This window comes from Triticum aestivum, chromosome 5A (assembly GCF_018294505.1).
Source record: "Triticum aestivum cultivar Chinese Spring chromosome 5A, IWGSC CS RefSeq v2.1, whole genome shotgun sequence".
NCBI lineage: Eukaryota > Viridiplantae > Streptophyta > Magnoliopsida > Poales > Poaceae > Triticum > Triticum aestivum.
The window spans coordinates 530732085-530804173 of NC_057806.1; positions in this window are offsets into that span (position 1 = coordinate 530732085).

The window sequence follows — 72089 nt, forward strand, 5'->3', positions numbered from 1 at the left end:
GATTCGTCGACTCGCTTGCCGGGGGTGCGACCCTTGCCGGGACCCGCGTATTCATCGATTCCCTTGCCGGGAGTGCGACCCTTGCCGGGAACAATGACTCCCTTGCCGGGAGTGGGCCGACTCGATCGTGGGCCTCAGCAAGGCCCACGACTTTCTTCCTTAAGGACTATATAAGAAGGCTCTGGCCAGTGAAGTAACCTAGTTTGGTTCACTCACTCCCTCTCGCGTGACCTAGCCGTCATCTACTATTCCTCACTCTGTGCTGCCTCCGGCGATCCCATCCCGACGACCGCGTGCACGGCTGGTCGGGAGAGCAGGTGCCTGCGGAACCCTGTCGTTCGAGATCCTGCCCGGGAGAACGGCAATAAGGTTTTTGGGGAGCGTCTCGACACGACTGCTCCCGATCCGTCCCCAACTCTGTTCGCCTCTGCTTCCACTACTTCCTCTGCATCGACACCATGGCCAACGCCGCCGCCGCTAAGAAGAAGGCTACGGACGACACCGAGGCTACTGCTGCAGCCGCCACGTTGGCTTGGCCAACCGGAGGGTATGATCTGTTCATCCCTCGTTTACTCATACTTATTCTAGCCGTATATGTGCTGCTCATAGAAGGTTTGATTCTATGTTCTGTACGTGCTAGTATGCTTAGGTATCGCTATGAGATGCATATCTTTTATGCCATGCTTACTGTTTATTCGTGGATAAGTCTAATCGGAAAAGTGCTAATATTTCCAACAATCCAAAAACCTTATTTTAGGCACTTTTTGATTCAAGGCTTTGCTACTACTCTGAAACCGGAAAAGTTTATCGGAACGCATTTTAAGCGTTGGCAGACTAGGACCACCTTGTGGCTCACAGCGATGAACGTGTTCTGGGTTGGTGGTGTGTCCCTCACAGAAACGATTGCTCCTGAACAGGAGAATGCATTTAGGAGGGCAACCACAATCTTTCTGTGAGCAGTTCCGAGTGTGATTGGAGACAAGTTGGTTGACGCCTATATTCATATGGATGTTGCCAAAAACTTGTGGGATGCGCTCGAAGTCAATTTCGGCGCAACTGATGCTGGCAGTGAGTTGTTGTAGCGACCAGACCTCAAACGGCCTGATCTCTGTGCTCCGGTGTCATCCCTGGATCAGTAATGCTGACACCACACAGTACTCGAAGGATTTATAGCAGAGTAGCAATCACACACTTATTACATCGAGTGTCTTAAAAGAGAACTTATTACAATAAATATGGCTTAAGGCCATCTAATAACGATAACAACGGAAGGCTTTGAAGATAAGTGAGTCCATCGACTCCAACGGCATCACTGAGTATAGAACCACGACCTAAAAACACTTTAATCGTCGTCTGAAAAGTCTGCAACATTAACGTTGCAGCCCAAAAACGGGTCAGCACATGGAATATGCTAGCAAGGTAACACATAGAGAGTAATGAAATGAAACAGCTATACTATATGCATATTTGGCTGGTGGAAAACTCTATGGTTACAGTTTTGCGTAAAGCCAATTTTTCCCTACTTCAAAGGAATAAAATTTAATTACTATCATGGTGGTTGTTAAACATTGAGAATGATTGACAGCATTCTCAATCCCAATTAAGCATCATCATTAAACATAACCCAACAAAATTAATTTAGAGTAACATGTTGAGATTCACATGAAAATCCAAGTACTAGATACTCAAGATTTCCATAACCGGGGACACGACTAACCATGATTAGTTTATTACACTCTGCAGAGGTTTGCGCACTTTTCCCCACAAGACTCGATCGCCTCCGTTTGGTTTCTCGCACTACATGGTGTTTGAGAAGACGGATGACCGAGACATAGTCTTTCAGAAGCGCTAGCACTTTACGATCGGGTAGACCGTACCACCTACATCCCCTACATCTGCTAGTCTACCACTGTAAGAGTTCGCACGACTTAGTCAACTATGCTAGAGCCCATAATAGCTTGTGGCTGCACACGGAAGTTTCTAGCATGAAAAATCTCATGATTCCTTTGAGCCTGGGTGGCGGTCCAAAAGAAAAACAGGCAAGTCCTGGAATACCTAGGTGCCTCAATCCACCCAGATGTGTGTTTAAGTTGCCACCTTAGATAAACCATTAATTAACAAAACTCACATCTGTCATGGATATCACTCACCCAATCCACGTCTACTAGCATAGCATGGCATAATAAGCAAACGTAGAAGTAACTCCCAAAGGTTTGATAATAACAGGTAATAGGTACTACCTCATCTACTTCCCATCCCACAATTTAATTAGATCTTAATCATGCAATGTGTGAGGATTGATCTAATGCAATAAAACTGGGTAGTAGAAAAGGTATGATCAAAGTGTTACTTGCCTTGCTGATGATCCGCGAAACCTAACGATTCGAAGTAACAGGCGGCGCACTTCGGGTATTCTATCGCAGACAAACAAACAAGCATACAATAAATACTCATCTAATCCACAGGTAAAACTCAAATAAGAGATCTAACGAGAAGGTTCAACTTAAGAACTCCGGTTGGCAAAAAGAATCAAATCGAACGAAGCAACGAAAGTCAAACGACGAAACAAAACAACTTCGTTCTACTAATCTGGATCTAGGGCAAATTTTACAGTAGCAAAAACCTGTTTAAGTTGGTTAAATGAATAGAGGGTTTCGAGACGAAACTCTAGACGCTTGAATCGCCTAATACCGATAAACGAGCGAAAAGTTATACTAAAACGAAATCAGATCAGGAATCGCGATCAGAAAAATCACGGATTTAATCCAAGAAAAAGAAAAACGATGAACGCCGATTTTTTTTCTCTTTTTTCGGCACGGAAAACGAGGCAGCGGTGAACCTCGGGCGGTGGGATCGTCGGCGGCGGCGGCGGCTCAAGTGGCGCGCGCGAATCGAGGCGGGGTTGATTGGCTGGGGCGGCTCGGGGCGGCGCTATTTAAAGGCTGCCCCCGGGCGGTGTCCCGCTCGGGTACGGCCCGAAGTCGGTTCGTTTTTTTTATTATTCCGCTCGGAAAAAATTAAAAAGAAATAATAAACGGACTCCAAAAATTTCGAAATAAATTTTCACGGGCTTCTAAAATCAAGCCGCACAAGGTGAACATTTATTTGGGACCTAAATGCAATTTTGAAAAACGCACTTTTTTCCTAAATTCAAATAAAACACCGAAAAACTCCGAAATAAAATCTTATTTGGTTTTATTATTAAATTCTCAATATTTCTCTATTTTGGGAAAGTCATTTTATTCCCTCTCTCATATTTTTGTAATAGAAATACTTGATGATAAAATAAATAAAATCAAATGATCCTATTCTCAAAATTTGAGAAAACTCAAATATGAAAATAACGAAATCCCCAACTCTCTCCGTGGATACTTGAGTTGCGTAGAATTTTCTAGGATCAACCAAAATGCAAAAATAAAATATGATATGCATGATGATCTAATGTATAACATTCCAAATTGAAAATTTGGGATGTTATAGTTGTATGCCATGGAGCAGTTCCATGATTACAGGATGGTTGATAACCGTTCTGTACTGGACCAGGCTCATGAGATATAGTGCATTGCTAAGGAGCTGGAGCTCCTGAAGTGTGAATTACCGAACAAGTTTGTCGCGGGTTGCATTATTGTAAAACTCCCTCCTAGTTGGAGGAACTATGCTACTTCTCTCAAGCACCTGAGACGTGAATTCTCTGTTGAGGATGTCATTGGTCATCTCAGTGTCGAGCAGAACTCGAGAGCAAAGGATTCACACGTGAAAGGGGCAGAGGGTTCTTCTAGCGCTAATGTGGTGCAGAAGAACTTCCACAAATTCAAGGGAAAGAACTCTGTCCAGCAGAATACTACCTTTAAGAAGAAGGGTAAGAAGAAAGACAAAAAGAGAGATGGTTGCTTTACTTGTGGTTCAGATGAACATTGGGCAAACTGTTGGAAATATGCCCTAGAGGCAATAATAAATAGTTATTATTATATTTCCTTGTTCATGATAAATCGTTTATTATCCATGCTAGAATTGTATTGATAGGAAACTCAGATACATGTGTGGATACATAGACAACACCATGTCCCTAGTAAGCCTCTAGTTGACTAGCTCGTTGATCAATAGATGGTTACGGTTTCCTGACCATGGACATTGGATGTCGTTGATAACGGGATCACATCATTAGGAGAATGATGTGATGGACAAGACCCAATCCTAAGCCTAGCACAAGATCGTGTAGTTCGTTTGCTAAAGCTTTTCTAATGTCAAGTATCATTTCCTTAGACCATGAGATTGTGCAACTCCCGGATACCGTAGGAGTGCTTTGGGTGTGCCAAACGTCACAACGTAACTGGGTGGCTATAAAGGTACACTACAGGTATCTCCGGAAGTGTCTGTTGGGTTGGCACGAATCGAGACTGGGATTTGTCACTCCGTGTGACGGAGAGGTATCTCTGGGCCCACTCGGTAGGACATCATCATAATGTGCACAATGTGATCAAGGAGTTGATCACGGGATGATGTGTTACGGAACGAGTAAAGAGACTTGCCGGTAACGAGATTGAACAAGGTATCGGGATACCGACGATCGAATCTCGGGCAAGTATCGTACCGCTGGACAAAGGGAATTGTATACGGGATTGATTAAGTCCTTGACATCGTGGTTCATCTGATGAGATCATCGTGGAACATGTGGGAGCCAACATGGGTATCCATATCCCGCTGTTGGTTATTGATTGGAGAACGTCTCGGTCATGTCTGCATGGTTCCCGAACCCGTAGGGTCTACACACTTAAGGTTCGATGATGCTAGGGTTATAAAGGAAGTTTGTATGTGGTTACCGAATGTTGTTCGGAGTCCCGAATGAGATCCCGGACGTCACGAGGAGTTCCGGAATGGTCCGGAGGTAAAGATTTATATATAGGAAATCCTATTTCGGCCATCGGGACAAGTTTCGAGGTCATCGGTATTGTACCAGGACCACCGGAAGGGTCCCGGGGGTCCACCGGGTGGGGCCACCTGCCCCGGGGGGCCACATGGGCTGTAGGGGGTGCGCCTTGGCCTACATGGGCCAAGGGCACCAGCCCCAAAAGGCCCATGCGCCTAGGGTTTCAAGAAAGGAAGAGTCCCACAAGGGGAAGGCACCCCTAGGTGCCTTGGGGGGGAGGGAAACCTCCCTTGGCCGCCGCCCCCCTAGGAGATTGGATCTCCTAGGGCCGGCGCCCCCCCTTGGGCTCCCTATATATAGTGGGGAAGGAGGGCCTCTCAAGAAACACCTTTTGCCTTTGGTGCAGCCCTTCCCCTCTCCCAAGTCCTTCTCCTCTCCCGTGGTGCTTGGCGAAGCCCTGCAGGATTGCCACGCTCCTCCATCACCACCACGCCATTGTGCTGCTGCTAGATGGAGTCTTCCTCAACCTCTCCCTCTCTCCTTGCTGGATCAAGGCATGGGAGACGTCACCGGGCTGTACGTGTGTTGAACATGGAGGTGCCGTCCGTTCGGCACTAGGATCTCCGGTGATTTGGATCACGACGAGTACGACTCCATCAACCCCGTTCTCTTGAACGCTTCCGCTTAGCGATGTACAAGGGTATGTAGATGCACTCTCCTTCCCCTCGTTGCTGGTCTCTCCATAGATAGATCTTGGTGACACGTAGGAAAATTTTGAATTTCTGCTACGTTCCCCAACAGTGGCATCATGAGCTAGATCTATGCGTAGTTTCTATGCACGAGTAGAACACAAAGTAGTTGTGGGCATTGATTTTGTTCAATATGCTTACCGTTACTAGTCTAATCTTGATTCGGTGGCATTGTGGGATGAAGCGGCCCGGACCGACCTTACACGTACTCTTACGTGAGACTGGTTCCACCGACAAACATGCACTAGTTGCATAAGGTGGCTGGCGGGTGTCTGTGTCTCCCACTTTAGTCAGATCGGATTCGATGAAAAGGGTCCTTATGAAGGGTAAATAGCAATTGGCATATCATGTTGTTGTTTTTGCGTAGGTAAGAAACGTTCTTGCTAGAAACCCATAGCAGCCACGTAAAACATGCAACAACAATTAGAGGACGTCTAACTTGTTTTTGCAGGGTATGCTATGTGATGTGATATGGCCAAAGGATGTGATGAATGATATATGTGATGTATGAGATTGATCATGTTCTTGTAATAGGAATCACGACTTGCATGTCGATGAGTATGACAACCGGCAGGAGCCATAGGAGTTGTCTTAATTTATTTATGACCTGCGTGTCAACATAAACGTCATGTAATTACTTTACTTTATTGCTAACCGTTAGCTGTAGTAGTAGAAGTAATAGTTGGCGAGACAACTTCATGGAGACACAATGATGGAGATCATGATGATGGAGATCATGGTGTCATGCCGGTGACGATGATGATCATGGAGCCCCAAGATGGAGATCAAAAGGAGCAATATGATATTGGCCATATCATGTCACTATTTGATTGCATGTGATGTTTATCATGTTTATACATCTTATTTGCTTAGAACGATGGTAGTAAATAAGATGATCCCTCTTTAAAATTTCAAGAAAGTGTTCCCCCTAACTGTGCACCGTTGCGACAGTTTGTTGTTTCAAAGCACCACGTGATGATCGGGTGTTTGATTCTAACGTTCACATACAACGGGTGTAAGACAGATTTACACACGCGAAACACTTAGGTTGACTTGACGAGCCTAGCATGTGTACAGACATGGCCTCGGAACACAGAAGACTGAAAGGTCGAGCATGAGTCGTATATAAGATACGATCAACATGAAGATGTTCACCGACGTTGACTAGTCCATCTCACGTGATGATCGGACACGACCTAGTTGACTCGGATCATGTAATCACTTAGATGACTAGAGGGATGTCTATCTGAGTGGGAGTTCATAAGATGAACTTAATTATCCTGAACATAGTCAAAAGATCTTTGCAAATTATGTCGTAGCTCGCGCTTCAGTTCTACTGTTTAGATTTGTTCCTAGAGAAAATTTAGTTGAAAGTTGATAGTAGCAATTATGCAGACTAGGTCCGTAAACTGAGGATTGTCCTCATTGCTTCATTGAAGGCTTATGTCCTTAATGCACCGCTCAGTGTGCTGAACCTCGAACGTCGTCTGTGGATGTTGCGAACATCTGACATACACATTTTGATAACTACGTGATAGTTCAGTTAAACGGTTTAGAGTTGAGGCACCGAAGACGGTTTTTGAAACGTCGCGAAACATATGAGATGTTTCGAGGGCTGAAATTGGAATTTCAGGCTCGTGCCCACGTCAAGAGGTATAAGACCTCCGACGATTTTCTTAGCCTGCAAACTAAGGGAGAAAAGCTCAATTGTTGAGCTTGTGCTCAGATTGTCTGAGTACAACAATCATTTGAATCAAGTGGGAGTTGATCTTCCAAATGAGATAGTGATGTTTCTCCGAAGTCATTACCACCAAGCTGCTAGAGCTTCGTGATGAACTATAATGTATCGGGGACATATATGATGATCCTTGAGATATTCGCGATGTTTGACACCACAAAAGTAGAAATCAAAAAGGAGCATCAATTGTTGATGGTTTGTGAAACCACTAGTTTCAAGGAGGGCAAGGGCAAAAAAAGGGATGCTTCATGAAATGGCAAATCAGCTGCTGCTCTAGTGAAGAAACCCAAGGTTGAACCCAAACCCGAGACTAAGTGCTTCTGTAATGAGGGGAACGGTCACTGAAGCAGAACTACCCTAGATACTTGGTAGATGAGAAGGTAGGCAAGGTCGACAGAAGTATATTGGATATACATTATATTAATGTGTACTTTACTAGTACTCCTAGTAGCACCAGGGTATTAGATACCGGTTCGGTTGCTAAGTGTTGGTAACTCGAAATAAAAGCTACGGAATAAACGGATACTAGCCAAAAGGTGAGATGACGATATGTGTTGGAAGTATTTCCATGGTTGATCAAATATCGTACGCTCCCTCTACCATCAAGATTGGTGTTTGCGTTGAGCATAGACATGATTGGATTATGCCTATCACAATACGGTTATTCATTTGAGGAGAATAATCGTTACTCTGTTTATTTGAATAATACCTTCAATGGTCTTACGCCTAAAATGAATGGTTTATTGAATCTCGATCATAGTCATACACATGTTCATGCCAAAATGTATAAGATAGTAATGATAGTACCACCTACTTGTGGCACTGCCACGTAAGTCATATCGGTATAAAACGCATGAAGAAGCTCCATGTTGATGGATCTTTGGGCTCACTCGTTTTTGAAAAGTTTGAGACATACGAACCATGTCTATTGGTGTATATGCATGAAGAAACTCCATGCAAATGGACCGTTTGAACTCACTTGATCTTGAATCACTTGAGACATGCAAATCATACCACATGGGCAAGATGACTGAAATCCTCGGTTTCAGTAAAATGGAACTAGAAAGAAACTTGTTGGAAGAAATACATTTTGATGTGTGCAGTCCAATGAGTGCTGAGGCGTGTAGTGGATATCGTTATGTTCTTACTTCACAGATGATTTGAGTAGATGTTGAGTACATTTACTTGATAAATCACGAGTCTGAATTATTGAAAGGTTCAAGTAATTTCAGGGTGAAGTTGAAAGATCGTCGTGACAAGAGGATAAAATATCTATGATATGATCATAGAGATGAATATCTGAATTACGAGTTTGGCACAGAATTAAGACATTGTGGAAATTGTTTCACAACTAATACAGCCTGGAACACCATAGTGTGATGGTGTGTCCGAACATCATAACTGCACCCTATTGGATATGATGCATACCATGATGTCTCTTATCGAATTACCATGATAGTTTATGGGTTAGGCTTTAGAGACAACCACATTCACTTTAAATAGGGCACCACATAATGCCGATGAGATGACACCGTATGAACTATGGTTTAGAGAAACCTAAGCTGTCATTTCTTAAAAGTTTGGGGCTGCGATGCTTATGTGAAAAAGTTTCAGGCTGATAAGCTCGAACCCAAAGCGGACAAATGCATCTTCATAGGACACCCAAAACAGTTGGGTATACCTCCTGTCTCAGATTCGAAAGCAATAAGGGATTGTTTCTAGAATCAGGGTCCTTTCTCGAGGAAAAGTTTCTCTTGAAAGAATTGAGTGGGAGGATGGTGGAGACTTGATGAGGTTATTGAACCGTCACTACAACTGGTGTGTAGCAGGGCACAGGAAGTTGTTCCTATGGCACCTACACCAATTGAAGTAGAAGCTTATGATAGTGATCATGAAACTTCAGATCAAGTCACTACCGTACTTCGTGGGATGACAAGGATGCGTACTACATCAGAATGGTACGTAATCCTGTCTTGGAAGTCATGTTGCTAGACAACAATGAACCTACGAGCTATGGAGAAGCGATGGTGGGCCCGGATTCCGATAAATGGCTCGAGGCCATAAAATCCGAGAGAGGATCCATGTATGGAAACAAAGTGTAGACTTTGACAGAACAGCTCGATGGTCATAAGGCTGTTGAGTGCAGATGGATTTTAAAAGGAAGACGGACAATGATGGTAAATGTCACCATTAAGAAAGCTCGACTTGTCGTTAAGAAGTTTTTCCGACAAGTTCAAGGAGTTGACTACGATGAGACTTTCTCACTCATAGCGATGCTAAGAGTCTGTTGGAATTATATTAGCGATTACTGCATTATTTATGAAATCTTGCAGATAGGATGTCAAAACATTGTTTCCTCGACGATTTTCTTGAGGAAAGGTTGTATGTGATACAACCGGAAGGTTTTGTTAATCCTGAAAGATGCTAATAAGTATGCAAAGCTCTAGCAATCCTTCTAGGGACTGGAGTAAGCATCTCGGAGTTGGAATGTATGCTTTGATGATGATCAAAGATTTTGGGTTTATACAAAGTTTATGAGAAACTTGTATTTCCAAAGAAGTGAGTGGGAGCACTATAGAATTTCTGATGAGTATATGTTGTTGACATATTGTTGATCAGAAATGACGTAGAATTTCTGGAAAGCATATAGGGTTATTTGGAAAGTGTTTTTCAATGGAAAGCCTGGATTAAGCTACTTGAACATTGAGCATCAAGATCTATAAGGATAGATGAAAACGCTTAATGGTACTTTCAAATGAGCACATACCTTGACATGATATTGAAGGTGTTCAAGATGGATCAGTCAAGGAAGGAGTTCTTGCCTGAGTTGTAAGGTATGAAGTTAAGACTTAAAGCTCGACCACGGCAAAATAGAGAGAAAGGACGAAGGTCGTCCCCTATGCTTAAGACGTAGGCTCTACAGTATGCTATGCTGTGTACCGCACCTGAAGTGTGCCTTGCCATGAGTCAGTCAAGGGGTACAAGAGTGATCCAAGAATGGATCACAGGACATCAGTCAAAGTTATCCTTAGTAACTAGTGGACTAAGGAATTTTCTCGATTATGGAGGTGGTAAAAGAGTTCGTCGTAAAGGGTTACGTCGATGCAAGCTTAACACCTATCCGGATAGCTCTGAGTAGAGATACCGGATACGTATAATGGAGCAACAATTTAGAATAGCTCCAAGTAGAACAGTTATTTGGAATAGCTCCAAATGGAACGTGGTAGCTACATCTAGGAGATGACATAAAGATTTGTAAAGCACACACGGATCTGAAAGGTTCAGACCCGTTGACTAAAACCTCTCTCACAAGCAACATGATCAAACCCAGAACTCATTGAGTGCTAATCACATAGTGATGTGAACTAGATTATTGACTCTAGTAAACTCTTTGGGTGTTAGTCACATGGGGATGTGACCTTGAGTGTTAATCACATATCGATGTGAACTAGATTATTGACTCTAGTGCAAGTGGGAGACTGTTGGAAATATGCCCTAGAGGCAATAATAAATAGTTATTATTATATTTCCTTGTTCATGATAAATCGTTTATTATCCATGCTAGAATTGTATTGATAGGAAACTCAGATACATGTGTGGATACATAGACAACACCATGTCCCTAGTAAGCCTCTAGTTGACTAGCTCGTTGATCAATAGATGGTTACGGTTTCCTGACCATGGACATTGGATGTCGTTGATAACGGGATCACATCATTAGGAGAATGATGTGATGGACAAGACCCAATCCTAAGCCTAGCACAAGATCGTGCAGTTCGTTTGCTAAAGCTTTTCTAATGTCAAGTATCATTTCCTTAGACCATGAGATTGTGCAACTCCCGGATACCGTAGGAGTGCTTTGGGTGTGCCAAACATCACAACGTAACTGGGTTGCTATAAAGGTACACTACAGGTATCTCCGAAAGTGTCTGTTGGGTTGGCACGAATCGAGACTGGGATTTGTCACTCCGTGTGACGGAGAGGTATCTCTGGGCCCACTCGGTAGGACATCATCATAATGTGCACAATGTGATCAAGGAGTTGATCACGGGATGATGTGTTACGGAACGAGTAAAGTGACTTGCCGGTAACGAGATTGAACAAGGTATCGGGATACCGACGATCGAATCTCAGGCAAGTATCGTACCGCTGGACAAAGGGAATTGTATACGGGATTGATTAAGTCCTTGACATCATGGTTCATCCGATGACATCATCGTGGAACATGTGGGAGCCAACATGGGTATCCAGATCCCGCTGTTGGTTATTGATTGGAGAACGTCTCGGTCATGTCTGCATGGTTCCCGAACCCGTAGGGTCTACACACTTAAGGTTCGATGACGCTAGGGTTATAAAGGAAGTTTGTATGTGGTTACCGAATGTTGTTCGGAGTCCCGGATGAGATCCCGGACGTCACGAGGAGTTCCGAAATGGTACGGAGGTAAAGATTTATATATATGAAATCCTATTTCGGCCATCGGGACAAGTTTCGGGGTCATCGGTATTGTACCGGGACCACCGGAAGGGTCCCGGGGGTCCACCTGGTGGGGCCACCTGCCCCGGGGGGCCACATGGGCTGTAGGGGGTGCGCCTTGGCCTACATGGGCCGAGGGACCAGCCCCAAGAGGCCCATGCGCCTAGGGTTTCAAGAAAGGAAGAGTCCCACAAGGGGAAGGCACCCCTAGGTGCCTTGGGGGGGAGGGAAACCTCCCTTGGCCGCCGCCCCCCTAGGAGATTGGATCTCCTAGGGCCGGCGCCCCCCTTGGGCTCCCTATATATAGTGGGGAAGGAGGGCCTCTCAAGAAACACCTTTTGCCTTTGGTGCAGCCCTTCCCCTCTCCCAAGTCCTTCTCCTCTCTCGTGGTGCTTGGCGAAGCCCTGCAGGATTGCCACGCTCCTCCATCACCACCACGCCGTTGTGCTGCTGCTGGATGGAGTCTTCCTCAACCTCTCCCTCTCTCCTTGCTGGATCAAGGCATGGGAGACGTCACCGGGCTGTACGTGTGTTGAACACGGAGGTGCCGTCCGTTCGGCACTAGGATCTCCGGTGATTTGGATCACGACGAGTACGACTCCATCAACCCCGTTCTCTTGAACGCTTCCGCTTAGCGATCTACAAGGGTATGTAGATGCACTCTCCTTCCCCTCGTTGCTGGTCTCTCCATAGATAGATCTTGGTGACATGTAGGAAAATTTTGAATTTCTGCTACGTTCCCCAACACAAACAAGTGCCCAAACAAGTACAAGAAGCCAGCACAGGACTCCAAGTCTGTGAATGTCACTCTGAGCAACAATGATGCGGCATCTGGGTATGGTAATATGTTTACCATACTTTCAGTCTGTCAGTCCACCGATTGGTGGATTGACACTGGGGCCAATATTCATGTGTGTGCTGATGTGTCTTTGTTTTCTTCCTATCAGGTCGCACGAGATTGGTCCGTCCTGATGGGGAATGGTTCGCATGCTTCTGTTCATGGTGTTGGCACGATAGATCTGAAGTTTACTTCGGGAAAGATCGTGCAACTAAAGAACATGCAGCATGTCCCTGCCATAAAGAAGAATCTCGTTAGTGGCTCCCTTCTATGTAAAGAAGGGTTTAAGTTAGTATTTGAGTCTAACAAAGTAGTCATATCTCGGTATGGACTATTTGTTGGAAAATGATATGATTGTGGTGGTTTGTTCTGCCTTTCCCGGGAGGATTTCTGTAATAAAGTCGTGAACCAAATTCATTCTAATGTGAATGAATCTGAGGTTTGGCATTCACGTCTTTGTCACATAAATTTCGGTTGTATGACGCGGCTAGCTAAGATGGATTTAATCCCGAGTTTCACTTTAGACAAAGGCTCTAAGTGCCATGCGTGTGTACAAGCTAAGCAACCTCATAAGCCTCACAAGCTTGCGAAGGAGAGACACCTGGCACCTCTAGATCTCATACATTCAGATCTCTGTGAGATGAATGGTGTGTTGACTAAAGGTGGAAAGAAATACTTCATGACTCTGATTGATGATTCCACTAGATTCTGCTATGTGTATTTGTTAAATACTAAGGATGAGGCTCTCTACTTTAAAGTCTATAAGGCTGAAGTTGAGAACCAACTTGAGAAGAAAATAAAACGAGTCCGGTCTGATCGTGGTGGAGAGTACTTTTCTAATGAGTTTGATTTATTCTGTGCGGAACATGGTATTATTCATGAGAGGACGCCTCCCTACTCACCCTAGTCAAACGGGGTTGCCGAACAGAAAAACCGTACTCTAACTGATTTGGTTAACGCCATGTTAGATACATCGGGTTTATCCAAGGGATGGTGGGGGGGGCTGTATTGACATCTTGTCATGTCCTGAATAAAGTTCCCATAAAGGATAATGAGACTACTCCCTATGAGCAATGGGAAAAGAAAAAGAACTACACTCTCTTACGTGCCCAGTTGGGGCTGTTTGGCGAAAGTCAACGTGCCGATAATCAAAAAGTGCAAGTTGGGACCAAAGACCGTGGACTGTGTTTTTCTTGGCTATGCCAAGCATAGCATTGGCTATAGATTTCTAGTGGTGAAATCTGAGGTACCTGACCAGAAGTCGGTACAATTATAGAGTCTAGGGATGCTACATTCTTTTAGGATATTTTCCCCATGAGAGATATGCAAAGCAATTATAGACTGGAATCTGATGAGACTACTGAACCTGCTATTCCGATGGAATATTATGAACATAAAAGTGATAAGAGTTCCACGGAGGATGATGAGGAAGCTCCTGTTAGGAGCAAGAGACAGAGGACTGCAAAGTCCTTTGGTGATGATTTCCTCGTGTACCTCGTGGATGATGATACTCCCAGCTCCATTTCAGAAGCTTATGCATCTCCGGATGCTGACTGCTGGAAGGATGCAGTTCGTAGTGAGATGGATTCCATCTTGGCTAACGGGACGTGGGAGATCACTGATCGTCCTTATGGTTGTCAACCATTAGGATGTAAGTGGGTGTTCAAAAGGAAGCTTAGGCCCGTTGGTACTGTTGAGAAGTACAAGGCTAGGCTTGTGGCCAAGGGTTATACCCAGAAAGAAGAAGAGGATTTCTTTGACACTTATTCACCTGTGGCTAGACTGACAACCATTCGAGTGTTACTCGCTTTGGCTGCCTCGCATGGTCTTCTCGTTCATCAGATGGACGTTAAGACAGCTTTCCTTAACGGAGAGCTAGACAAGGAAATTTACATGCAACAGCCGGATGGCTTTGTAGTAAATGGCCAGGAAGGAAAGGTGTGTAAGCTAGTAAAATCTTTGTATGGCCTGAAACAAGCGTCTAAGCGATGGCATGAGAAGTTCAACACTACTCTGACATCTGCTGGCTTTGTTGTGAACGAAGCTGACAAATGTGTATACTATCGCTATGGTGGGGGCGAAGGAATTATACTGTGTTTGTATGTCGATGACATACTGATATTTGGGACCCTCCTCAAGGTCATTGAGGAGGTCAAGTCTTTTCTATCTCACAAATTTGAGATGAAGGACCTGGGTGTGGCTGATGTTATCCTGAACATCAAGCTACTGAGAAATTCTGAGAGTGGAATTACACTTTTGCAATCCCACTATGTTGAGAAGATTTTGAGCCGTTTTGGATATTCGACTGCAAACCTTCTGCAACACCATATGATCCTAGTGTGCAGATTCGAAAGTTCACAGGCATGACTGTAGATCAATTGAGATATTCTCAAGTGGTTGGTTCATTGATGTACCTAGCATGTGCTACTCGTCCTAACATCCCAATTGCTGTGTGCAAACTGAGCCGGTTTGTTTCCAATCCGGGAGATTTGCACTGACATGATGTTGAGCGAGTGATGCGTTATTTGCAAGGTACTGCGAACTATGGAATTCACTATTCTGGGTACCCGACGGTACTTGAGGGGTATAGTGATTCGAATTGGATATCTGATGCTAATGAGATGAAAGCCACAAGTGGACATGTCTTCACACTTGGTGGTGGTGTTGTTTCCTGGAAGTCTTGCAAGCAGACGATCTTAACCAGATCAACTATGGAAGCAGAACTCACAGCATTAGACACAGCATGCGTCGAAGAAGAATGGCTTCGAGAGCTTTTGATGGAGTTATCGGTGGTTGATAAATCAGTGCCGGCTGTCCTTATGAACTGTGACAATCAAACAGTGATTGCCAAGGCTAAGAGTTCAAAGGACAAAATGAAATCCACAAAGCACATAAGAAGAAGATTGAAATCTGTCAGAAAATCAAGAAACTCCGGAGTAATAGCGTTGGATTACATCCAGACGGTTAAGAATCTGGCAGACCCTTTTACGAAAGGGTTATCACGGATTGTGATAGAAAATGCATCGAAGGAGATGGGTATGAGACCCACATAAGTTGCCATGGGGGTAACCCAACCTATGTGATCGGAGATCCCGTGAATTAGGACCTGGGAAAACAATCCAGCGGTCAACTGAGGAGAGTAACCTTAATTAACCCACTCCGTTGGAGATGCACAATACTCAGAATTCTGTAAGGCAGGTTGACTTTTGTCTTAATGTGTTCCAAAGCTTGTGTAAGCAAGATACTAACCTACAGAGCATTCTTTGGAGGAACACACCTATGTGAGCCCGACTGCTGGTCACAGTCTATGAGATTGGGCAATCTCTATTAAGTTCATGAGAAGGTACGGAGTATGACTAATAAGCTCCACCCGTGGAGTTTAGCCTTCGGCAGCCATGTATCAACTGACAATAGGCGAAACTTCTACATGCCAAACTAACAATTCAAGGCATAGTCCATTGTTTAGTTGTGAAGAAGTCTAATCCTGTTGTTCTAGGTGGAAGTTCAACTTAACAGTCTTCACTGAAAATTCTGGTATATCAAACATTGTTTGGAATAGTTGACAAACTTATGTGCCTCGAGATCTGGTGGGGGATTGTTGGATTATGGATGGGCTTAGGCCCATATAAGACACTAATCCCTGGTTAATCTTGAGGCCCATGTATGAGATGGCAGGTGGTGGGAAGTTTAGTCCCACCTTGCTAGTTGAGGAGAGTTGAGACCCCTTTATAAGGGCTGCTCTACCACTTGCCATTGGGAGCTTGGGAAGAGGAGTGGTACACGCGCGCTCCTCCTCCTCCGTCGCCCGCCTCGTCATGACGCGCGCGCGCGCCGCGGGTTGCGGGAATTAGCCGAGCCGAAGCTTATTTTTGCCGCTCAGGAAAGAATTAATTAATCAGGAATTAATTAACGAGTCGCTAACATGTGGGCCACTGTCCAAGACATTGGACTGTGGACTGACTTGCATTGCCGGGATTTGTCGACTCCCTTGCCGGGGGTGCGACCCTTGTCGGGACCCGCGTATTCATCGACGGCAGGGGGCCTACTCGGTCGTGGGCCTCGGCAAGGCCCATGACTTTCTTCCTTGCGGACTATATAAGAAGGCTCTGGCCAGTGAAGTAACCTAGTTCGGTTCACTCACTCCCTCTCGCGTGACCTAGCCGTCATCTACTATTCCTCACTCTGTGCTGCCTCCGGCGATCCCATCCCGACGACCGCGTGCACGGCTGGTCGGAAAAGCAGGTGCTTCCGGAACCCTGTCATTCGAGATCTTGCCCGGTAGAATAACAATAAGGTTTTTGGGGAGCGTCTCGACGAGACTGCTCCCGATCCGTCCCCAACTCTGTTCGCCTCTACTTCCACTACTTCTTCTGCATCGACACCATGGCCGATGACGCCGCCGCTAAGAAGAAGGCTACGGACGACGCCGAGGCTGCTACTGCAGCCGCCATGTTGGCTTGGCCAACCGGAGGGTATGATCTGTTCATCGATCCCTCGTTTACTCATACTTATGCTAGCCGTATATGTGCTGCTCATAGAAGGTTCGATTCTATATTCTGTACGTGCTAGTATGCTTAGGTATCGCTATGAGATGCATACCTTTTATGCCATGCTTACTGTTTACTCGTGGATAAGTCTAATCGAAAAAGTGCTAATATTTTCAACAAACCTCAAGCACCAACTTGGACAACTAGCCTTTGCTGCTTATATCCTTTTTCATATTCTCATTGTTGTGCGAAAAATTATAGCCTAAAAAGAGTTCTTTGTGTTATTATTTTCTCGGCCGAACACATGTGGATGTTTGTTTTTTCGTGACGAGACCCAACCGGTTTCGGGAAGCTTCGATAGGCTTTTGACTGATGAACTTTTTTCTCTTATTTGGTTTTGGATGGTATTTATATTATTTTTTCTTTTGTTTCTCTTTTACTTTTGTTATTTCTTATATTAGTGGACTTTTTTCAAAAAATTTGAACTTTTTATAAAATTGATGAAATCAATCAAATTCAATGAACTTTTTTCAAAATTGATGAACCTTTTTCCAAAACCAATGAACTTTTTCTCAAAATCGAAGAACTTAAAAAAATGATGAACTTCATTTTACAATCGATGACTTTTTAAAAACAAAGAAACTTTATCAAAATTGATGAACATTTTTCCAAATAAATTAACTTTTTAAAATGTGTGATTTTTTTGAAATCGATGAGGTATTTTGAAAATTAATGAACTTCTGTTAAATTTCTGAACTTTTTTCAAAACTGATGAACTTTTTGCAGAATTGAAAAGTTTTTTTGAAAAGGATAATATTTTTCAAAATCCATAAACTTTTCTGATTTCACAAAAAAATCTGTAAGTATTAAAAACCAGCCGGTTTTTCTCTACCAGATCAACAACGCCAAAAAAAGCTGCAACCCGCTTGGGGCGTGCCTGAGCGAACGGGGCTAGTGCGTGAATGGCTGGCAACGCTGATTGGATCGCCCCAGGACAACGGCGAGATGAGGGCCAGGTTCTTGAGAGCAACTAGTTAGCGAGCGCGTCTTTGGAAGCCTCGCAACGACCACTTGCGGTGGACTGAGAGCGTGCCACTTGGCAAACTCTCAGCCACCACCACGTGTCGTGCTGTGGGCAGCCCTACGAATTTTGTTTTTTATTTTATTTTTCCGCAAACATTTTCGGCTTTTTAGTTTGTTTTTTCCGGTTTTTCAACTTTTTGGTTTTTCATCGGTCGTTCTTAGCTTTTCAAAAATAAATAATAATAAATTGCGTGAAAAATGCGTCTTTTATTTCTTCCTTTAGAGGCACGGTTCTGCTTCCACGAGAGGCATTGTATTGCTTCTGCGAGAGGCACGGTCGTGCCTCTCTGAAACGAAAAAAATGCGTGATGCGCGGTTTTGCTTCCGTGAGAGGCACGACCGTACTTCTCGGAAACGAAAAAAACGTGTTTTCTCATATTTTTTATGAGAGGTACGTTTTTGCTTCCGCGAGAGGCATGGCCGTGCCTCTCGGAAACGAAAAAAACATGTTTTCTTTTTTTTTTTCTTTTGCGAGAGGCACGAATTTGCTTCTGCGATAGACACGATCGTGCCTCTCAAAAATGGCTTCCGGAAAGGGAAAAAAGGGGCTTCCTGTTCGTTTTTTCGTTCATTTTTTTGTGAAAAAGGTGTTTTTTAAAATCTATCAACATGTGATCTAGTTCTGAAAATATCGACGCGAGAAATTCAACAATGAAAACTGCTCGAGATTTGGACGCACGGTTTAAGGGATAAAACGTTCTGAATAAAAGGATCTACAAAAAAGCTCACAGGTTCCTGAACTCAACTCAGGCGCCACATACAAACGGCGCACACCCCCCTCATCACGTTGGGTTGGCCCATTTGACTATTTTTCTATTTGTATAAACTGAAAAAAGTGCGTGCTAGCCGGGATTTGAACCCTCGGCCCGCTTCATAGTACGATGCCAAAACCACCCAACCGTCAAACCTGGTCAGACATACTGGTTTTTTTTGACTTTTCTTCTTCTTTTTTCTCTGACACTTTTTCTTTTTTTAAAAAAAATCTATGAATTTTTGTTGAGAATGAAATTTGCGAACATTTTTCTTGAAAGTAGATGAACTTTTTTCAAACTTTATGAACTTTTTTTCAAATTCATGAACTTTTTTCTTGAAAGTAGATGATTTTTTTTTAAAATTGATCATTTTTTCAAATTCGTGAACTTTTTTCTTGAAATGAGATGAACTTTCTACAAATCAATGAATTTTTTTAAATTCATGAACTTTTTGCCAAAACCAATGATTTTTTTCCAAATTCATGATTTTTTCCCAAAATCAATGAACTTGTTTTTGAAATCAATGAACTTTTTAGAATTCGTGAGCATTTTATATTTGAATTGTTATTCTGAAATTACAATTTTTTCTTGGAAGTCAATGGTTGACCGGTCTACCACTATGAGTCAACCACTAAACGATTGAGCAGGAAATCCGGGGAAGCGGGCGTCGTGCGCGAGGGGAGGTCCTATGCACCGCTGCATGCGCCAGCGGGAGCTCCTGGTGCCCGCTGCAACGCCTTTGTTAGGTCGGCCCGCGATGGAAAGGCAGCTAGCAGAAATTGTCACAAAATATCGATGCGAGGAATCCAACGGTGAAAACTGCTCGAGATTTGGACACACGGTTTAAGAGATAAAATGTTCTAAATAAATGGATCTACAAAAAAGCTCACAGGTTCTTGAACTCAACTCAGGCGCCACATACAAACGGCACACACCGTCATCACGTTGGGTTGGCCCATTTGACTATTTTTCTATTTGTATAAACTGAAAAAGTGTGTGCTAGCCGGGATTCGAACCCTCGGCCCGCTTCATAGTACGATGCCAAAACCACCCAACCGTCAAACCTCGTCAGACATACTCGTTTGTTTTGACTTTTCTTCTTCTTTCTTTTTTCTCTGACACTTTTTCTTTCTTTTTCAAATCTATGAATTTTTGTTGAGAATGAAATTTGCGAACATTTTTCTTGAAAGTAGACGAACTTTTTCAAAATTGATGAACTTTTTTTCAAATTCATGAACTTTTTTCTTGAAAGTAGATGAATTTTTTTCAAAATTAATCATTTTTTTCAAATTCGTAAACTTTTTTCTTGAAATTAGATGAAATTTCTCCAAATCAATGAATTTTTTAAATTCATGATTTTTTTCAAATTCATGAACTTTTTACAAAACTGTTAAACTTTTTGCCAAAACCAATGATTTTTTTTCAAATTCGTGTTTTTTCCCAAAATTGATGAACTTTTTTTTTGAAATCAATGAACTTTTTAGAATCCGTGAGCATTTTATATTTGAATTGTTATTCCAAATTACAATTTTTTTCTTGAAAGTCAATGGTTGACCGGTCTACCACTATGAGTCAACCACGAAGTGATCGAGCAGGGAAATCCGGGGAAGCGGGCGTCGTGTGTGAGGGGAGATCCTTTGCACCGCTGCACGCGCCAGCGGGAGCTCCTGGTGCCCGCTACAACGCCTTTGTTGGATCGGCCCGTGATGGAAAGGCAGCTAGCAGAAATCGTCAGATAGGCTGCTCTAGGAATCGAACTCGCACCACTCTAAAGGCAAGGCTTGTTCAAACTTAGCCGACCACCACACCGATTTAGCCACTTGTGATTTTTAATGGCGCTAAGAGTATGTGAACTAGTATGGCCGCGCTGCTTATTTATCATTTAGTTTATTTATTTACTTTTATAAAATCGTGAATTTAAAAATGGTCATAGATTTTCAGACAAAATTCACAAAGTTCAAAAAATTTAATTGATTTTTAGAAATAGTTCATCATTTTAAAAGAAAAGTTCACAAACCTAAAAAATTTCACTGATTTTTGGAAAACCACTATAAAAAAGTTTAAAAAGTTATCTATTTTTGGAAATAGTTCATCGGTTTTGAGAAATATTTCATCATTTTAGAAGAAACTTTCACAAACTTAAAAAGGTTCACTGATTTTGGAAAACCTTTATGAAAAAGTTTAAAAAGTTCACCGTTTTTGGAAAAAAGTTCATCAGTCTTGAAAAAAGTTCATCGATTTTGACAAAAAGTTCACCGAGTTTGAATAAATAGTTCATCGATTTTGTAAATTGTGCACAAATTTGAGGAAAAATTCATCAATCTTGAAAATGGTTCTGTGGATTTGGAAAAAGTTCATCGAATTTGATTTTTTTATCAGATTTGGAAAAGGTTCAACGAATTATAGAAAACTTCATTGAATTTGAAAAAAGTTCATCAATTTTTTAAAAATGTGGATGGATTTGAAAACAAATCACCAAATGGGGAAGATGAAAAAAAAATAAAACAGAAAAAAGAAAAAAAACTAAAAACAGAAGAACGAAATGAAAAGATGTTAAGGCTAATGAGTGGTGCAACTTAGTGCAATATGTTCATGTGGCGGTGTGGTTACTAGAGTGTGCTTGTGAAGCAGGATGTCCTTGGTTCGACTTCCAGCTGTCGCGTAATTTTTGTCCTTTGGTAACACGAACGAAAGAGAGGCTAAGCGAGCGAATTGGGCCGAGCCCAGCTAAATCAGCTGCAGGTGCCGGTTTGCAGAAACATGCTATAACCGGCGCATGTATCACCAAATAGGAAATGCCGTGAGTGAATTGGGTCGAGCCCAGCTAAATCGGCTGCACGCGCTAGTTTGCAGAAACAGGCTATAACCGCACCTGCAACACTAAATAGGAAATGCCATGAGGGAATTGGGCCGAGCCCAGCTAAATCGGCTGCAGGTGCCGGTTTGCAGAAACAGGCTATAACCGGCGCCTACAACGCCACATAGGAAATGCCGTGCGCGAGGGGTGCTCCTAGTTGGCGCTTCAGGCGCCAGCTAAGAGACCTGGCGCTCACAGCCGCCGAATCATGGGCCGGCCCATGTGGCAAGCCAAGCCCGCTCAACTCGCCCCGCCTCGAGGCTCATTCTAGTTCGCTCGAGCCTCGAGGGCTGCTAGTACGGTCGTGGTTGACCATTCACCTGGTAACCGTTGACTTTGAAAACAGAGGAAAAAAATAAACGAAAAAAACACAATAAAGGGAAAAAAAATCGTGATATCAAAAAGTTCACAGATTTTGAAAAGCTCATCCACTTTATTTTAAAAAAATCATAGAATTTGGCAAAAGTTCACAAAAACTAAAAAAAGTTCATCAAACTGGAAAAATTATCGATTTCGAAAAGAGTTCACCGAATTTTAAAAACGTTCATCATACTAGAAATTTTTCATCGATTTTGAAAAAGTTCACCAAATTTAAAAAAGAGTTCATCTGTTTAAAAAAAGTTTATCGAATTTGAAAAAAAACTTCATCGAAAATGAAAAGGTTCGTCCATTTGAAGGGAAAAATCATCAATTTTAAAATACTCCATCTATTTTAGAAAAATGTTCGTCGAATTTCAAAAAAGTTCACCGAATTTCATAAACAAGCTCATGAAATCCAAAAAAAATCACTGAATATTTTTTATCATATTGTAAAAAATGACATCGATTTTGGAAAAAAATCATTAGATTGTAAAAAAAGTTCATCAATTTTGAAAAAATTTCATCAAAATTAGAAAAAGTTCATGGATTTTTTTCAATAGATCATAGATTTTGAAAAAAAATCATCAGTTTTGTAAGAAGTTCAGCGAACTTCGAAAAAAGTTTATCGGTTTGTAGAAAAAGTTCACATTTCTACAAAAGCAATTTATCGAACCAGGAAGAAAAACACAGAAAAAAAATGAAAAAACGAAAGAGTAAAAATAGGAAATTAAGGAATAAAAGAAGAAAACAGTTGGTGGTTATCAGAACCTACTTTGTGATGTGGTGGTTGGACGGGCCTACCTCTTTGTGACGGAGGTCGCAGGTTCAATACGTGAAACTGGGGAGCAACTAGTTAACGAGCATTTCTTCGGGAGTCTCGCAACGATCAGCGCCACTTGGCGCGCTCTCAGCCATTCGCCACGTGGCGCGCTCTGGACGCTCTCTTCGAATTTTGTTTTTTTTATTTTTCCGCACGCGTTTTCAGTTTTTTAAACGGTTTTTTTATTTTTCCCTTCGAATTTTCCCGCACGCGTTTTCGGCTCTCGACGCTCCCTTCGGATTTTGTTTTTCTTTTATTTTTCCGCACCCATTTTCGGCTTTTTAAACGGTTTTTTCGGGTTTTTTTTCGACGTTTTGGTTTTCCCCCGTTCTTTCTTAGCTTTTCGATCAAAAAAAAATTCAAAAAAGAAATTTTTTTGCGCGAAAAACCGCATTTTTTTTATTTTTCTTTCGCGAAAGTCACGGTTTTTCTTCCGCGAGAGGCACGATTGTGCTTTAGCGAGAGTCACGGTCGTGCCTTTCAGAAACGAAAAAAAATGAATTTTCTGTTTTTTTTTCTTTCGCGAGAGTCACGGTTTTGCTTCTGCGAGAGGCACGGTTGTGCTTTTGTGAGAGTCACGGCCGTGCCTCTCGGAAAATGGAAAAACAAAACGCGTTTTTCTGTTTTTTTTTCTTTTGTGAGAGTCACGGATTTGCTTCCGCGAGAGGCACGGTTGTACTTTCGCGAAAGTCACGGCCGTGCCTCTAGAAAAGGGAAAAATATGTGTTTTTTGTTTTTTTCTTTAGCGAGAGTCACGGCTTTGTTTTCGCGAGAGGCATGGTTGTGCCTTCGCGAGAGTCACGGCCGTGCCTCTCGGAAACGAAAAAAAACGCGTTTTCTGTTTTTTTACCTTCCACGAGAGTCACGATTTTGCTTCCACGAGAGGCACGGTTGTGATTTCGCGAGAGGCACGGGCGTGCCTCTTTCGGAAAGGGAAAAAAACCGTGCTCCCGGTTCGGTTTTTTCGCCCGGTTTTTTCGTCCGGTTTTTTCGCCCGGTTTTTTCGTCCGGTTTTTTCATGAAAAAAAGTTCGTCAAAACCTATCAACATGGGATCTAGTTTTGAAGATCTCGACGCGAGGAATCAAATGATAAAAACGGTTCAAGATTTAGACGCACGGTTTAAGAGATAAAACGTTTTGAATAAACGGATCTACGAAAAGGGAAAACTCCCAGGTTGCGACAAGTGGCGCGCTGCATGTGCGCCACTTGTGCGACCTGAAAAAGTGGAGTGTTCTTTGCAATGAGTACTTCTTAGTTAGTGATTTCGGTGAAACTGGAGTTGTTTTTGCCGGTTGAGAACACGGTATATGGGCCGAGCCCAACTAACGTAGCTGCAGGCGCCAGTTTACAGAAAACAGCTATAACCAGCGCCTGGAGCGCCAAATAGGTTTCGCCATGCGCGAGCTTGTCGGCTTGTTCTTGTACCGGTCCACGTAGCCAGGCGCGTGGGCGCTGGTTTCGTCTAGGAGACCAAGTGCCCACTAGCCTGAAGGAATGGGCCGGCCCGTTTAGCGCCAATGGTTGGCTTAAAATAATTATTATCATTTAAAAAAATGAAAAACATCAGGAAAATCGGAAAAAATCCCGAATACAGAGATTTCATGGATTTTGAGAAAAAAATCACAAACTTACAAGGTTCACAAATTTGAAAAAAAGTCCTTTAATTTTGGAACAAGTTCATCAGTTTTGAAATAGAAGTTCAGAAATATGAAAAATAGTTTATCAATTTTTATAAAAATTCACAAATTTTAAAAAGTTCACCGAGATGAAAAAGCCTTCATCGATTTTAATGAAAAGTTCACACACTTTTTGAAAAAAATTAGGAATCTTTTAAAAAGTTCTTGAATTTTGGGAAAAAAGTTCGTCGTGGTTTAAGAAAAAGTTTGCGAATTTGAAAAAAAATCATGTATTTCGAAAAATATAAAATAGAAGTAAAGAAAAATGAAAGGAAAAGAAAAAAGAAAGAAAAAACAAAACAAGATTGGTCCAGGAAAAACCAAAATTAGAAAAAAAAATTGCTGCCCATTGCACCCATAAGTGGGTCGCCCAGGTAAGAGCTCTTCAGTGCCAGTTAACAAAATGCACATTAACGTGCATTGAAGGCGCCGAATAGGAAAATGGCAGGTTGATTTCCGAGTCCATGCTCAGGCTAAGCAGATCTGGCCTCGCACTCCATGAATGACCACCGAGCACAACAGAGCGGCCTGTTATTTCTTCTTCGACCCGTCTCCGTCACACACCATGTCTTCTCATGCCTCAATCAAAAGAACATAAAAAACTTCATGTCTTCTCGTTTCTCACATACTCTTAGTATATCAGATAGCCACTGTTTCTCGACGACTGGATGGAACTTAGTCTTCGTACTTGGATGCATACACACATATACATCGGAGTACAAAATTTTCTCACGTTCATGCTAGGGAACTAGGCAGTGATGGAGCTATCGTTGTTAGCTAGGTCGGCCAGATGATACAATGATACTACGCGAGCAAAAGCTGACATGATAAGGCGGGAGACACCATGAGTAGTGCGTACATTTGCTCTTTCCTTTAGCCCCAAGCTTTTGTACCAAGGCTGCTTGGCACTTACCCGCGCGAGGCATATCTGATATCTGCGTGCTGCTCCCTCCACATCATATGCATGCATATACACATGATTCGTGATGTCACTCCACAAAATGGCGCCACGGCCATCATGCACAACACGCATGTGGCCATGATTGGTTCAATGTTTCTTCACAGCAATTGATTTGCTGTTCGCCTGGCATGCATGCATGAAAGCTTCTTCACTTAGCAACAGCTGAGCTCAAACTCCCTAATTAGTAAGGGCCTGAATGAGCATATAAAGGCAGATGCCAGAGTGGTTCTGAACCAGCTCCGAAGGAAAAAGAAGTACGTGCGATCTGACCTGAAGCAAGGAAGTGTTAAGTAGAAGACGGATCCAGTTGCTGCTGCATGGAGATCGATAAAGGAGGAGAGGAGAGGAGAGGATTCTCTGCTGCATGAACAGGACAAAGGCATGGAATAAGTTCCTACTATCTCCTCCTTGTACACGAGTTGGCCTGAGAAAAGGAACCAAAAGTTTCCTAAGCCAGCGCGGGTCCCAAGAGGTAGCAAACACCTCGGACTTGTCAATAGCTACCCAATCCACAATTTAGGTCAACTCTGCTGTCACTGTACTCAAATAGTAGTCGTCCACTGCTCATCTGTCCAAATGGTCGTGAGTGCAATGAGTCAACCAAATGGGACCTTGGTTAATCAATCCTCTGACGACCTTAAGTTTTGTACTGGATAATAGACTTTCTGCCTTCAAATCATTATTGCATGTACACAAATTGTGTACATATGTTTGTCCTAGAGATTTATATTATTAAAAAAAAAAGAAAGACATGGACGACCTTCTTCTTTGGCCATCACAAGGTAACCTGCATGCATGCATCGAGATTCCAGAGAGAAAAGCAACGGTGAGCACGAGGTGGACTTAAAACGAGAAATGTGCCTGTTGCATCACTTGCATGGGTAAAGCTCGCATGCATGCATGATGCACGATCGAGTACCGAACGACTGCCTGGCTGCGTTGCACCCTTTGCTCGTATGTACTTGTACACACACAAAGGAGAAAGGTATGTGTGCAGTGGCAGCAACAGTCGGCTGGTACTGCGTACATCAGATCATGTATCAACTTTGTTCCTTTCTGTCAAAACAAAGGCGAAGCATAAAGAGAGACCAAGGCCTTTCTCCTGAAGGAGGTGATGAGTGAGCAATGGTGCCCTAAAGATACGGGCGGTCGAGCTAGCGGCCTCCACTCAAGCTCCAGGTCGCATATATATGGGAACAAAAGTTGCGCAGGTGAGAGCTAATATAACCCAGCTGGGGTGCATGTGTTCCAAGCAAGAACAAATTAAAGCAGAGCCCAGCCTTTCCTTTCCCCCTTTCAACCAGATAGAAAAGATCAAATTAAAGTACTCCAGTCCAGAAAGTGGATGCTCCATGTGATCTACTGTAGCTCATATTCAACCAGGGACAGTGCCGCATAACAATGACTTTTTGTAAGACAACCGAAGAGTGAAGAGAAGAACACTCTAGCATCGTCAGAGAAGAGAACAGTGATGTGTGCGATGTAGAATTAAGAGGAGATGGACATGATCCGACATTCTACCTGCCCATGGGAGGTATGGGCCCGGCATGCCATTCTGATCTGCCAAGAAGAAGACGATGATGAGTTCATCTGATCATTCGTTGTTCTTTTTTTCCTTCAAGGCAAAGGAACTGGTTACTCCACTAGATCTGTGGTGGAGCCAAGCTGGGTTGAGTTGTTTGTGCATGTGGGTGACGTGTGTAGCATGGCATGCAAGAGACAAGCCCCGTCCCAATAATTGTACATGCATCTGATGCAGCTTCCTGCATGCGCCTGGACCAGCCTGTCCGAATTTATTTATTTTCATGCATGCAAGCATGCACGCCCCTTGCTAGGGCTAGCTACACGGCGTTAGCCATGTGGGATTGTGGACTCACCAAACATTGCACCATCTGCAAAAGACAATCTAAACCTACTAGGATTCCTAACGTGTAACTTAAAGGTTTAACTGTGCATTGTACCAGAAATATGTTGCTGATGTCGACTTCAGCCACAGACTAGCCCTCTTTAAAACAAAGGATTTTTCGAGAAAAAGCAGAGGTTTGCAGTCGTAATAATAAGGGAGGCCTTCTTTTTAGATAAAGAATAAAACAGAAGCATCAGTGCAAGGTCTGTTCTGATGCGTTGGTTCTATGGGGCCTTAGCACAACGACTTTCCCGACTGTCTACTATAACTAGATTTACCCGACTCCAACGAGGGAGGGGCGATGACAGCGGCGCGCCTTCGGCTTGTTTCAGTGCTTGTAGTCGTCGCTAGGTGGTCTATGGATCTGGATGCAATTTTTATTATTTCTAGTGTTCGTTGTACTATCATGATTAAAGATGAATAGATTGGAAGTTTTCCCGCAAAAAAGAAAATGTAAGATATTTTTTCTAACCTATGGTATAGTTTTTTACTTCGTTAGAAGCATTATCCTACATTTTAGAGGAAACCAAACATGGCTATGGTCTCGTAATAATAATAAGAAAAATCACAATTCGAGATTCTCTTTCCTGGTTCTCCTCTCTTTCTCTATTAACACCAAGTCACATAGTTCATGAGTGTTTCCGCGCGCAAACATTCCAAACTGCCCCTCCAAATAATTTGTAATTTTAGAAACATGATATGTAAGCAAATGCACATATACACACGGATACTCAGCCATATGAACGCGCATGCTACCTGATGAGCAACTCTGAGAGATTAAGCTGACAAATCTTGACACTAACAAGATCACCACATGCACTTCGTAGTCCATGCGTGCGTCATCTCGCACTGAAAGAATAGTTCCTAGCAATGAAATACTACATTTATTTGTTTCAAAGAGGGCTAGTCTGTGGCTGAAGTTGAAATCCCAATGACCTAAAAGGTCATAGATAGCATATGTAACAGAGAATGTAGGTGAACAAATGGACCTACTAACAGTGAACATGAAGTATACCTGGCCATCCATCGAGTCGGGTCGGGCCTACCAAAGCCCAATGCAGAAAACCTAGGCCCGAGTTCGGCCTGGTCGTCAGGCCTAAAAATCAAACCTAAGCCTGACCCATCAGTCAAAAAGCCCATCGGGCCGGGCCTCTTCCTTAAACTACAAATATGACAGGCCTGAGCCCGGCCATCGGGCTCGAAATCTAGGCCCATGCCCGACCTATGGGCAAGGTAGGGTCGGGCCGTCCGGGCCGGGCTGCCCATGGCCAGGTATAACATGAACACATTGTCCACATGACCATGTTCCACCTCCAACCGCATCTTGGTTGCATAGGCTATGTATACAATTTCAGGAGCATGGGCATACACCTGAAAAGGAAAATAACCAGCAATTTAAAGAAAAGTTGTACCGAAATGTTGGGAAACGTAGTAGAAAACAACAAAAATCATGTCTACGCACACCCAAGATCAATATGAAGATGCATAATGGGTTGGGATCATGATCGTTACCGTCACTGAATTGCATCAGAAGAAGAACGCGTCGGTGTAGACCATACTTGGAGTCCTTGAACCGTCCATGTGTAGTCCCTCGAATTGAAGACCGAAAGCACAACCTCTCTACTTGGTTGCAAGCATGCAAGCTTCATGATCCGGCAGCGCTTCGCCGTCCAAAGCTAATAGTCACCGAACAATTAGAAGGAGGAGATTGGGACCACATGGGGCTTCTAATTATGAGGACTAGAGGATTAGTCTAACTCTAGTTAGTCAACTAGGACCAACTAGAAATAGAAGAACTAGAGGAGGTTCCAAAACTTATATGTACAAAAGAGCACAAATCCTCAAGTATATATATAGGTTGGAGGGGAGAGGGAGCGCTACCACCAAGGAGGAAGGATTCCTCCTTGGTGCGCCGTCCAAGGTGGAGGAGTTGGACTACTCCCCTACCCCAATTCGGCCTCCTTCCTTAGGGAAGGGTGTCGCCTCCCCACTTGGGACCTTGGGCCCCAAGTTGCCTTCCACCATTTGGCATTTTAAGGCCTGTTGATATTTAAATTAATATAAAAGCCTTTTAATTATTATTAGACCCTTTTATATACAATCTAACATCTCCATAAACATTTTCCACCTATATATTAATTATCACGAATACCTGGTATTGCCCGATAAACTCCGAAACCCTTCTGTGACCCCGAAACGCTTCTGAATATTAATGAAACAATTCCACAAATATATTTGATGTCGCTTGAAGCTACATCGGTATTTCCCCAAAGAGGAAGGGATGATGCAGCACAGTGGCGGTAGGTATTTCCCTCAGATATGAAACCAAGGTTATCGAACCAGTAGGAGAACCAAGCAACACAATTGAACGTAGGTTATATAGACTAGAGAGAGGGGGGGGGGGTGAATAGGCGAATTTTATGAATTCTTCACTAAGGAATTTGTGGGTGAGGAAATTCCCGAGTGAAGAGCTACTTGCAGCGGAATAAGTACTCAGAAGTAAGCACAACAGAGCATGAGCATGGTCTTCATGATGAAATGAAAACAAGCACATAGTACATAAAGCGTAATCACAGGATAAACAGAATGAAGACAAACAGACTGAAGAAATTGAGTTGAGGAAATAGAGAAAGTCTTCATTCAAAGTCTTCAAACATATATGAACAAGCACACAACACAGAAATGAGGAAATAGAAGGGTTGAGGAAATGGAACCAGTTATCTCGGTGAAGACAATGATTTGGTAGACCAGTTCTAACTTCTGTGACATTTGTACGTCTGGTTAGGGCAGATAGCTATTTAAACCTGAGGACACATAGTCTCGGACACCCAGTCGTGAACACGCAGCTCAGGACACTCAGTCCTCACCGTATTCCCCTTGAGCTAAGGTCACACAGACCTCGCCCAATCACTCGTGGTAAGTCTTCAGGTGACTTTCAAACCTTCACAGACTCGGTCACTCGGCGATCCACAATTTCCTTTTGGATGCTCTAGACCATGACGCCTAACCGTCTGGAAGATGCACAGTCTTCAAAGGTAACAAGCATCGGATCCACGCAGGATCAATCTCTTCAGTGATGCTCAATCACTTGGGGTTTGTAGGTGTTTGGGTTTGGGTTTTCCTCACTTGATGATTTTCACTCAAAGTCCTGGGAGGATGGGATGCTCTCAAATGACAAGTGTAATTTTCTCTCGGAGCAGCCAACCAGCTAGTGGTTGTAGGGGGCGGCTATTTATAGCCTAGGGAGCAACCTGACATGATAAGACATAAATGCCCTTCAATGATATGACCGTTAGGTGGGTAGATATTTTGAGACAGCTTGCGCATGGCACAACAACAGTCGGAATTTTGAGTATCAAATTCCTCAGGGCTATCATGTTCCTCACTGTGTAGGCAATCCGCACTGGCGAATTCCTAACTCCTCAGTCAGAACAAATTCCTCAGAGACAAGAAGAACTTTGTCTCTGTCACTGAAGAAATTGACTGAGCTGTATGAGATTTCCAATGGCTTCACTCGAAGGGATTGGTAGGTGTAGGATTTGAGTTGAGCATCACTTGGAAATTTTTTCTTAGTATTTCCTCGACCCCCTTTAACAGTACGGTGTTTCCTATGACTCAAGAAAGAGAAAATAAAACTACGAAAACAAAAGTCTTCATGCTTCATATTCCTCGAATGAATACCAAGTCTTCAGGATCACACCAATTTCTTCACTTTCAAAGTCTTTAGAAAGTCTTCAGAAATCCAGAGTCTTCAGTCGAAGAACTTCATTTTTAGGGGTCGACTTTCTCTGTAAATATCAAACTCCTCATAGACTTATAGACCTGTGTACACTCACAAACGCATCAGTCCATTAACCTATAAGTCTTCAATACACCAAAATCACTAAGGGGCACTAGATGCACTTACAATCTCCCCCTTTTTGGTGATTGATGACAATATAGGTTAAGTTTTCAACGGGGATAAACATATGAAGTGTAAATACTGAAATTGAGGATTTTGATTGCAAGATATAGAAGAACTCCCCCTGAAGATGTGCATAGTGAGGAATTTGCTTTTGAAGCAATGCACACTTTGAAGAGTAGAATCATGGAGATCCCCCCTATATCTTGTAATCCATATAGGCATTTAACATACAATATGAAGAATTTGAAATGCATGATGAAATATGGTGACTGATGTAATTCAGCATGCGTGCATTAACATTAATGAGGAATAAGCATGCAGAAAAACTCAACAAAAGTATCTGACCACCATAGAGTTTAAGTTTACAACTCGATCGAATAAAGTCTCAGAAGAACGAGAGTTGTAACTTCGAAAAAAACGCCCATATAAGTAGACCCGCTTACTAACTCAAATTTCTCCCCCTTTGTCATCAAATGACCAAAAGGGACGAAAAATGAGGACTAACGCCCCTGAAGAATATCAAGTTGATGGAGGAGCGCCAGCATTGTTGGGGTCGTTTTTGTTGTAGGGCCTGCCGCAGTGTCATCCAAGTCTTCATGCTCATCGGTTTCGCGTGATGAAGAATATGAGCTGGCCACCAAGGAAGGAACTTTGGTCTTCTTGAATTTCTTCGCCGGTGGCGGCTGAGACCATTCAAAGTCCTGCTTGAAACTCATTTGCTTCAGATCATCTTCACCATACAGATGTGACAAAACAGCCCAGGTGCGACCGAAGACTTCATGGAGGTAGTAATGGTTTTTCTTCACTACATTGTGTGTAGCAGTCATGTTGTGAAGAATAGAACCAAACTGACGCTTAACCCATTTGTGGTTTCGATCCACCTTCTGGTGAAGACTAAGAAGAAGCTCATGGTCATTCATCACTCGGGGAGCTGTTGCTTGAGGATTTGGCTTTGATGCATTAGCGGCAAAATCATGAGTAGCAGAATCATCATTGGTGGAGTAAGATGCAGCTTTGCGAAACAGACCATCAAATGGACGAATGCCTTCATCAATAATAGCAGTGGCCTTGTCCTTTTCATAAGATGAGGAAAATGTCTGCTTGAGGACTTCTATTGGGGGTAGGTGAGGGAGTCCTGGATTAGGGGGTCTCCGGACAGCCGGACTATATCCTTTGGCCGAACCGTTGGACTATGAAGATACAAGATTGAAGACTTCGTCCCGTGTCCGGATGGGACTTTCCTTGGCGTGGAAGGCAAGCTTGTCAATACGGACATGTAGATCTCCTCCCTTGTAACCGACTCTGTGTAACCCTAGCCCCCCCGGTGTCTATATAAACCGGAGGGTTTAGTCCGTAGGACAACATACAATCATACCATAGGCTAGCTTCTAGGGTTTAGCCTCTACGATCTCGTGGTAGATAAACTCTTGTAATACTCATATCATCAAGAACAATCAAGCAGGACGTAGGGTATTACCTCCATCAAGAGGGCTCGAACCTGGGTAAACATCGTGTCCCCTGCCTCCTGTTACCATCCGCCTTAGACGCATAGTTCGGGACCCCCTACCCGAGATCTGCCGGTTTTGACACCGACATTGGTGCTTTCATTGAGAGTTCCACTGTGCCGTCACCATAAGGCTCGATGGCCCCTTTGATCATCGGTAACAATGCGGTCCAGGGTGAGGTTTTCCTCCCTGGACAGATCTTCATATTCGTCGGCTTCGCACTGCGGGCCAATTCGCTTGGCCATTTGGAGCTGATCGAGAGCTACGCCCCTGGCCATCCAGTCAGGTTCGGAAACTTAAACTACACTTCCGACATCCGCGGAGACTTGATCTTCGATGGATTCGAGCCCATGTCAGGTGCTCCACACAATCACGACGAGTATGACATAACTCTACCGTCGGACAGTGTTCGGGAGATCGCATCTGCAACTACTCCGGCCTTTAATCTGGAGCAAATTGCACCATCCGAGGACGGAGGGATAGACCCCGCCATGGAGGCCGCACTCTCAATGGCGATGGAGCCGGATACTGACTTCACCCCTTACGAGAGCAGTGTTGCTGAACCACTGGATTCGTCTCCGGCCACGGACTCCGAGCCGCCTGCATCCGTGCCTATCGAATCCGACTGGGCGCCGATCATGGAGTTCACCTCCGCGGATATCTTTCAGCACTCGCCTTTCGGCGATTTGCTAAATTCATTAAGGTCTCTCTCCTTGTCAGGAGAACCTTGGCCGAACTATGTCCGACTAGAATGGGAGGCGGACGACGAAGAAATTTGCTGCCCACCCACCACCCACTTAGTAGCCACTGTCGACGATTTAACTGACATGCTCGACTTTGACTCCGAAGACATCGACGGTATGGACGACGATGCGGGAGATGAACAGGAACCACCGCCCACAGGGCGCTGGTCTGCCACCTCATCATATGATATATACATGGTGGACACACCCAAAGAAGGCAATGACGACGAGACAACGAAGGATGACCCCTCCAAGAAGCAACCCAAGTGCCGACATCAGCAGCGCCGCTCTAAGTCCCGCCACAACAAAAGTATTGATACCGGCACAAGAGACAATAACACTCCGGATAGTGCCGAAGACAACCACAATCCCCTCCAGCATGATGTAGAGCGGGAGGGTGAACAAGCTAGCCCACCAGAGTAGGCAGCAGATGGAGAATCGAAGGAGGACAATTACATGCCTCTCTCGAAGATGAGGTGAGCCTCAGCAACGAAGAATTTATCGTGCCTGAGGATCCCGTCGAGCAGGAGCGCTTCAAGCGCCGGCTTATGGACACAACAAATAGCCTGAAGAAAAAGCAACAACAGCTTCAAGCTGATCAAGACTTGCTAGCAGATAGATGGACTGAAGTCCTTGCGGCCGAGGAATACAAACTCGAGCGCCCCTCCAAGAGTTACCCAAAGCGCAGGTTACTACCTCACCTCGAGGAGGAAGCATTGAAACCTCCATCACCAGTGTACGATGCGGCTGACCGGCCATCGCGTGGCCGAGCTAGAGAGGCGTTTCAGCCTGAAGTTCAGCCTGCACCCCGCCGCTACTCAATCAAAAATACCAAGGCCCGGGGCAACACACGGGACCTGTGAGACGTATTGGACAGCAGGGCAAAACATGCAAGGTCAATATACGGGTCACGGGGGTGCGCGCCAACGCGGGACGATGACCGTCGCGCCGGATACACTAACAATAAATCTGGCCGGGCCGAATACAGCAGACAAGACTCATATGAACTACGTCGGGATATAGCCCGACAAAGAGGCGCTGCACACCCCCTATGCTTCACTGATGAAGTTATGGATCACGAATTCCCGGAGGGTTTTAAACCCGTAAATATCGAATCGTATGATGGTACAACATATCCCGCTGTATGGATTGAGGATTTCCTCCTTCACATCCACATGGCTCGCGGTGATGATCTACATGCCATCAAGTACCTCCCACTAAAACTCAAAGGACCAGCTCGACATTGGCTGAATAGCTTGCCAGCAGACTCCGTCGTCAGTTGGGAGGATTTGGAAGACGCATTCCTTGACAACTTCCAGGGCACTTATGTGCAACCACCGGATGCTGATGACTTGAGCCATATAACTCAGCAGCCAGGGGAATCGGCCAGGCAATTCTGGACATGGTTCCCAACTAAGAAAAACCAAATTGTTGACTGTCCGGATGCAGAAGCCTTAGCGGCATTCAAGCATAACATCCGTGACGAGTGGCTTGCCCGGCACCTCGGCCAGGAGAAGCCGAAGTCTATGGAAGCCCTCATGACACTCATGACCCGCTTTTGCGCGGGTGAGGATAGCTGGCTGGCTCGCAGCAACAACACATCAAGGAATCCGGGTACTCCGAATACCAAAGATGCCAACGACAGACCAAGTCGTAACAGCAAAAGCGCCGCAAAAATGGCATTAACACCAATGATACAACAGTCAATGCCAGATTCAGAGGCTCTAGATCCGGTCAGCGGAAAAAGCCATTCAAAAGAAGTACTCTGGGCCCGTCCAGTTTGGATCGCATACTGGATCGCTCATGTCAAATCCACGGCACCCCCGATAAGCCAGCCAATCACACAACAGAGAATGCTGGGTGTTCAAGCAGGCTAGCAAGTTAAATGCCGAAAACAAGGACAAGGGGCTGCATAGTGATGACGAGGAGGAGCCCCGGCCGCCGAACATGAGAGGACAGAAGAGGTTTCCCGCACAAGTGAAGACGGTGAACATGATATAAGCAACCCACATTCCAAGAGGGAACGGAAGCATGCACTAAGGGACGTCTATGCGATGGAGCCCGTCGCCCCAAAGTTCAACCCATGGTCCGCTTGTCCGATCACCTTTGATCCCAGGGACCACCCCACTAGTATCCTTCATGGCGGATCCGCCGCACTGGTCCTAGACCCCATCATCAACGGATTTCACCTCACTCGAGTCCTTATGGACGGCGGCAGCAGCCTGAACCTGCTCTATCAGGATACAATGCGCAAAATGGGTATTAGATCCCTCGAGGATCAAACCCACCAAAACCACCTTTAAGGGCGTCATCCCAGGTGTAGAGGCCCATTGCACGGGCTCAATCACACTGGAAGTGGTCTTCGGATCTCCGGACAACTTTCAAAACGAGGAGTTAATCTTCGATATCGTCCCGTTCCGCAACGGCTATTATGCACTGCTCGGGCGAACCGCATTTGCAAAATTCAATGCGGTACCGCATTACGTATACCTCAAGCTCAAGATGCCAGGACCTAGGGGGTCATAACAGTCAATGGAAACACATAACGCTCGCTCGGGACGGAAGAGTACACTGCTGCCCTTCCTAGCAGAGGCACAAAGCAGCCTTTTAAGGCAAACCACCAATTCGGCGATATAGCCCCCGGACACCGTCAAGCGAGTCCAGAGTAAACTGCAGCAGGATCGCCTGGCACGTTCAGAGCTCGCCTAGCAATTCGGCCCCCGTCCCAGTCCCAGTCAAGCGACAAAATTCGTGCCACGCGTACATAATTACGCACTGAAAATACCATGGGCATAGGCGGGGGCACGATCAGGGCACGTCCCGCAGTGCGGCTTAACCACCCTAGGGGTTGTATACCTTTATCATTTTTCTCTTTCAGGACCTAACTCTCTGAACGCCGTTTCCGGCAGTACGATTGCCGGACACATTACGGGAAGGAACAACAAAGGAGGCAAGAAGCTAAGATGTACACGGGAACCCCCAGGTGGTCTCTAATAATATCCGATATACCCGCTTTCTACTATTCATACGCAGCTTGCCCTTGGATAGGACATGTCAAATAGTCCTACTTTCTGCTTATTGCACTACTTGCATCAGTAAGCTTCGACGTATTATTCAAACACCAATGCATAGCACTAGTCTATTATTGCATTATTCACCCCTTTTTTCTTATATGTTCATTTAAGAAAACTTTGATCCGTACATTCTGGTACGGTCAGTACGCTAGGGGGTTTCGTTTACCCCATAATATGGCGTGAGAAGTCCGAACACTTTTGATAGTGCGGCACCCCAAACTTATAGCATTATATGCATCAGCTCCGAATCATGTCTTGGGTCAATAGTTGGGTTTGCCCAGCTCCCATGCTTTGGTACCTTACGTTCTGCTATATCGGCTAAGGTAGCGCTGGGAGAACTACTGCGATTGTGTCCCGGTTCTTCCGGACGAGCACCTCAGTAGAGAAAGCCGAAAACTGACTGTCATGATAGGGCGAGAGTTGGTCGCTGTTCGAGAGGTCTCAAGTCCTTAAAGACTTTTTCCGCTTCGGGCGAGGAGTCGGCCTTGCCCGACTTAGGCGTGTATAGCGCCCCAAATTCGGCCTTCCGAATACTAGGGGCTTCGCCAAAATTTAAAATTGTAGACTTCTGTGGCTAAGTGAGAGTGATAAAGCCTTATAGTCCGATTGCCTGGTTCGTTGTGCTGAACACCTCCCTCAAAGGACCCAAAATTTGGATAAAGAGTGCTCAGGTTTATCCCGAACACCCCAGTACTAGTTACATGGGAGCAGAAGCCGATGACTGGCCAACTCTCATATTTTATAAACGGCCGCACAGAAGGTAATATTTTAAATTAAAACAGCGTTGCATAGCGCAAATGAACTCGTTTCACATTACAGGATCACATGAGCATGTTCATTCAAAAATTACATCCCTGGCACATTCATCCGCCACAACGTGGGAACCCTTCAGGACACTTTCATAATACATTTTGGGGCAACGATGCTCCTTGCCCTCCGGCGGCCCCTCCTTCACCAGCTTCACGGCATCCAGCTTCGCCTAGTGCACCTTCGCCCGGGCAAAAGCCCTGCACGCACCCTCGATGCAGATGGACCGCTTTATGACTTCAAGCCATGGGCAGGCATCCACAAGCCGCCTCACTAGACCGAAGTAGCTGCCGGGCAGGGGCTCGCCAGGCCATATCCGAACTATAAGACCCTTCATGGCCTATTCGGCCGCCTTGTGGAGCTCGACCAATTGCTTCAGCTGGTCGCTCAAGGGCATTGGGTGTTCGGTCCCAGTATACTGAGACCAGAAAAACTTTTCCGTCGAGCTCCCCTCCTCAGCTCGGTAAAACTCCGCGGCATCCAGTACACTGCGGGGAAGATCTGCGAACGCTCCTGGAGAGCTCTGAACTCAGGTAAGTAAAAGGAAAGTTTCCTTCACATGCTTGCTTTGCATAATGAATGCCTTACCCGCTGCTATCTTCTTCACCATATCCATCTCCTGGAGGGCCTTGTGGTCTTCATCCTTGGCGCTCCATGCGCTTTCGAGCGCCTTCGCAAGCTCGGACTCTCGTGTCTTAGAGTCAAGCTCCAAGGACTCGTATTTTTTGGCGAGAGCCTCGAGCTCTTGCTGCACCTCGCCTACTCAGGCTTCTTGCTTTTCCCGCTCAATGCGCTCCTTGGCCACTTTGTCTTCGACCTTGGACATCGCCTTCTTCAGGGTCGCCACTTCGGTCGTGGCCCCTGGCAAATTTATGATGATCCTATTACTTCACAACCGAACTTCTTTTTAAATATATAGACAAGGTATTGCTTACCTTTGCTCTCCTCGAGCTGCCTCTTGGTAAGGACGAGCTCGTTCTCGGACCGCTCCAGGTCCTACTTCAGTGCAGAGACCTCCGCAGTACGTGCGGCAGCGGCCAGCAGTGAAGCCTGCACATACACATAGACATATTCTGATTAGACTCCTGGGTCATCATTTGATCCTCTATTCGGCCTTTCTTCGCGAACTCCGAACAGAGCATCAGGGGCTACTGTCTATGCGGTAATATTTTCTTATATTTTGATTGCTTACCTCAAAGCCTGTTAGGAGGCTGGCGCAAGCTTTGGTCAGTCCATTTTTGGCGGACCGAACTTTCTCGATCACCGCACTCATGATAGTGCGGTGCTCTTCGTCGATGGAAGCGCCGCGAAGCGCTTCTAGCAAGTTATCCGGTGCCTCTGGATGGACATAGGACACCGGCATGGGCGGCTTGCCCCCCTTAATGGGGGATCGCCTGCCGGATTCCGGAACCACCGAAGGTTCCGGGGCAGTATTCGGCTGGGGACCGAACTTGGAGCCCGTGGGAGTCTTGCTCCCTTTGCTCCTAGGGTCCGGAAGGTCGCCTCGAGGCGCTCCCAGGACTACCTCCTCTCGGCTCGGTGCTTTTTGGGACAAGACCTCAATGTTGTCCGTAGGGCAAGGGGTGGAGGCGGTCGGAAGTGAATCACTATTCATATCCGACGAGTCCAATGAACCGTTCGACGAATCTACGTCGAGATGAGCTCTGGACGGACTGCATAATCATATGCGGCCTAATGAGAAATAGTGCAATAAAACATACCATGAATTACTATGGTGTCCGGATACTTACGACTTTGCCAGGGGCTTCTCCCGGGGAAACCATTCGTTGCCGCTGTAGGCCGCCATCGTGGAGCAGTCTGGAAGGAGGCTCCTTCCCTTCTTGGACCCTTCGGCCTCCCCGGTTGGGTCGGCTTTCCTTTTCTTGTCCCTCCCGGCGGGGGGGGGGGGGGGGAGAACTTTCCTCCTCCTCCTCCTCCTCGTTTTCGTGGGAGGAGTGCGTGTCGGAGTCATCGGATGATGAGTCCGATACAACCTTGCGCCAGAGACCCTTTTGGGTCCCCGTGGCCTTCTTCTTGATCTTCTTTTCCGGCACCTCGTAAGGTGTCGGAGCCAGCATCTCCGTTAGGAGAGCATCTGCGGGATCTTCAGGCAGGGGGGCTGGGCAATCGAGCTCCTCCGCTGTCTTTATCTAGTACTGTTAATGACATGGAAGCTTAGATCCCGCACATGATTTAACTGGGGCAAATAAATACCCTGTGAGATATCAAAACTTACCGGATTGGCATGGCGCTTTGCGCTGAGTCCGTGGTCCTCGGTGAGGGAAGGAGGTACCTCGACGCCCTTGACCAGCACCCTCCAGACGTCCTTGTGCGTCATGTCATAGAGCTCTCACAGCGTCTGGTGCTTGGCCGGGTCAAACTCCCACAAATTGAATGCATGTCGTTAACACGGGAGAATCCGGCGGAAGAGCATGACCTGGACCATGTTGACAAGCTTGATTTTCTGCTCATCATGTTCCTGATGCAGGTCTGGAGTCCGGTCAGCTCTATCGAGGAACCCCAGGACAGGCCCTTCTCTTTCCAGGAAGTGAGCCGCGTGGGGATTCTGGATCGAAATTTGGGGGCCGCCACCCAGTTGGTGTCACGCGGCTCGATGATGTAGAACCACCCCGATTGCCACCCCTTTATGGTCTCCACATAGGAGCCTTCGAGCCAGGTGACGTTAGGAATTTTTCCCACCATGGCGCCTCCGCACTCTGCTTGCTGGCCAACCACCACCTTTGGTTGAGATTGAAGGTCTTCAGCCACATGCCGAAATGGGGCCTGATGCGGAGGAAGGCCTCGCACACGACGATAAACACCGAGATGTTGAGGATGAAATTAGGGGCCAGATCATTAAAATCTAGCCCGTAGTAGAACATGAGCCCACGGACAAACAGGTGGAGGGGAAATCCCAGTCCGCGGACGAAGTGGGTAAGAAAAACTACCCTCTCATGGGGTTCGGGCGTAGGGATGATCTGGCCTGCATCTGGCAGCCGGTGCGCGATATCCGCGGCCAGATATTCGACTTCCCGTAACTTTGTGATGTTCTCCTCCATGACGGAGGAGACCATCCACTTGCCTCCCGCTCCGGACATGCTTGGAGTGGTTTGAGAAGAAAGACGCGAACTTGGGCACTGGAGCTCGAGTGTGCAAAAATGGGTAAGCAAGGGGGGAAGAAGGCGTGGGTAAAAAGGGTGAATCCTTGTCCCTTTATAAGGGCGGAAGAGGCGATGCGCCTCCCCACTTGCCTGGTAAAATCACTTATTCCCCAAGCGCCGTAATTGATGGTGCGGTTGGGTTACCCACGTCCGTATTGATGAGAATCCCGTAATAAGGGGGACACGATCTCTGCTTTGACAAGACATGTCAAGAAAACCGCCTCACGACATGTGCGGTGCTGGTTGAGAAAAACGGTTCGAATAATGACCGGGCCATGACGTGATGTCATGCTGTCAAAACATGTCAGCAGATTAGATTTGTGGAAATATTATTCTCTCTACGGTGGTATGTGGAACTTGTTTTGCAGAGCTGGACACTATCCTTGTGTTCAAAATCTTCCATGGAGTATTCCGAGGAGGAGCCCGCCTTGCAATGCCGAAGACGAAACCGCGCGCCGGACTCATCGTCATTAAAGCCTGGTTCAGGGGCTACTAAGGGAGTCCTGGATTAGGGGGTCTCCGGACAGCCGGACTATATCCTTTGGCCGGACTATTGGACTATGAAGATACAAGATTGAAGAATTCGTCCCGTGTCCGGATGGGACTTTCCTTGGCGTGGAAGGCAAGCTTGGCAATACGGATATGTAGATCTCCTCCCTTGTAACCGACTCTGTGTAACCCTAGCCCCCTCCGGTGTCTATAAACCAGAGGGTTTAGTCCGTAGGACAACATACAATCATACCATAGGCTAGCTTCTACGGTTTAGGCTCTACGATCTCGTGGTAGATCAACTCTTGTAATACTCATATCATCAATATCAATCAAGCAGGACGTAGGGTATTACCTCCATCAAGAGGGCCCAAACCTGGGTAAACATCGTGTTCCCTGCCTCCTGTTACCATCGGCCTTAGACGCACAGTTCGGGACCCCCTACCCGAGATCTGCCGGTTTTGACACTGATAGTAGTTAACTAACATGATTCTGAAAATCAGCCTTGTAGTGGAGTGAAGACCTTGTTCTGAGGAATCTCATAATCCAAGGAGCGTAAGGCTTCAACTCAAACGGAGAGAGGGCAACATTTGCCAGAGTCCTCATGAAGAAATCATGGTAGTTGATAGGAATGCCATGTATGATATTGAATAGCAGATTCTTCATGATGCCAACAACTTCCTCATCATTTGAATCGTGGCCTTTGATTGGACTCATTATCTTCGTCAGAATGTGATAGACAGTTCTAGGCACAAACAACAATTCCTTCACGAGGAATTTGGTCCTTGGAGCTTGACCTGGCTTTAGAGGCTTCATTAGCACTTGCATGTAATGGGCAGTGAGTTCAGGTTCATGATAGATGCAACGAGCGCCTTCAAGGGGAGGACTGGCAGGCAGGGCATGAAGTAATTCAAAGACTGGTGCTTTGAAATGTGTGTTTTTTGTCATCCAGTCCAAAACCCAAGAGTTCACATCATCAGCATCGCCTGTGATATGCGGAGTTGCATAGAATTGAAGAATGAGCTCTTCATTCCAATCACAAATATCCGTGCAAAAGTTGAGCAGTCCTGCATCATGAAGCACACTAAGGACTGGGGTGAAGCAAGGCAGTGATTCCATATCCACATGAGGAATATGCTCATGGTTGAAGACTTTGTCCTTGTTGACAAGCAGTGAAGAATAGAAGTTTGCTTAGCTGGCAGTCCAGAAGCGCTTCCTTCTAAGACAAGCGGAGTCATAAGGGTTATAGTCAGTGAAGAACACATGCTCGCCGAAGAAGTCATCAGCCTTGAATTTCTGCTTCCTTGAGAAAGGACCCTTTGGCTTGGGGTGAGGAGTGTCAGTCAATTGCATCACAACCTCAGGGATTGCGATCTCAGGTTCCACAGGCTGAGGAATTTTAGCTTCTTCTTCAGTAACAGCCCGAGTCTTCAATTCTTCATTAACATTTTCTTTAGCACTAGTGGCTGGAATCTCTTCATGGACAGACGGTGTGGCATGAGGTTCTTCAGATCCCATTTGAACTTTAGTGGTTACAAGGGACTGAGGAATTTGTTGCAGAGGAGTGAACAATGGAGAATTGGGGTGCTGACTTTCCCAAAAGTCATCATTCAGAACTGGTGTTGTGCACCCAATGTCCACATCCTCATCTTCTCTACTCATTTCTTCAACGCCGGCCTCTTTAGCAGTAAACTGAGGCATGGGCGATGCAACAACTGGGGTTGAAGGGATTGCATCCACTTCATTTTCTTCACCCAACTGCTGTGAGGAAGCAGTAGAAGGAATGTCTTCATCGGATCCGCTTGGGATCATGTATTCTTCATCAAAAGTAACGAGTTCCTTTGATGCCATGCTTGAGACTGGAACAACATCAATAGGATTTTCAAACGAGCTGGTCAATTTCTTCATCTTTTTCGGAGCTGAAGAGTCTGATGAATTTGATGCTTTCCTTTTCTTCACAGCTGCAAGCTCCGCAGCCTTGGTCTTCTTAGCTTCTGATGAAGAAGGAAGAATCGGAGTTGGGGTAGGTGCAGGAGGACCAGAGTAATTTGGTTTAATAACTTCATGCACAACTGATGTAGTTGCCTTGACTTCTTCATTTTCTTCAGGCGCAACACTAGTGGTTGCCCTAGCAATTTCTTTAGCGGCTGGAATGCAGTCATCAGCCCTGGTACTAGCATTTTCTTCAGCAGCTTGAGTATCATCGGCGGTGCTGGCATTTTATTCAGTAGGCTGAGCAGATACTTCAGCCTGAGGATTTTCTTGTTGCGTTGGGGCTGCAACATTGGAAGTGAACTGTTCAGTTATCTTTACAAATCTGACTTTGGCTCTAAGCCAGTCAGCATAGTAGTGATCAAATTCATCACTCAGTTTCTTGATTTTAGATTGAAGAGCAACAAGTTCTTTAGGTGAAAGCTTCAGAAAGCACTCTTTCTAGTACTGCACTTTCTTCACCCTCCTTTCCTGTTCAAATTTCCATTTTTCTTTATCAATGAAGTGAGTCTGTCGACGTTCTAGGAACGGGGGTCCCCAGACTTGCCTGCCCGCGGCCCACGACGTGGCTTTGCTAGCAGGAATGTACGGCCCATCTTCACCAGCAAGGCAATCAAGACCCTCGTGAGGGGCCAAGCCTCGCGAGGCGGACGACGCAAGACCTCCTCAGGAGCGGCCTCGCCAGGCAGGCTCACGAGGGGCGAAGAGTTCAAGGCTAGGCAAACCTGGCGAGGTTCCCTGACGTGAGCCATGACGATCGAGACCAGGCGGGCGCCGACGCGCGCATCATCCTTGTTTTCTCTTTGGTACTAAGGGGCAAGCGCAGGCGCGGAGTACCGAGGCATCAAGCAAAGGTTTCCATATCAGTGCAACGAGACCAAGACCAGCAGGACGGCGAGAAGGAGGTCACCATGGAGCCCAAGGCGGTGTCACCACCATAGCCTTTTGCAGGCGAAGACCACTTTTGTCAGGATAAGCTGTACTAGCTGTCCCCTTTCAAATTGGCCGTTGTTGGCTCCCTTCCCGCTCAATATTTGGGGAGAGGACCAGGGCCTCTATAAATAGGACTAGCCACCACCGTAGAGAAGGGGCTCATCTTGAACCGGATCCTCACACACCCAAGTTCACCAAGCACAAGAACACCTCAACCTCAGGAGGCTGTTCTTCCCCTTGTACTGTTCATCATCAGCCCAGAGGCAATCCGCCACCACCACATTGGAGTAGGGTATTACACCACAACGGTGGCCCGAACCAGTATAAATCTTATGTCCTCTGTGTTGCGAGTTCATCGAGTTAGTTCATAAGATCTCAACTGAGTTAAGACGTGGATCGGTAGGGGGGAAATCTTCACGCGCACTGTCGGTGTCAAAATCGGCGGATCTCGGGTAGGGGGTCCCGAACTATGCGTCTAGGCGGATGGTAACAGGAGGCAGGGGACACAATGTTTTACCCAGGTTCAGGCCCTCTTGATGGAGGTAAAACCCTACGTCCTGCTTGATTAATATTGATGATATGGGTAGTACAAGAGTAGATCTACTGCGAGATCAGAGAGGCTAAACCCTAGAAGCTAGCCTATGGTATGATTGTTCTTCGTCCTATGGACTAAAACCCTCCGGTTTATATAGACACCGGAGAGGGCTTGGGTTACACAGAGTCGGTTATAATTGTTGGGGAACGTTGCAGAAAACAAAAATTTTCCTACGGTTTCACCAAGATCCATCTATGAGTTCATCTAGCAACGAGTGATTGGATGCATCTACGTACCTTGTAGATCGCGAGCGGAAGCGTTCAAAGAACGGGGATGAGGGAGTCGTACTCGATGTGATCCGAATCACCGGAGATCCTAGCGCCGAACGGACGGCACCTCCGCGTTCAACACACGTATGGTCAGCGTAACGTCTCCTCCTTCTTGATCCAGCAAGGGGAAAGGAGAGGTTGAGGAAGATGGCTCCAGCAGCAGCACGACGGCGTGGTGGTGATGGAGCTGCAGTACTCCGGCAGGGCTTCGCCAAGCTCTATGGAGGAGGAGGAGGTGTTGGAGAGGGAGAGGGAGGCGCCAGGGGCATCGGTGTGAGGCCCTCCCTCCCCCCACTATATATAGGGGGCCTAGGGGGGGGGGCGCCGGCCCTAGGAGATGCAATCTCCTAGGAGGGGCGGCGGCCAAGGGGAGGGGGCTTGCCCCCCAAGCAAGGGGGGCGCCCTCTTTAGGGTTTCACCCACCCTAGGCGCATGGGCCCTAGGGGGAAGTGCCCTTCCCACTTCAGCCCATGGGGCCCTCCGGGATAGGTGGCCCCACCCGGTGGACCCCCGGGACCCTTCCGGTGGTCCCGGTACAATACCGGTGACCCCGAAACTTGTCCCGATGGCCGAAATAGCACTTCCTATATATAATTCTTTACCTCCGGACCATTCCGAAACTCCTCGTGACATCCGGGATCTCATCCGGGACTCCAAACAACATTCGGGTTACTACATATACATATCCCTACAACGCTAGCGTCACCGAACCTTAAGTGTGTAGACCCTACGGGTTTGGGAGACATGCAGACATGACCGAGATTGCTCTCCGGTCAATAACCAACAGCGGGATCTGGATACCCATGTTGTCTCCCACATGCTCCTCGATGATGTCATCGGATGAATCACGATGTCGAGGATTCAAGCAACCCCGTATACAATTCCCTTTGTCAATCGGTATGTTACTTGCCCGAGATTCGATCATCGGTATCCCAATACCTCGTTCAATCTCGTTACCGGCAAGTCACTTTACTTGTACCGTAATGCATGATCCCGTGACCAGACACTTGGTCACTTTGAGCTCATAATGATGATGCATTACCGAGTGGGCCCAGTGATACCTCTCCGTCCTACGGAGTGACAAATCCCAGTCTTGATCCGTGTCAACCCAACAGACACTTTCGGAGATACCCGTAGTATACCTTTATAGTCACCTAGTTACGTTGTGACGTTTGGTATACCCAAAGTACTCCTACGGTATCCGGGAGTTACACGATCTCATGGTCTAAGGAAAAGATACTTGACATTGGAAAACTCTAGCAAACGAACTATACGATCTTGTGCTATGTTTAGGATTGGGTCTTGTCCATCACATCATTCTCCTAATGATGTTATCTCGTTATCAATGACATCCAATGTCCATAGTCAGGAAACCTTGACTATCTGTTGATCAACAAGCTAGTCAACTAGAGGCTTACCAGGGACATGTTGGTGTCTATTATTCACACATGTATTACGATTTCCGGATAACACAATTATAGCATGAATAAAAGACAATTACCATGAACAAGGAAATATAATAATAATGCTTTTATTATTGCCTCTAGGGCATATTTCCAACAGTCTCCCACTTGCACTAGAGTCAATAATCTAGTTACATTGTAATGAATCAAACACCCATGGAATTCTGGTGTTGATCATGTTTTGCTCTAGGGAGAGGTTTAGTCAACGGATCTACTACATTCAGGTCCGTATGTACTTTACAAATATCTATGTCTCCATCTTGAACATTTTCACGAATGGAGTTGAAGCGACGCTTGATGTGCCTGGTCTTCTTGTGAAACTTGGGCTCCTTGGCAAGTGCAATAGCTCCAGTGTTGTCACAGAAGAGTTTGATTGGCCCCGACGCATTGGGTATGACTCTTAGGTCGGTGATGAACTCCTTCACCCAAATTGCTTCATGCACTGCCTCCGAGGCTGCCATGTACTCTGCTTCACATGTAGATCCCGCCACGACGCTCTGCTTGCAACTGCACCAGCTTACTGCCCCACCATTCAAAATATACACGTATCCGGTTTGTGACTTAGAGTCATCCAGATCTGTGTCGAAGCTAGCATCGACGTAACCCTTTACGATGAGCTCTTCGTCACCTCCATAGACGAGAAACATTTCCTTAGTCCTTTTCAGGTACTTCAGGATATTCTTGACCGCTGTCCAGTGTTACTTGCCGGGATTACTTTGGTACCTACCTACCAAACTTACGGCAAGGTTTACATCAGGTCTGGTACACAGCATGGCATACATAATAGAACCTATGGCTGAGGCATAGGGGATGACACTCATCTCTTCTATATCTTCTGCCGTGGTCTGACATTGAGCTGAGCTCTGAAGGAAATATGCCCTAGAGACATTAATAAAGTTATTATTTATTTCCTTATATCATGATAAATGTTTATTATTCATGCTAGAATTGTATTAACCGGAAACATAATACATGTGTGAATACATAGACAAATGGAGTGTCACTAGTATGCCTCTACTTGACTAGCTCGTTAATCAAAGATGGTTATGTTTCCTAACCATGAACAAAGATTTGTTATTTGATTAACGAGGTCACATCATTAGTTGAATGATCTGATTGACATGACCCATTCCATTAGCTTAGCACCCGATCATTTAGTATGTTGCTATTGCTTTCTTCATGACTTATACATGTTCCTATGACTATGAGATTATGCAACTCCCGTTTACCGGAGGAACACTTTGTGTGCTACCAAACATCACAACGTAAATGGGTGATTATAAAGGAGCTCTACAGGTGTCTCCAATGGTAGATGTTGGGCTGGCGTATTTCGAGAGTAGGATTTGTCACTCCGATTGTCGGAGAGGTATCTCTGGGCCCTCTCGGTAATGCACATCACATAAGCCTTGCAAGCATTGCAACTAATGAGTTAGTTGCGGGATGATGTATTACAGAACGAGTAAAGAGACTTGCCGGTAATGAGATTGAACTAGGTATTGGATACCGACGATCGAATCTCGGGCAAGTAACATACCGATGCCAAAGGGAACAACGTATGTTGTTATGCGGTCTGACCGATAAAGATCTTCATAGAATATGTAGGAGCCAATATGGGCATCCAGGTCCCGCTATTGGTTATTGACCAGAGATGTGTCTCAGTCATGTCTGCATTGTTCTCGAACCGTAGGGTCCGCACGCTTAACGTTACGATGACAGTTACTATGAGTTTATGCATTTTGATGTACCGAAGGTTGTTCGGAGTCTCGGATGTGATCACGGACATGACGAGGAGTCTCGAAATGGTCGAGACATAAAGATTGATATATTGGAAGCCTATGTTTGGATATCATAAGTGTTCCGGGTAAAATCGGGATTTTACCGGAGTACCGGGAGGTTACCGGAACCCCCCGGGAGCTAAATGGGCCTTAGTGGGCATTAGTGGAAAGGAGAAGGGGCAGCCCATGATGGGCCGCGCGCCTCCCCCCTCCCCTAGTCCTATTAGGACAAGGAGAGGTGGCCGGCCCCCTTCTCTCTCTCTCTCCCCCTCGGGGAATCCTATTCCAACTAGGATTGGGGGGGGGGGAGTCCTACTCCCGGTAGGAGTAGGACTCCTCCTGCGCCCTCCTCCTGGCCGGCCGCACCCCTCCCCCTTGGCTCCTTTATATACGGAGGCAGGGGGCACCTCTAGACACACAAGTTGATCACTGAGATCGTTCCTTAGCCGTGTGCGGTGCCCCCTGCCACCATATTCCACCTCGATCATATTGTAGCAGTGCTTAGGCGAAGCCCTGCGATGGTAGAACATCAAGATCATCACCACGCCATCGTGCTGACGGAACTCATCCCCGAAGCTTTGCTGGATCGGAGCCCGGGGATCATCATCGAGCTGTACGTGTGCTAAGAACTCGGAGGTACCGGAGTAACGGTGCTTGGATCGGTCGGATCGGGAAGACGTACGACTACTTCCTCTATGTTGTGTCAATGCTTCCGCAGTCGGTCTGCGTGGGTACGTAGACAACACTCTCCCCTCTCGTTGCTGTGCATCACCATGATCTTGCGTGTGCGTAGGAATTTTTTTGAAATTATTACGTTCCCCAACAGTGGCATCCGAGCCTAGGTTTTATGGTTTGATGTTATTTGCACGAGTAGAACACAAGTGAGTTGTGGGCGATATAAGTCATACTACCTACCAGCATGTCATACTTTGGTTCAGCGGTATTGTTGGACGAGACGACCCGGACCGACATTACGCGTACGCTTACGCGAGACCGGTTCTCCCGACGTGCTTTGCACACAGGTGGCTTGCGGGCGACTATCTCTCCAGCTTTAGTTGAACCAAGTGTGGCTACGCCCGGTCCTTGTGAAGGTTAAAACGGAGTCTATTTGACAAACTATCATTGTGGTTTTGATGCGTAGGTGAGATTGGTTCTTGCTTAAAGCCCGTAGCAGCCACGTAAAACTTGCAACAACAAAGTAGAGGACGTCTAACTTGTTTTTGCAGGGCATGTTGTGATGTGATATGGTCAAGGCATGATGATGAATTTTATTGTATGAGATGATCATGTTTTGTAACCGAGTTATCGGCAACTGGCAGGAGCCATATGGTTGTCGCTTTATTGTATGCAATGCAACCGCGATGTAATGCTTTACTTTATCACTAAGCGGTAGCGATAGTCGTGGAAACATAAGATTGGCGAGACGACAATGATGCTACGATGGAGATCAAGGTGTCGCGCCGGTGACGATGGTGATCATGACGGTGCTTCGGAGATGGAGATCACAAGCACAAGATGATGATGGCCATATCATATCACTTATATTGATTGCATGTGATGTTTATCTTTTTATGCATCTTATCTTGCTTTGATTGACGGTAGCATTATAAGATGATCTCTCACTAAATTATCAAGAAGTGTTCTCCCTGAGTATGCACCGTTGCCAAAGTTCGTCGTGCCCAGACACCACGTGATGATCGGGTGTGATAAGCTCTACGTCCATCTACAACGGGTGCAAGCCAGTTTTGCACACGCAGAATACTCAGGTTAAACTTGACGAGCCTAGCATATGCAGATATGGCCTCGGAACACGGAGACCGAAAGGTCGAGCGTGAATCATATAGTAGATATGATCAACATAACGATGTTCACCATTGAAAACTACTCCATCTCACGTGATGATCGGTTATGGTTTAGTTGATTTGGATCACGTGATCACTTAGAGGATTAGAGGGATGTCTATCTAAGTGGGAGTTCTTAAGTAATTTGATTAATTGAACTTAAACTTATCATGAACTTAGTACCTGATAGTATCTTGCTTGTTTATGTTGATTGTAGATAGATGGCTCGTGCTGTTGTTCCGTTGAATTTTAATGCGTTCCTTGAGAAAGCAAAGTTGAAAGATGATGGTAGCAATTACACGGACTGGGTCCGTAACTTGAGGATTATCCTCATTGCTGCTCAGAAGAATTACGTCCTGGAAGCACCGCTGGGTGCCAGGCCTGCTGCTGGAGCAACACCAGATGTTATGAACGTCTGGCAGAGCAAAGCTGATGACTACTCGATAGTTCAGTGTGCCATGCTTTACGGCTTAGAATCGGGACTTCAACGACGTTTTGAACGTCATGGAGCATATGAGATGTTCCAGGAGTTGAAGTTAATATTTCAAGCAAATGCCCGGATTGAGAGATATGAAGTCTCCAATAAGTTCTATAGCTGCAAGATGGAGGAGAACAGTTCTGTCAGTGAGCATATACTCAAAATGTCTGGGTATAATAATCACTTGATTCAGATGGGAGTTAATCTTCCAGATGATTGCGTCATTGACAGAATTCTCCAATCACTGCCACCAAGCTACAAGAGCTTCGTGATGAACTATAATATGCAAGGGATGAACAAGACTATTCCCGAGCTCTTCGCAATGCTAAAAGCTGCGGAGGTAGAAATCAAGAAGGAGCATCAAGTGTTGATGGTTAACAAGACCACTAGTTTCAAGAAAAAGGGCAAAGGGAAGAAGAAGGGGAACTTCAAGAAGAACGGCAAGCAAGTTGCTGCTCAGGAGAAGAAACCCAAGTCTGGACCTAAGCCTGAAACTGAGTGCTTCTACTGCAAGCAGACTGGTCACTGGAAGCGGAACTGCCCCAAGTATTTGGCGGATAAGAAGGATGGCAAGGTGAACAAAGGTATATGTGATATACATGTTATTGATGTGTACCTTACTAGAGCTCGCAGTAGCACCTGGGTATTTGATACTGGTTCTGTTGCTAATATTTGCAACTCGAAACAGGGACTACGGATTAAGCGAACACTGGCGAAGGACGAGGTGACGATGCGCGTGGGAAACGGTTCCAAAGTCGATGTGATCGCGGTCGGCACGCTACCTCTACATCTACCTTCGGGATTAATATTAGACCTAAATAATTGTTATTTGGTGCCAGCGTTGAGCATGAACATTATATCTGGATCTTGTTTGATGCGAGACGGTTATTCATTTAAATCAGAGAATAATGGTTGTTCTATTTATATGAGTAATATCTTTTATGGTCATGCACCTTTGAAGAGTGGTCTATTTTTGATGAATCTCGATAGTAGTGATACACATATTCATAATGTTGAAGCCAAAAGATGCAGAGTTGATAATGAAAGTGCAACTTATTTGTGGCACTGTCGTTTAGGTCATATCGGTGTAAAGCGCATGAAGAAACTCCATACTGATGGACTTTTGGAACCACTTGATTATGAATCACTTGGTACTTGCGAACCGTGCCTCATGGGCAAGATGACTAAAACACCGTTCTCCGGTACTATGGAGAGAGCAACAGATTTGTTGGAAATCATACATACCGATGTATGTGGTCCGATGAATATTGAGGCTCGTGGCGGATATCATTATTTTCTCACCTTCACAGATGACTTAAGCAGATATGGGTATATCTACTTGATGAAACATAAGTCTGAAACATTTGAAAAGTTCAAAGAATTTCAGAGTGAAGTTGAATATCATCGTAACAAGAAAATAAAGTTTCTACGATCTGATCGTGGAGGAGAATATTTGAGTTACGACTTTGGTGTACATTTGAAAAATTGTGGAATAGTTTTGCAACTCACGCCACCCGGAACACCACAGTGTAATGGTGTGTCCGAACGTCGTAATCGTACTTTATTAGATATGGTGCGATCTATGATGTCTCTTACTGATTTACCGCTATCAATTTGGGGTTATGCTTTAGAGACGGCCGCATTCACATTAAATAGGGCACCATCAAAATCCATTGAGACGACGCCTTATGAACTGTGGTTTGGCAAGAAACCAAAGTTGTCGTTTCTTAAAGTTTGGGGCTGCGATGCTTATGTGAAAAAGCTTCAACCTGATAAGCTCGAACCCAAATCGGAGAAATGTGTCTTCATAGGATACCCAAAGGAGACTGTTGGGTACACCTTCTATCACAGATCCGAAGGCAAGATATTTGTTGCTAAGAATGGATCCTTTCTAGAGAAGGAGTTTCTCTCGAAAGAAGTGAGTGGGAGGAAAGTAGAACTTGACGAGGTAACTGTACCTGCTCCCTTATTGGAAAGTAGTACATCACAGAAAACTGTTTCTGCGACATCTATACCAATTAGTGAGGAAGCTAATGATGATGATCATGAAACTTCAGGACAAGATACTACTGAACCTCGTAGATCAACCAGAGCGAGATCCGCACCAGAGTGGTACGGTAATCCTGTTCTGGAAATCATGCTGCTAGATCATGATGAACCTACGAACTATGAAGAAGCGATGGTGAGCCCAGATTCCGCAAAATGGCTTGAAGCCATGAAATCTGAGATGGGATCCATGTATGAGAACAAAGTATGGACTTTGGTTGACTTGCCCGATGATCGGCAAGCAATTGAGAATAAATGGATCTTCAAGAAGAAGACTGACGCTGATGGTAATGTTACTGTCTACAAAGCTCGACTTGTCGCAAAAGGTTTTCGACAAGTTCAAGGGGTTGACTACGATGAGACCTTCTCACCCGTAGCGATGCTTAAGTCTGTCAGAATCATGTTAGCAATTGCCGCATTTTATGATTATGAAATTTGGCAGATGGATGTCAAAACTGCATTCCTGAATGGATTTCTGGAAGAAGAGTTGTATATGATGCAACCGGAAGGTTTTGTCGATCCAAAGGGAGCTAACAAAGTGTGCAAGCTCCAGCGATCCATTTATGGACTGGTGCAAGCCTCTCGGAGTTGGAATAAACGCTTTGATAGTGTGATCAAAGCATTTGGTTTTATACAGACTTTCGGAGAAGCCTGTATTTACAAGAAAGTGAGTGGGAGCTCTGTAGCATTTCTGATATTATATGTGGATGACATATTACTGATTGGAAATGATATAGAATTTCTGGATAGCATAAAGGGATACTTGAATAAGAGTTTTTCAATGAAAGACCTCGGTGAAGCTGCTTACATATTGGGCATAAAGATCTATAGAGATAGATCAAGACGCTTAATTGGACTTTCACAAAGCACATACCTTGACAAGATTTTGAAGAAGTTCAAAATGGATCAAGCAAAGAAAGGGTTCTTGCCTGTGTTACAAGGTGTGAAGTTGAGTCAGACTCAATGCCCGACCACTGCAGAAGATAGAGAGAAAATGAAAGATGTTCCCTATGCTTCAGCCATAGGCTCTATCATGTATGCAATGCTGTGTACCAGACCTGATGTGTGCCTTGCTATAAGTTTAGCAGGGAGGTACCAAAGTAATCCAGGAGTGGATCACTGGACAGCAGTCAAGAACATCCTGAAATACCTGAAAAGGACTAAGGATATGTTTCTCATATATGGAGGTGACAAAGAGCTCACCGTAAGAGGTTACGTTGATGCAAGCTTTGATACTGATCCGGACGATTCTAAATCGCAAACCGGATACGTGTTTACATTAAACGGTGGAGCTGTCAGTTGGTGCAGTTCTAAACAAAGCGTCGTAGTGGGATCTACATGTGAAGCAGAGTACATAGGTGCTTCGGAAGCAGCAAAAGAAGGAGTCTGGATGAAGGAGTTCATATCCGATCTAGGTGTCATACCTAGTGCATCGGGTCCAATGAAAATCTTTTGTGACAATACTGGTGCAATTGCCTTGGCAACGGAATCCAGATTTCACAAGAGAACCAAACACATCAAGAGACGCTTCAATTCCATCCGGGATCTAGTCCAGGTGGGAGACATAGAGATTTGCAAGATACATACAGATCTGAATGTTGCAGACCCGTTGACTAAGCCTCTTCCACGAGCAAAACATGATCAGCACCAAGGCTCCATGGGTGTTAGAATCATTACTGTGTAATCTAGATTATTGACTCTAGTGCAAGTGGGAGACTGAAGGAAATATGCCCTAGAGGCAATAATAAAGTTATTATTTATTTCCTTATATCATGATAAATGTTTATTATTCATGCTAGAATTGTATTAACCGGAAACATAATACATGTGTGAATACATAGACAAACGGAGTGTCACTAGTATGCCTCTACTTGACTAGCTCGTTAATCAAAGATGGTTATGTTTCCTAACCATGAACAAAGAGTTGTTATTTGATTAACGAGGTCACATCATTAGTTGAATGATCTGATTGGCATGACCCATTCCATTAGCTTAGCACCCGGTCGTTTAGTATGTTGCTATTGCTTTCTTCATGACTTATACATGTTCCTATGACTATGAGATTATGCAACTCCCATTTATCGAAGGAACACTTTGTGTGCTACCAAACGTCACAACGTAAATGGGTGATTATAAAGGAGCTCTACAGGTGTCTCCAATGGTAGATGTTGGGTTGGCGTATTTCGAGAGTAGGATTTGTCACTCCGATTGTCGGAGAGGTATCTCTGGGCCCTCTCGGTAATGCACATCACATAAGCCTTGCAAGCATTGCAACTAATGAGTTAGTTGCGGGATGATGTATTACAGAACGACTAAAGAGACTTGCCGGTAACGAGATTGAACTTGGTATTGGATACCGACGATCGAATCTCGGGCAAGTAACATACCGATGACAAAGGGAACAACGTATGTTGTTATGCGGTCTGACCGATAAAGATCTTCGTAGAATATGTAGGAGCCAATATGGGCATCCATGTCCCGCTATTGGTTATTGACCGGAGATGTGTCTCAGTCATGTCTGCATTGTTCTCGAACCGTAGGGTCCGCACGCTTAATGTTACGATGACAATTACTATGAGTTTATGCATTTTGATGTACCGAAGGTTGTTCGGAGTCCCGGATGTGATCACGGACATGACGAGGAGTCTCGAAATGGTCGAGACATAAAGATTGATATATTGGAAGCCTATGTTTGGATATCGGAAGTGTTCCGGGTAAAATCGGGATTTTACCGGAGTACCGGGAGGTTACCGGAACCCCCCGGGAGCTAAATGGGCCTTAGTGGGATTTAGTGGAAAGGAGAAGGGGCAGCCCATGATGGGCCGCGTGCCTCCCCCCTCCCCTAGTCCTATTAGGACAAGGAGAGGTGGCCGGCCCCCTTCTCTCTCTCTCTCCCCCTCGGGGAATCCTATTCCAACTAGGATTGGGGGGGAGTCCTACTCCCGGTAGGAGTAGGACTCCTCCTGCGCCCTCCTCCTGGCCGGCCGCACCCCTCCCCCTTGGCTCCTTTATATATGGAGGCAGGGGGCACCTCTAGACACACAAGTTGATCATTGAGATCGTTCCTTAGCCGTGTGCGGTGCCCCCTGCCACCATATTCCACCTCGATCATATTGTAGCAGTGCTTAGGCGAAGCCCTGTGACGGTAGAACATCAAGATCGTCACCACGCCGTCGTGTTGACGGAACTCATCCCTGAAGCTTTGCTGGATCGGAGCCCGGGGATCGTCATCGAGCTGTGCGTGTGCTAAGAACTCGGAGGTACCGGAGTAACGGTGCTTGGATCGGTCGGATCGGGAAGACGTACGACTACTTTCTCTATGTTGTGTCAACGCTTCCGCAGTCGGTCTACGTGGGTACGTAGACAACACTCTCCCCTCTTGTTGCTGTGCATCACCATGATCTTGCGTGTGCGTAGGAATTTTTTTGAAATTACTACGTTCCCCAACAAGCTCAATTTCACACCTTGTAACACAGGCAAGAACCCCTTCTTAGACTGATCCATATTGAACTTCTTCAATATCTTATCAAGGTATGTGCTTTGTGAAAGACCTATGAGGCGTCTTGATCTATCTCTATAGATCTTGATGCCTAATATATAAGCAGCTTCTCCAAGGTCCTTCATTGAAAAACTCTTATTCAAGTAGGCCTTAATGCTGTCCAAGAGTTCTATATCATTTCCCATCAAAAGTATGTCATCTACATATAATATGAGAAATGCTACAGAGCTCCCACTCACTTTCTTGTAAATGCAGGCTTCTCCATAAGTCTGCGTAAACCCAAACGCTTTGATCATCTCATCAAAGCGAATGTTCCAACTCCGAGATGCTTGCACCAGCCCATAAATCGAGCGTTGGAGCTTGCACACCTTGTTAGCATTCTTAGGATCGACAAAACCTTCCGGCTGCATCATATACAATTCTTCCTTAAGGAAACAATTAAGGAATGCTGTTTTGACGTCCATTTGCGATTCGGACGGACTTTAGCTTCGCTACCGGTGAGAAAGTCTCATCGTAGTCAACCCCTTTAACTTGTCGATAACCCTTAGCGACAAGCCGAGCTTTATAGATGGTCACATTACCATCCGCGTCTGTCTTCTTCTTAAAGATCCATTTATTTTCTATGGCTCGCCGCTCAACGGGCAAGTCAGTCAAAGTCCATACTTCGTTTTCATACATGGATCCTATCTCGGATTTCATGGCTTCTAGCCATTTGTCGGAATCCGGGCCCACCATCGCTTCTTCATAGTTCGAAGGTTCACCGTTGTCTAACAACATGATTTCCAAGACAGGGTTTCCGTACCACTCTGGTGCGGAACGTGTCCTTGTGGACCTACGAAGTTCAGTAGCAATTTGATCTGAAGTTTCATGATCATCATCATTAACTTCCTCTCTAGTCGGTGCAGGCACCTCAGGAACATTTTCTTGAGTTGCGCCATTTTCCTGTTCAAGAGGTAATACTTCATCAAGTTCCACTTTCCTCCCACTTACTTCTTTCGAGAGAAACTCTTTCTCTAGAAAGGATCCATTCTTGGCAACAAAGATCTTGCCTTCGGATCTGAGGTAGAAGGTATACCCAATAATTTCTTTAGGGTATCCTATGAAGATGCATTTTTCCGACTTGGGTTCGAGCTTTTCAGGTTGAAGTTTCTTGACATAAGCATCGCATCCCCAAACTTTTAGAAACGACAGCTTAGGTTTCTTCCCAAACCACAATTCATACGGTGTCGTCTCAACGGATTTTGACGGAGCCCTATCTAAAGTGAATGCGGCAGTCTCTAAAGCATAGCCCCAAAAAGATAGCGGTAAATCGGTAAGAGACATCATAGATCGCACCATATCTAATAGAGTGCGATTACGACGTTCGGACACACCATTACGCTGAGGTGTTCCAGGCGGCGTGAGTTGTGAAACTATTCCACATTTTCTTAAGTGTGTGCCAAATTCATGACTCAAGTATTCTCCTCCACGATCTGATCGCAGGAACTTGATTTTCCTGTCACGTTGATTTTCAACCTCACTCTGAAATTCCTTGAACTTTTCAAAGGTCTCAGACTTGTGTTTCATTAAATAGATATACCCATACCTACTCAAGTCATCAGTGAGGGTGAGAACATAACGATAGCCACCGCGAGCCTCAACACTCATTGGACCGCACACATCAGTATGTATGATTTCCAATAAGTTGGTTGCTCGCTCCATTGTTCCTGAGAACGGAGTCTTGGTCATTTTACCCATGAGGCATGGTTCGCACGTGTCAAATGATTCGTAATCAAGAGACTCTAAAAGTCCATCTGCATGGAGCTTCTTCATGCGTTTGACACCTATGTGACCAAGGCGGCAGTGCCACAAGTATGTGGGATTATCATTATCAACCTTACATCTTTTGGTACTCACACTATGAATATGTGTAGCATTACGCTCGAGATTCATTAAGAATAAACCATTCACCATCGGAGCATGACCATAAAACATATCTCTCATATAAATAGAACAACCATTATTCTCGGATTTAAATGAGTAGCCATCTCGTATTAAACGAGATCCTGATACAATGTTCATGCTCAAACTTGGTACTAAATAACAATTATTGAGGTTCAAACCTAATCCTGTAGGTAAATGTAGAGGTAGCGTGCCGACGGTGATCACATCGACCTTGGAACCATTCCCGACGCGCATCGTCACCTCGTCCTTCGCCAGTCTCCGTTTATTCCGCAGCTCCTGCTTTGAGTTACAAATGTGAGCAACTGCACCGGTATCAAATACCCAAGAGCTACTACAAGTACTGGTAAGGTACACATCAATTACATGTATATCACATATACCTTTCGTGATGCCGGCCTTCTTGTCCGCTAAGTATTTGGGGCGGTTCCGCTTCCAGTGACCACTTCCCTTGCAATAAAAACACTCAGTCTCGGGCTTGGGTCCATTCTTTGGCTTCTTCCCGGCAGCTTGCTTGCCGGGCGCGGCAACTCCCTTGCCATCCTTCTTGAAGGTTTTCTTACCCTTGCCTTTCTTGAACTTAGTGGTTTTATTCACCATCAACACTTGATGTTCCTTTTTGACTTCTACCTCTGCTGATTTCAGCATTGCAAATACTTCAGGAATGGTCTTTTCCATCCCCTGCATATTGAAGTTCATCACAAAGCTCTTGTAGCTCGGTGGAAGCGACTGAAGGATTCTATCAATGACCGCGTCATCCGGGAGATTAACTCCCAGCTGAGTCAAGCGGTTATGCAACCCAGACATAGTGAGTATGTGCTCACTGACAGAACTGTTTTCCTCCATCTTACAGCTGAAGAACTTGTCGGAGACTTGATATCTCTCAACCCGGGCATGAGCTTGGAAAACCATTTTCAGCTCTTCGAACATCTCATATGCTCCGTGTCTCTCAAAACGTTTTTGGAGCCCCGACTCTAAGATGTAAAGCATGCCGCACTGAACGAGGGAGTAGTCATCGGTACGTGCCTGCCAAGCATTCATAACGTCTTGTTCTGCAGGGAGAACAGGTGCGTCACCTAGCGGTGCTTGTAGGACATAATCTTTCTTGGCAGCTATGAGGATGATCCTCAGGTTCCGGACCCAGTCCGTATAGTTGCTACCATCGTCTTTCAGCTTGGTTTTCTCTAGGAACGCGTTGAAGTTGAGGACAACGTTGGCCATTTGATCTACAAGACATATTGTAAATATTTTAGACTAAGTTCATGATAATTAAGTTCATCTAATCAAATTATTTAATGAACTCCCACTTAGATAGACATCCCTCTCTAGTCATCTAAGTATAACATGATCCGAGTTAACTAGGCCGTGTCCGATCATCATGTGAGACGGACTAGTCAACATCGGTGAACATCTTCATGTTGATCGTATCTTGTATACGACTCATGCTCGACCTTTCGGTCTTCTGTGGTCTGAGGCCATGTCTGTACATGCTAGGCTCGTCAAGTCAACCTAAGTGTTTGCATGTGTAAATCTGTCTTACACCCGTTGTATGTGAACATTAGAATCTATCACACCCGATCATCACGTGGTGCTTCGAAAGAACGAACTGTCGCAATGGTGCACAGTTAGGGGGAACACTTTCTTGAAATTATTATGAGGGATCATCTTATTTACTACCGTCGTTCTAAGTAAACAAGATGCAAAAACATGATAAACATCACATGCAATCAAATAATAATAGTGACATGATATGGCCAATATCACATAGCTCCTTTGATCTCCATCTTGGGGCTCCATGATCATCTTGTCACCGGCATGACACCATGATCTCCATCATTATGATCTCCATCATCGTGTCTCCATGAAGTTGCTCGCCAACTATTACTTCTACTACTATGGCTAACGCGTTTAGCAATAAAGTAAAGTAATTTACATGGAGTTTCTCAATGACACGCAGGTCATACAAAAAATAAAGACAACTCCTATGGCTCCTGCCGGTTGTCATACTCATCGACATGCAAGTCGTGATTCCTATTACAATAGCATGAAAATCTCATACATCACATATATATCATTCATCATTCATCACAACTTTGGCCATATCGCATCACAAAACACTTGCTGCAAAAACAAGTTAGACGTCCTCTAATTGTTGTTGCAAGTTTTACGTGGCTGCAATAGGGTTCTAGCAAGAACGTTTTCTTACCTACGTGAAAGCCACAACGTGATTTGTCAACTTCTATTTACCCTTCATAAGGACCCTTTTCATCGAATCCGCTCCAACTAAAGTGGGAGAGACAGACACCCGCCAGCCACCTTATGCAACTAGTGCATGTTAGTCGGTGGAACCGGTCTCACGTAAGCATACGTGTAAGGTTGGTCTGGGCCTCTTCATCCCACAATACCGTTGAAGCAAAATAAGACTAGTAGCGGCAAGAAAGTTGACAACATCTATGCCCACAACAAATTGTGTTCTACTCGTGCAAAGAGAACTACGCATAGACCTAGCTCATGATGGCACTGTTGGGGAACGTTGCAGAAAACAAAAATTTTCCTATGGTTTCACCAAGATCCATCTATGAGTTCATCTAGCAACGAGTGATTGGATGCATCTACGTACCTTGTAGATCGCGAGCGGAAGCGTTCAAAGAACGGGGATGAGGGAGTCGTACTCGACGTGATCCGAATCACCGGAGATCCTAGCGCCGAACGGACGGCACCTCCGCGTTCAACACACGTACGGTCAGCGTAACGTCTCCTCCTTCTTGATCCAGCAAGGGGAAAGGAGAGGTTGAGGAAGATGGCTCCAGCAGCAGCACGACGGCGTGGTGGTGATGGAGCTGCAGTACTCCGGCAGGGCTTCGCCAAGCTCTATGGAGGAGGAGGAGGTGTTGGAGAGGGAGATGGAGGCGCCAGGGGCATCGGTGTGAGGCCCTCCCTCCCTCCCACTATATATAGGGGGCCTAGGGGGGCGCCGGCCATAGGAGATGCAATCTCCTAGGGGGGCGGCGGCCAAGGGGAGGGGGCTTGCCCCCCAAGCAAGGGGGCGCCCCCTTTAGGGTTTCACCCACCCTAGGTGCATGGGCCCTAGGGGGAAGTGGCGCCCCAGCCCACTTTGGGCTGGATCCCTTCCCACTTCAGCCCGTGGGGCCCTCCGGGATAGGTGGCCCCACCCGGTGGACCCCCGGGACCCTTCTGGTGGTCCCGATACAATACCGGTGACCCCGAAACTTGTCCCGATGGCCGAAATAGCACTTCCTATATATAATTCTTTACCTCCGGACCATTCCGAAACTCCTCGTGACGTCCGGGATCTCATCCGGGACTCCGAACAACATTCGGGTTACTGCATATACATGTCCCTACAACCCTAGCGTCACCGAACCTTAAGTGTGTAGACCCTACGGGTTCGGGAGACATGTAGACATGACCAAGATTGCTCTCCGGTCAATAACCAACAGCGGGATCTGGATACCCATGTTGGCTCCCACATGCTCCTCGATGATCTCATCGGATCAACCACGATGTCGAGGATTCAAGCAACCCCGTATACAATTCCCTTTGTCAATCGGTATGTTACTTGCCCGAGATTCGATCATTGGTATCCCAATACCTCGTTCAATCTCGTTACCGGCAAGTCACTTTACTTGTACCGTAATGCATGATACCGTCACCAGACACTTGGTCACTTTGAGCTCATAATGATGATGCATTACCGAGTGGGCCCAGTGATACCTCTCCGTCATACGGAGTGACAAATCCCAGTCTTGATCCGTGTCAACCCAACAGACACTTTCGGAGATACCCATAGTATACCTTTATAGTCACCCAGTTACGTTGTGACGTTTGGTATACCCAAAGTACTCCTACGGTATCCGGGAGTTACACGATCTCATGGTCTAAGGAAAAGATACTTGACATTGGAAAACTCTAGCAAACGAACTATACGATCTTGTGCTATGTTTAGGATTGGGTCTTGTCCATCACATCATTCTCCTAATGATGTGATCTCGTTATCAATGACATCCAATGTCCATAGTCAGGAAACCTTGACTATCTGTTGATCAACGAGCTAGTCAACTAGAGGCTTACCAGGGACATGCTGGTGTCTATTATTCACACATGTATTACGATTTCCGGATAACACAATTATAGCATGAATAAAAGACAATTACCATGAACAAGGAAATATAATAAATAATGCTTTTATTATTGCCTCTAGGGCATATTTCCAACAATAATGGTAGGAGATCTACATATCCGTATCGCCAAGCTTGCCTTCCACGCCAAGGAAAGTCCCTCCCGGACACGGGACGAAGTCTTCAATCTTGTATCTTCATAGTCCAGGAGTCCGGCCGAAGGTATAGTCCGGCTATCCGGACATCCCCTAATCCAGGACTCCCTCAGTAGCCCCTGAACCAGGCTTCAATGACGACGAGTCCGGCGCGCAGATTGTCTTCGGCATTGCAAGGCGGGTTCCTCCTCCAAGTACTTCATAGAAGATTTTGAACACAAAGGTAGTGTCCGGCTCTGCATAATAAGTTTCCACATATTGCCATAGAGAGAATAATATTTACACAAATCTAATCTGCTGACATATTCCGTAGCGTGACATCACACCACGGCCAAGTCTTTATTCGAATCGTTTTACTGTTCCACCTCAGCGCATTTAGCGAGGAGGTTTCCTTGGCACGTCTTGTCAAAGCAAAGATCATGTCCCCTTATTCTGGGATTCTCATCAATACGGGCCTGGGTAACCCAACCGCGCCATTGATTACGGCGCTTGGGAGATAAGCGAGTTTTACCAGGCTGGTGGGGACGCATAGTCACATCCTCCCATATAAGGGGATAAGGATCCACCTTTTCATCCACGCCTTCTTCCTCCTTTGCCTATCCATTTCCGCGCACTTGAGCTCCAGCGCCCAAGTCCACACACCCCACCTCAACCTTCTCCATCCATGTCCGGAGCGGGAGGCAAGTGGATGGTCTCCTCCGTTACGGAGGGACACATCAAAAAACTGAGGAAGGCCGGATACTTGTCTAACGATATTGCGCACCGGCTTCCCGAAGAGGGGCAGCTCATCCCCACCCCTAGGCCCCATGAGAGGGTGGTGTTCCTCCCCCATTTCCTCCGTGGACTGGGCTTCCCTCTCCACCCATTTGTCGGGGGGGGGGGGGGCTCATGTTCTACTATGGCCTGGATTTCCACGATCTGGCCCCGAACTTTGTCCTCAACATCTCGGCGTTTATCGTCGTGTGTGAGGCATTCTTCCGCATCCACCCCCATTTCGGCCTATGGCTCAAGACTTTCATTGTCAAGCCGAAGGTGGCGCGCGGCATCCAGGCGGAGTGCGGAGGCGCCATGGTGGGCAAGATGCCCAACATCCTATGGCTCGAGGGCTCCTTCGTGGAGTCCCTAAAGGGGTGGCAATCGGGGTGGTTTTACATCACCGAGCCGCGCGACCCTGAATGGGTCGCAGCCCCCGAGTTCCGATCCAGACCCCCTACGCGGCTTGCCTCCTGGAAAGAGACGGGCCTATCGTGGGGTAAAAAAGGAGAGCTGACCGGACTCCAAACATGCGTCCAAACCCTGGTGGACAAGAAGCTCAAACTTGTCAATGTATTCCAGGTTATGCTCATCCGCCGGATCCTCCTGTGACAACAACGGGCTTTCAACCTGTGGGAGTTTGACCCGGCGCAGCACCGAACTCTTAGCAGGCTCTTCGACACGATGTATGAAGATGCCTGGAAGGTGCTTTTCAAGGGCGTCGAGGCCCCCGCATCCGCTACCGAGGATCACAGATTCAGCACGCAGCGTCACGCTCGTGCGGTAAGCTGTTTTTACCTTTTACAGGGTATTAGTTTTTCATAGTTTGACTCCATGCGGGATCTAAGCTCCCTTACCTTTGACAGGATTGGTAGGAGACGTCCGGACAGATCAACTATCCGGCTCCTTTGCCCGAAGGCCCAGCGGACGCTCGCTTGGCGAAGCTGCTGTTTCCGGCACCCTATGTGGTGCCGAAGAAGAAGGCCACGGGGACTCGAAAGAGTGCCCGGCGCCAGGAGGTGTCGGATTCATCATCCGACGACTCCAAGGCGCACTCCTCCCATGAAGACGAGGATGAGGAAGAAGAGACCTCTCCCCCTCCAGCGGGGGGAAGGGAAGAAAAGGAAGGTCGCCCCAACTGGGGAGGCCAAAGGGTCCAAGAAGGGGAGGGCCCCTCCTCCGAACTACTCCACCAACGCCGACGACGGCGAAGAGGAGTGGCCGCACAGGGCCGAGCCCCTGGCGAGATCGTAAGTATCCGGATACCAGAGTGATTCATAGAATTCCCCCATTGCACAGCTTTTCCTTACGTCGAACATGTTTATGCAGTCCACCCAAAGACCGGCTCGACATGTCGTCGAGCGGTCCCCTGGATTCGTCGGACATGAATTCGCTTCCGACGGCTACCTCCCCCAATCCTACGGACGACGCCGCGGTGGCGTCCCAAGAGGTTCCAAGCCAGGAGGAGGTGGTCCTGGAGGCGCCGCAAGGCGACCTCCCGGACTCTAGGCGTAAAGGGGATAGAACCCCCAAGGGCTCCAAGTCCGGCCTTGAGCCGGACACCGCGCCGGAACCTTCAACGGTTCTGGACTCCGGTAGGCAGCCTCCTTCCAAGAGGAGCAAGCCTACCGAGCCGGTGACCTCCGTCCAACCAGAGGCATCAGACAATTTGTTGGAGATGCTTAACGGCGCCTCCATCGACGAGGAGCACTGCACTATTATGGGTGCGGTGATCCAGAAGGTTCAGTCCGTCAAGAGCGGACTGACTGAAGCCTGTGCCAGCCTTCTAATAGGCTTTGAGGTAAGTAAAGAATATGTAAAAATATCACCGCGTAGACAGTAGCCCCTAATGCTCTGTTCGGTGTTCAGAAAGAAAAGCCAAATAGAGGATCTAATAACATTCGCAGGAGTCTAACATAATCAAGTCAATATGCGTATGCAGGCTTCGCTGCTGGCCTCCGCCGCACTGACTGCAGAGGTGGATACGCTGAAGCAAAACCTCGCGCGGTCCGAGAACAAGCTCGGCCATGCCAAGTTGCAAATTGAGGAGAAGGAAGGTAAGTAATACCTTGCGCAAGTATATAGAGAAGATGTGGTTGCAAAAAATGACAGGATCAACGTGCTATTATAGGGGCCACGACTGAGGTGGCAAACCTTAAGAAAGCGCTGTCCGAGGCCGAAAACAGAGCGGCCGCAGAGCACACAGAGAGAGGGAAGCAGGAGGCGCGGGTGGAGGAGGTGCAGGAAGAGCTCCAAGCTCTCGTGAAAAACACGAGAGTTTGGAGCTTGACTCAAAGACGCAAGCGTCCGAGCTTGCGGCAGCCCTCGAAAGCACGAAGTCTGCCAAGGCCAAAGCCCAGAAAGCCCTCCAAGAAATTGGAGATATGAAGAAGATAGCAGCGGGTAAGGCATTCATTATGCAAAGCAAGCACGTGAAAGTGAATTACTTGTTACTTACCCGAGTCCGGAGCTCTCCAGGAGGATTCACAGATTTGCCCTGTAGTGCGTCTGATGCCGCCGCCTACTACCGAGCCGAGGAGGGGAGCTCAACGGAGAAGGTGTTCTGGTCTCAGTATGGTGAGGCCGGACACCTGGTGCCTTTGAGCGACCAGCTGAAGCAAATGGTCGAGCTCCACAAGGTGGCCGAACAGGCCATAAAGGGCCTCATAGTTTGGCTTTGGCCTGGAGAGGCTCTGCCTGGGAGCTACTTCGGGCTGGTGAGGCGGCTGGTGGATGCCTGTCCACGGCTTGAAGTAATCAAGCGCTCCGTCTGCATCGAAGGTGCCTGTATGGCGCTTGCCCGTGCTAAAGTGCACTGGGGCAAGATGGATGCGGAGAAGCTGGTGAAGGACGGGCCACCGCCGGGCAAGGAGCATCGCGTCCCGAAAGCGTATTATTAGGGCGTCCTGAAGGGTGCCCGCCTTATAGTAGATGAATGCTCCAAAGATGTAATTTTTGAGTAAGCTCGCATTTGTGATCCTGTACGCTAAAAACTTGTTCATATGCGCTAAGCAACGCTTTTGAATTTAAAATATTACCTTCTGTGCGGCCGTTTATCAAATTTGAGAGATGGCGAGTCGTCAGCTTCTGCCCCCATGCCGCGAGTGCTGGGGTGTTCGGGATAAACATGAGCGCTCCTTTTCCCATTCTTGGGTCCTTCGAGGGTGGCGCTCAACACAACGAACAAGGCAATCGGACTATAATGCTTGAACACTCTCACTTAGCCATAGAATTCTATAATTTTAAATTTCGGCGAAGCCCCTAGTGTTCGGAAGACCGAGTTCGGGGCGCTATCCACGCCTAGGCCGGATAAAGCCAACTCCTCGCTCTAAGCGGCATAAGTCTTTAGGGACTCGAAAACCTCTCGAACAGCGACCAGCTCTCGCCTCATCATGACGGTCAGTTTTAGCTTTCTTTACTGAGGTGCTTAGCCCAGCTCAACTGGGGCACAATCGCAGTAGTTCTCCTAGTGCTACCTTAGCCGATATAACGGAACGTAAGGTGCCAAAACATAGGAGCCGGGCAAACCCAACTATTGACCCAAGACATGATTCGGAGCGTATGCATATAATGCTATAAGTGTTCGGATTTCTCACACCGTATTGTGGGGTACTTAAGCCCCCGACGTATTGGCCGTACCAAGGTGTACGGGTGCGACATGTCATTAATGAACATATATTCGTAAAAAAGAGTAATGCAATAATAGACGGAAGCTATGCATTGTTTATTTAAAAAGCTGCAATCAAAGCAGAACGATACAAATACTGCAATAAGCAAAAGATGGGACTATTTAACATGTCCTTTCAGGGGAAAGCTGCGGAATGTTATGTGAAACAGGTATACTGCTCGTTATAGAGACCACCTTAGAGTTCCATAGTGCGGCGTAGTTTTCTGCTTCCCTGGTTGTATCGTTTGTGCGGCAATTGTACTGCCGGACAAGCCTTCCGAAGAATGGAGTCCTGAAAATAAGAGAAAAATTAAGAAATCAGCAGCCCCTAGTGCAGTTTAAGCCGCGTTTCGGGCGTGCCGTGATGGTGCCCCTCCTCCTGTGCCCATGGTATTTCCAGAGCGTAGTTATGTACGCGCAACACTGGTTTCGCAAGTTCGCGAGGGCTGGGGTTGGGGCCGCGTTGCTACGCTTGCTCAGAACGTGCCAGGTGGTCTTGTTGTAGGTTACTCCGGGTGCGCTTGACGGTGTCTAGACGTTTAATGGCCGGACTGGAGAATTGCCTTGAGAGGCTGCTTTGTACTTCCGCTGCGATAGCCGCCGTATGCTCCTTCGTTCAGAGAGAGCGTTCGGTGTTTCCATTGACCGTGATGACGCCTCGAGGGCCTGGCATCTGGAGCTTGAGGTATGCGTAGTGCGGCACCGCATTGAACTTGGCAAATGCAGTTCGCCCGAGCAGTGTGTGGTAGCCACTGCAGAACGGGACTATGTCGAAGATTAACTCCTCACTTCGGGAATTATCCGGAGATCCGAAGACCACTTCAAGTGTAACTGAGCCTGTACAGTTGGCCTCTACACCTGGTATGATGCCTTTAAAGGTCATTTTAGTGGGTTTAATCCTCAAGGGATCGATGCCCATTTTCCACACTATATCCTGGTAAAGCAGGTTCAGGCTGCTGCCGCCGCCCATAAGGACTCTAGTGAGGTGAAATCCGTCAATAATTGGGTCTAGAACCAATGCGGCGAATCCGCCATGACGAATGCTAGTGGGGTGGTCCCTTCAATCAAAAGTGATCGGGCAGGAAGACCATGGGTTGAACTTTGGGGGGACTGGCTCCATCACGTATACGTCCCTTAGCGCACGCTTCCGCTCCCTCTTGGGGATGTGGGTTGCGTATATCATGTTCACCGTCCGCACTTGTGGGGGAAAACCTTTCTGTCCACTGTTGTTCGGCGGCCGGGGCTCCTCCTCGTCATCGCTATGCAGCCCCTTGTCTCTGCTTTCGGCATTTAACTTGCCTGCCTGCTTGAACACCCAACAATCCCTGTTGGTGTGATTGGCTGGTTTTTCGGGGGTGCCATGTATCTGGCATGAGCGGTCGAGTATTCGGTCCAAACTGGACGGGCCCGGAGTATTTCTTTTGAATGGCTTTTTCCGCTGACCGGGTTTAGAGCCTCTGAATCCGGCATTAACTACCGTATCCTCAGCATTGTCGCCGTTAATGCGGCGCTTTTGCTTGTTGCGATGCGACCTGCCACTGCTGTCCTTGGTATCCGAATTACCAGGGCTCTTGGTCATGTTATTGCTGCGAGCTAGCCAGCTGTCTTCTCCCGTGCAAAAGCGGGTCATAAGTGTCGTGAGGGCTGCCATAGATTTCAGCTTTTCCTGTCCTAGGTGCCGTGCAAGCCACTCGTCGCGGATGTTATGCTTGAAGGCCGCTAGGGCCTCTACGTCCGGATAGTCGACGATTTGATTTTTCTTGGTTAGGAACCATGTCCAGAATTGTCTGGCCGATTCCTCTGGCTGCTGAATTATGTGGCTAAGGTCATCGGCGTCTGGTGGTCGCACATAAGTGCCCTAGAAATTGTCGAGGAATGCGGCTTCCAGGTCCTCCCAACAACCAATTGATTCTGCTGGCAAGCTGTTGAGCCAATGCCAAGATGGTCCTTTAAGCTTGAGTGGGAGGTATTTGATGGCGTGTAGGTCATCACCGCGGGCCATGTGGATATGAAGGAGATAGTCCTCGATCCATACCGCAGGATCTGTTGTGCCATCATATGATTCGATGTTCACGGGTTTGAAACACTCAGGGATTTGATGATCCATTACTTCATCTGTGAAGCATAGTGGGTGTGCGGCGCCTCTGTATTGGGCTATATCACGACACAGCTCAAACAAGCTTTGTCTACTGTGTTCGGCCCGGCCGGATTGACTGTATCCAGAGTGACGATTACCGTCTTGTGCCGTGGGGCGCCCACGCGATCCGTAGATCGATCTTGTTTGCCTTGCCTTGTCCTCCAATATATCTCGCAAGTCTGGCACATTTTCCAATGCCTTGGTATTTTTTGAGCAGCGCCGGGGTGCGGCTTGAGTGGAGGGCCGAGAGGCTTCTCTGTCGCGGCCACGGGGTGGCCGATCAGCCGCATCATGCGCTGGTGATGTAGGTTTAGGTGCTTCCTCCTCTAGTCGGGGTAGCAACCTGCGCTTTGGGTAGCTCTTGGAGGGGCGTTCGAGTTCATATTCTTCAGTCGCAAGGACTTCAGTCCATTTGTCGGCTAGCAAATCTTGATCAGCTCTAAGCTGTTGCTGTTTTTTCTTGAGGCTGCTCGCCATGGCCATAAGCCTGTGTTTGAAACGCTCTTCTTCGACGGGATCCTCCGGCGCGACAAATTCATCATCGTCGAGGCTTTTGCCTCGTCTTCAGAGGGAGGTATATAATTATCGTCCTCGACCTCTCTGTCTGCCGCTCTCTCATGAGGGCTGGCTTCTCCATGCTCCTGTGCTAAATCTTGCTGGAGGTGGTTATCTTCGGCACTGTCCGGGGTGTTATTATCTCCCGTGCCGGAATCACCATTTTTGCTTTGGCGGGATGTAGAGCGGCGCCACTGACGCCGACGCTTAGGCTGCTTCTAGGAGGGGTCATCCTCTGCTGTTCCATCACCATTGCCTTCTTTTGGGGTGTCCACCATGTATATATCATATGACGAGGTGGCTTTCTAGTGCCCTATAGGCGCTGGTTCTTGATCGTCTCCTGCATCAGCATCCATACCGTCGATGTCTTCGGAGTCGAAGTCGAGCATGTCGGTTAAATCATCGATAGTGGCTATGAAGTGGGTGGTGGGTGGGATTTGAATTTCTTCATCATCTGCATCCCAACCTTGCTGACCATAGTCCGGCGAGGGCTCTCCTGATAAAGAGAGAGACTTTAGTGAATTTAAAATATCACCGAAGGGCGAGTGCAGAAAGATGTCCGCGGCGGTGAACTCGATGATCGGCGTCCAATCGGGTTCGATCGGTAGGGGCGCGGAGGGCTCGGAGTCTGGAGAGGAGTCCGGCTCCTTGGAGTCACGGGCTTCACAAAGAATAGGGCTGGTATTCGGCTCAATCGCCATAGAGATTGCATCCCCCGAGGCGGTGTCCAGCCACCCATCCTCGATTGGCACAGTTGGCTCCGAATTAACGGTCGGAGCTGATGCGGGTGCGGCCTCCAGGGCACTGTTCGGCGGCAGAGCTAGATCATGCCCATCGTGACAGTGCGGCGCGCTCGGCTGCGGCTCGAATCCGTCGAAGATCAAGTCTTCGCGGAGGTCCACTGTGTAGTTTAAACTTCCAAATCTGACCTGACGGCCAGGGGCGTAGCTTTCGATCTGCTCCAGATGGCCAAGCGAATTGGCCCGCAGTGCAAAGCCGCCAAATACGAAGATCTGTCCGGGGAGGAAAGTCTCACCCTGGATCGCATCGTCGTTGATGATCGGAGGAGCCATCGGGCCTAAAAGTGACGACACAGAGGAACTCTCAATGAAAGCACCAATGTCGGTGTCAGAACCGGCGGATCTCGGGTAGGGGGTCCCGAACTGTGCGTCTAGGCGGATGGTAACAGGAGGCAGGGGACACAATGTTTTACCCAGTTCGGGCCCTCTTGATGGAGGTAAAACCCTATGTCCTGCTTGCTTAATATTGATGATATGGGTAGTACAAGAGTAGATCTACCGCGAGATCAGAGAGGCTAAACCCTAGAAGCTGGCCTATGGTATGATTGTTCTTCGTCCTATGGACTAAAACCCTCCGGTTTATATAGACATCGGAGAGAGCTAGGGTTACACAGAGTCGGTTATAATGGTAGGAGATCTACATATCCGTATCGCCAAGCTTGCCTTCCACACCAAGGAAAGTCCCTTCCGGACACGGGACGAAGTCTTCAATCTTGTATCTTCATAGTCCAGGAGTCCGGCCGAAGGTATAGTCCGGCTATCCGGACACCCCCTAATCCAGGACTCCCTCACGCACCCTAGTGTTCGAACCTTAAGGGTTTTGCCGGAACCCGTGATCCGACATTTGGCGCGCCTGATAGGGGTGCGCCGGAGCCTCTTCCCCACCAATCGATCTGCCGACGCTCCGCGGTTCCGATGTCCGGCGACCCGAGGGCTGACGAAGACCGTTGGGCAGCCTGGCCTGCCTGGGCGGCACCGCCTGCCTAGGAAGACCTCAACCCCGCGTCTCAGGCGGCACGCGCACCGCCAAACACCGCGGGGCGTGGGCAGCGCGGTCACTCACCCTCTGCTCCTACTCCCCGACAGACGCGAGCTGCTGCAAGGGCCGCAAGGCACACCGCGACTATGGCGCCGCACACCAGAAGGGAGCAGGCGAACATGCGAGCCACACTCATGGTGGCACGGGAGCTGCTGCAGTGCCGAGTGATGGAGAGCGGCCGGGATGCACTGCTGGAACGCATCGCCGAGCTACTAGACGCGGCGGTCACGGGAGCACCGCTCTTCTGCTACCAGCTCACGCCCCGGGCAGCAGCTGAATCCCACGTTGGGCCTCGCCGCACCCGCATACCCCCAAGTGAGCCCGGGGGCTTCGTCGACATCAGCACGATCCACGGCGGAGGGCGCCCCCTTGCACCCGCACCACCTCAGTTGGATGTGGGCATGAGCGTCATCGCACACGGCCCTGGTGAGGCGCCGCCCCGCCATCCTCAGGAAGTGTGACAGGCCGAGCGACATGGAGCGTGGGGCACTTCGGCTAGGTCTTCGGGGCAGCGGCCTCGAAGGCCTATGTGCCCTGCATGATGGACCAGGAGTACACGCTGGAGGATGACCCGATTCATTCGTTGGGCCAGGATGGGAGGAGGAGGCATTAGGAGCTGAAGCCTTCCAGGAGTTGCCAGAGAGCCCCACCAGCCGTGCCATCGACGAGAAATGCAGGGTACCACTAATCCCTCAGGAACAAGCTTATGCTAACCATGAGCCACAGATGGACCAGGTCACGACGCCAGGCGATGGTTCC